Raw genomic sequence first — 51,437 nt, forward strand, 5'->3', positions numbered from 1 at the left:
AGACTGGTACTCCGTCTTAGAGAACTGTTTGACCTCACCCCTTTTTTGTTTGTATAACACGATGTGAAGAACTCTCCATGTGAAGAACTCGCGCTGTGTTAGGCATTTAGTGTTTATGAGTAACACTTGAACGCTTACTTTCGCGATTTGATTGTACTTTTGTTCGCTTGATTTTGTCATGATTGCCCAAGTACTTTAATAAATACCATGGTAGAAAAAAAAAGTTGGTACGGCGCAGTGGTTAGTGTCTCCGGATAGCAGTCAGCAGGTTGCACGTTCGATCCTCCACGGCACTTTGTTTTTTTTTTACTGGACGGGGTTTTTTTTATACCGTTTTTATAGAATTCTTTTTTATTTTTTGTGGCAGCTCGTCACGGTGATTCTGAAGTCATTTCGCGCTCAAGCGTTGCCGGCACTGCAGCACCCACCATACCCACCATGCGCCATGGCGGGCGTTTCCCACCATTCACCCACTACATTAATCCACTATAATGGTGGGTGGTGGTTTACACCATGCCCACCATTCGTTTTTTTCCGATAGGGAAGGGCTTCACCCTATAGTTCAGGATGATGGCGCAGAGTTTTTCAAAGCACTGGTGTTTAGGGACCGGGAGGGCAAAATAAACTTTAAGCGGGTAGACTTAACTAGAAGGAGGTTATCTGATTGGTGGCTAAAGTCAAGGCACGAGTGAAAATTAATCTCTTCACTGCAAAGTACGAATCCTCAAACTCACTTTTTAAGGGAAAAAAATAAATATAGTTTTTGGTTCATTAGGTATTACGGCTTGGTGGCGCTAGCCACCGCCCGATTTAAAGGGTACAGCCATATCCATCCATCCATCCATCCCTGGTCTTGTGCATGGTTTTGTGCTTGTGCAAGATAAAATCTTGTGCTTGTGCAAGATAAAATCTTGTGCTTGTGCAAGATAAAATTTGAGACGCGATTGAGAGAAATGGGGGAGAAGCGTTGGGCCAGGAAGGTATTCAGCTACTTGTACATGAGGAATGTCGATACAAAATGGAGGAAGCGAACCAGAAAATTGACTGGTAAATACTGTTGAGGAAAGGACGAGCCGCCGTGTCCTATGGCGAAGCCCACCCGATCGACCTCTTCTTTATTCCGAATGCCGGTCTAATCCCCTAATGATGATAGCGACTATCTTCGTCGTTCACACAATATTGAACATCCTGCGCGCCCCCATAAATGACGCATGACGAAGAAGAACACTATACACACACCCAGGTTCTTAGTACACAATACTAGTCAGTAGTTAATCGAGTGCCGGCTCTTCCAGCGGTGTTTCCGATGCTTGTTCCAAGTGCGTGCTTTTGAACGTGTTCCCCATGGTGGACTTTCGATGAACACTTTAAGTTCACATGAACAACGATGATGCAGTCTCTTGCACAATGTTTTACTGTAGCTCGCTTTGGACAGTTTTCTTGATTTTCTCGTCTTGCCTTTGTTTACCTCCGAAGCACCAGCCGTTTCCTTCTGTTTTGGTCAGCTCTGTCTTATACGTCGCTGTTATGCTATTTCGGCATTCTTTGCTGAAATAAGATGGGTCCTCCGTATTACCCTCAACCCCAACGTTGGTAGCTTCCTAAAAAAGGAGAACCTAAATGCAGTACAAGGGACTTGCATCTGTGTCCTCGCGGTATTCTTTCTGTTTCCACTCGCCTTAAGAAGTGGTCTTGTCTTGCTTCCGCCAGGCGCTTCTAAGTGTATTGGTGGTGACATTATTTGATCTGGAGTTGTCGTCTTCGGCGTGCATTCACTTTAAAGACCTGGCGGTTTACCTTTGTGATCTTCAAAGGCTTCCCAATTTCCTATCAAAGAAATGTCTTCTGCCATGATCAGCTGAGTTGTCGTAGATGGTCTATCATTACCTTCGTGGGTACAGTCCGTTGGCGTGAATTCTAAAGTCGTGGAAGGCGTCTCAGACTTCGAGGTTGTTTTTTGATGTTGGGTTCTTGGTTTGCCTTTTCTGTCGTGGGAACCCTGGTTGGTATGCTGCTGTTATATTCCCCCTTTTGTCCTGAGGCCGACTCATTTAGCTTCTGTGGTACAAGATTGCCATTCGGCACGTAATGGCTAGATGGTGGTGACGGAGATGAAGAGAGTATTTTCCTTTCTACTTCTGCTCTCATCCGTTGTTTTATCGCTTCCACGTGACTTCGCCGAGCCTTTTGTGCATCTTCAATCTTATACTCCACTCTCACCCTCGCTAGGATAATCTAGAGTTCATAAACTTCGGCTTCTTCCATTTCCGCTTCCAAATGATCGATATCAACTGTGCTTGCAATCTCCTCATCGATTCCTCTAAGAAGCTCGTACTGTTCAGCCAAAATTCGGTGAAACTTCTTCAACTCACATATTGATGGGTGGTTCATATGCCAAAGCTCTCGGATATCTGCAATCACCTGCGTGACGACCTTGCGTGTTTGATTCCGCCTTTCGTAGAGGGCCTCCATGATCCGGTCCAGTGTCGGAAACGTGAGAAGTCACTGGCCGGCCGTGTCACGAGGCGAAGTCGGAGTCAACTCGGCATCCATCGCAGACGGTTCGCACAACGAATATCTGTAAGTTGTCGGGCTGTCATTCTTCGTGATCTTGCGAATATCGAGCCGTCGTCGTGAAGGGCGAGTCAGGACGGAGGCGAAGTAGACATGTGGGCTCCCGTCTCGCGAGCCTCCAGACGATGCCTGCACTCACGTTGATGCACCTTCAAGATGTACGTAGTCGACCTCCATGGACTGTCTTGCCTTGCGATTATCGGGCCGTCGTCGTGAAGGGCGAGTCAGGACGGAGCCGAAGTAAACGTGAGGGCTCCCGTCTCGTGAACCTCCAGACGATGCCTGCACTCACGGGTCTGCGTACTAAGATGCACGTCGTTGACATATGGACGGTTTTAACTTGTGAACATCGGGCCGTCGTCGTGAAGGGCGAGTCGGGACGGAGCCGAGGTAGATGTGAGGGCTCCCGTCTCGCGAACCTCCAGACGATGCCTGCACTGACGTCAGTCCATGGGTTCTCCTAGTAGTCTTAGTGGCAACCGGAGTCGGGCTCCCAGGTCTCAGTGGTGGTTAGGCCTCGCACATCAGCTTTGCCCACGGTGGCTTCACAAAAGTCTTCGAGGCTACGACGGCGGTCGAAATTCGGGAAGGCCGCTCCGTCTCACCTCCGAAGGTCCTTCCTCCCGGGTTTCACGGCACCAAAATGTTGTAGAGAAAAGTACGAGCCACCGTGCCCATGGCGAAGCCCACCCGTTGACCTCTTCCTTATTCCGAACAGTGATATAATTCCCTAGTGATGATAGCGACTATCTTCGTCGTTCACACAATATTTAACAAATACTTTAACAACAGGGGGCCAAACCAAAGAGAACTATCGGTTAAGAAGAAGGTGAAGAAAGCTGAGACCAATATGTGGAAAATTGGCATGATTAAGAAGTCCGCACTAGAGATTTATCGAACTTTTAAGCAGGAAATTGCCAAGGAAAGGATCTTTGATAATACTCGGGGTAGTTCTCCACTGTTTGAGGCCAGGACGGGAGTACTGCGAACAAAGACATATCGGGGCGAATACGAAGGGGTAAACACGGTATGCAGTGCTTGTGGAGAGGTAGAAGAAACTGCCGAACACTTGATAATGTTCTGTAAAGGGCTTCGCCCTATAGTTCAGCATGATGGCGCAGAGTTTTTCAAAGGACTGTGGTTTAGGGAGAGGGAGGGCAAAATAGACTTTAAGCGGGTAGAATTAACTAGAAGGAGGTTATCTGATTGGTGGCTAAAGTCAAGGCACGAGTGAAAATTAAACCCTTCACTGCAAAGTACGAGTCCTCAACCTCAATATTTAAAGGGAAAAAAAATCTACTAAGTATTACGGCTTGGTGGCGCTAGCCACCACCCAATCTAAAGGGTACAGCCATATCAATCCATCTATCTATCCTAGGCGCGCTTGTTCGCCTTCGCTACGCTTCTAGTACACTGTAGCTACGCGCTCGAGGCCTTCAGAATACCATTCACCGATTTTCTTGCGCAGAACATCAAATAAACGTTTTGTTCACTCTCTCCAGACGCAAGACTATCGTCTTTCAACGACATTTACAGTGTAACATGTAGATTTGGGCCAATTTTTTATGCTCTGAGAAAGTTTTTGTGGTTGTAAAAACAAAAAGTAATGACAACGCCCCCTTTTCAGTGTTACCGCAAACGACCCCCCTTCCCCCCCCCCCCCTAAAATGAGTGGCTGTATCCGCTCCTGGTTGACGTCATCTTTCCTTGGTACATACTGCAAATGGGGAAACATGCGTGTTCACTTTCGCGGAGCACAACCGAAGGCGAAACAAACCTGGAAGTGGCCATGGAGGACCAGCATTTAGCGATTCACTTATTGTAAGACGCAGGTGTTCCTATGAGAGCCGGAGGCAGTATGCGTGGTTTATCATATACGCGTCTTTTCAGTCTGCACGGCGCGCACCGCGGTCAGAGACCCTGCTTGGCTTCGTAATCAAGGTTACCACTGTTCTCTATCGAGCATGTAGTGCTAAGCAATAATAGAAGAGACCGGTCGACTTTGGATAGCGCGAGTAATTCACTTACCCAACTCGTTCGACGGCCCGTATCCAGCACTCTCGCCTTTCTGCTTATCTGTACGACAGCCAGTAGAACTCAACGTTGCTATCCAATCCTTTGCGTCCTTTACTGGCGATTTATCCAGCAAACACTTCATGACGGTTCGGTAGTGCGTCCAATTAGCAGAGAAAAATGCATAGCTGTCCGTACGAGTGTTAAATGCGCAAAACACACGCAATTTCAACCGCTGTTTCGCACTCGTTGTTTCGCATTGGGTTCTGCAGTACACTGATGTGCTAAATGTTTCAAAAGGCGGGCGAGTTCATGATTCTTAAAGATTTGATGTCAGTGTATAGCGAGGATACCACCCGTACAGGTGGCGGGACGTCTAGAAGTTTATTATATTTTGTTGAGTTGGGTCAAGATCTTTTCGAATCAAACTTCCGTGCAAGAGAATCGGGCTTTTCACTACCCAATACTGCTTCCACAGGTGGCGCTACGCATTATGCGAAACGAAACTTACTGTATATGCTACGTTTAGATAGCATATACAGTAACTCTATGCAAAACTTTCATCTGACCTTTCTTGCGTCGCTTCGTGCTTGGCACGCTACGAGGGTCATCAAATATTCTGCGACCCAACATGACCAAATTAACAAGAGTTTGATGCCATTGAACAATACACATGCTATCTGGTACAAAAAACACACGCCCCAATAATCTGATTTCCTACATGGATGGGGTCAAATTGTCGAGCTTTTCTCTTCTTACAGTATGATGATGATAATGATGAAAATTTTATTTCGATCCAGAGATTATGCAGGAGATACCCCACGCCACCCGGCTAATCCCACGTAGTGACCACCAAGCCAGGCTCAACATATCTTCAATGGTACCGCATGCATGCTTTTGAAATGGTAACTTGTCTAATTTTGACCGTATGACATCCAGTGTTCTGTACGCAAGTTTCACTGTCATGGTTGAAAAATAAAAGGTTTGATCACACTGTGTGGCGCACAAGTTATAAGGCAGACCAATGCGCAAACAGAGTTCTCATAGTGCAAGTGCTTCCTTTATTGATCACTCTCCAAATGCAACGTGTCTTCAGATCACAGAAAAAAACTGTTTTCCCACATTTAGCTACGACGAATAACTGCAGGTCTTATAATAGGTGCTTTTGCAAGTATGAACTTCTAAATTCCATGCTTCAGCTCGTCAGTTCATCTTACAAAGATGTGCCATTCTTTGCTACAACTCATCATATCATATAAAGATATTTACATGGTACGGCATAAGGGACACCAGACAGATTGATGAGATACTAATCATGCCCTGTGAAAAGCATGGGATGAGCAGAGGCACAAAGACGCATGACAATAAGGTGCATACCTTGTCGAGGACATTCAACCATGATGACAGTGAATGGATATGTGCTTCAAGTACAGCCCGTTGCTTTCTACATTTGTCTGTGCACTCTCTCAATGACAAATTTTCCACAAACTGTCATTCCACTGAGGCAGCCTAGGCTCTGGGCCACGTCACTTCCTTTAAATGAAAATACCCATAGCACTACATGGCAGAAAGTCGCACCAGGGAGTAGCCATACCTACCAAGACATAACAGCAAGCATTTAGCTGGTAAGAGCATCACATCTGCCATGGTGATGTCCTATGAATTACATAACTCTTCACACAGGACGCTTGTGGGCTTAATCTTATCTGATGGCTTTTAATGAAGCTCTATAGCTTTTTAATTAATTTTCTACCATTTGTTATACAGGCATTCAAGTTTAAGGACCAGACTGTTTTAAGTTTTTATTTGCCTAACAGTCTAACTGTATAAAAAAATATATAGATAAAATGCCTCGTTCAACTTATTCGTACAGGGTCCTGATTATGCTGCTTATCCGACGAACAAGTTTCTTAGTGGACACCCTTTGGCAATGAGCCCTGTTGGGTAACCGATACTGACATGTGGCTAAGCCTCACCAATCAGCTTGCTCTATCTTCCACTACCACACTGCTTTACATTTTCTTCGATGGTCATCGCCTCACTAGCAGCACGTGTTGAGCAGTAGCCATGACGCACAGTCCTTCAGAACCACGCGACAATAAATACGACTCGCAATTTCCCCCCTCTAACCAGTCTGTCAACATTAGCTGTCTTAACACTCTGTGCCTTCCTAAGACACCTGGCACTGTAAACAGGTAAACAAAAAAAAGGAAAAAAAAGAAAATATATATATAAGGATTGAGATGTTTGCTCTTCTTTTTGCTTCAATGAGGTCTGTGCAATGCTGTCCATTTGTATTTGGCATTCTTGGAATGCTCACTTCAAATCAGTGCAAGGTGAAAACTGTGCAATGACTAAGTCCTGTTCCCCCGCTTCCCCCCTCCAAGTTCCATCAGACGTGCGTAGGTATCACCTTGACATTGCCTTCTACCACGTAAGGCTACAGGTGTTCTGTGATAGAGCAAGCAGCAATGTGCTGTATTATCCCAGTGAACAAAAAGACACAGGGAAATGGGCAAAACGAAGACAGCACAGTTGGAAAAGGGGGATAGCGGCTGGCAACAGTGTGGCAGGAGGGGCTTGCGTAGCAATTTTACGTGGACATGATGGTTTTGCGCTCTGTGAAGAAGCCCTTGAGTACAAAGACTTGTCCAATGAAAATGGCCAGCATGGCTACAGTTTCACCAATCGACCAGTAAAGCACTCGTGCATTAAGGTCTTCGGCACGCTTGCGGCCCTGTGCCTCACGCAGCCGGTGGTGCGTCTGGTAGTCCACAATGGTGTTCAGGTTATTATGCATATTGTCGGATGAAGACTCCATCTGCAAAGCAGCACAAACTAAGATCAGACAGACTTAACAAATGCGAAGGGGTGCCAAGGCTTCACAAGTTTTGCAAATTTGCTTTCAATGATCTATACACAGCTTCACTTGGTCCAACATTTTAAAAACAGTGGTTCTTTATCTCCATTAACATACATATAGAACTATGTGTGTTGATCTGAACATCAAAGAAAGAGGTTAGGCTGCTGCGAGTAGCCATGTGACGGAAGCACGTAGAAGTTGGGAAGGCTGCTTCAACACTGAAATTAGCCTAACCAGAACACTGGAACCACTGGGCCTAATGTCTGACTATGCAGAAAGTCACTTTAATGTTTCTAAGAGGTAAGAATGACTGCAGATAATGCAATTTTACGAAAGCAAGCTTTTTGAAGGAAGAACAAGCAACGTATGCACATTCTATGTTCAACTACCAAACTTCCCATTTTGCGACAAAGTGATTCGATTTCAGGCGAAACACCGAGACTGCCTTAGTTTTCTCGCAGCACGGTGACCAATAAGTCAGTGACCACTTTTTTCTGATACCCAATCCACAATGACTCATGTTCTTTTTTGTAAATTTTATTGTGGAGAAAATACACAACTATGCAAGTATAGCTGCCCTTTTACAGCAAAGATATGAAAGAAATTTTCACGACAATCCGCACATGGCAACACCGGGTGCAGTATCAGATTTCAAAGCAAGGTCAACAACTTAAAAGGAAATGTGATTCGAGAAAAAGTTCTGTTAATCAGTAGCCTAGGGCACTTTATTTTTTGTTGTTTACATATGCTTCTATGCTGATTTCAAATACATAATTAGTTTTATAGTAAGCTCCACCATTTTCATTTTCTACCATGACTATGTGAAAAGTATAATTCATTTTGGACAAACTTCTTATGCCACATAACGTTTAAGAATCTGATCCATTGATGGCTCACATTGCTCCACATTAACTTTAGAATGCAAACAACTATCAAGAAAGTGTGTATGAGAGATTTTAATGGACAACAAAAATTGTAATAAATTGTTGTAATGTGATAATTGTCAAAATCCTATGTTCATACTAATTGCTTGCTTTTGGTTTTTAATAACTATACAGGCAATGTCAGGTTTTAAAGAATTTACTCGCACTCCTTACAAGATAAGATATATGTGGGCAATATTTCATTCTGAGCTGGCTGTCAGAAGCACCAAAAAACATGAAGTCTAAATTCAAGAAGTTGCCCAAAAAATTGATGTTGGGATAACACATTTTAAAGGTACAAATCAAAGCTCACCTATATGGAAAAGATATGTTTTTTTCTTAATGATTTGCTATATCATGAGAGCTTGGCAATCATTATTATTTTGAGCATCGGGCTTTAGCCTGATGCTCAAATGGAATTTTGAGCATCGGGCTTTAGCAAACTCCTCATGTAAAATTAAATGGCAGGCATTCGGGTGACAATTTCCAGGGGACTCAAGACAATGAGTATTTTTAGTTTTTAGTAGCCACCTTGTGCTCTTTAAAGATGATTTTAACCTACTTCCGAGTTTCATTACAATCTTCATTTTCGTTGCGAAAGTAGAGGAACTAAACTTGTAAAAGCAAATAAATAAAACGAAATGTACGTAATTTTAGAAGAAACTTGCGTTTTTCGACTCTCATCTCCCCTCAACCAACGTTATGCATGGAATATTTATATTGAGAAAAATTACGAATGGCTAAAATGGTTATCCTACATTAATCTCACTATTATAGACATTCTTATGCAGTTCTTATAGCCAGAAGTTGCTCGTATCATACTTCACGTCACCTTTTAGAAACCATACGTTAAATATTTGCAACGACTTCATACAACTACAGCATTAAAGCAGTTTCTGAGGTCCAGAGGCTCATAATGGCAGAAAATTAGCCATGGTTCAGCTGCCAATGTAGCCTTGACTTTATCTAACAGTTTCAAATCTTACTGGTTATTGATGCAGTTTTCTGTATAGCAAGTGTTTTCCTATTTCTGGTCCTAGATTTACAAGCAATTGGCGACTTTGATTGTAAGGATAAGGGTCAAATAAATAGAGAAAAAGGGCAAGGTAACCTCAGCACTATGCTAATCTTGGTGAGAAAACACAGAATTGTTTATTTTTAAAGTCTGCCACATCACCACTTCTTTGTATGGATACCTTTCAAAAGCAAATCTATCGCCTCCCTTGGCAAATACGACTCACTTTGGGCGGCGACAAAGGATGTTGCAAGGAAATACTATAGTGGAAATGACATACCAATACTGAAGCCCGACCTCTGCCATCTATCTTTGCCATTGTACCTCCGCCAGAGGTGCAATAAAACATATACTTGTAGTAAAGAAGACAGTATTTCCCTCACACACCTTACAAGTTTAAGACGGTGAATTGTTCCAGACGGTTACAGCACTTAATGTATCTCCTTGTGTTACTGGTTTAATAAACAAGCCTCAAAGTCTTGAAAAGTTTCATTAGAGATCATGTCACCAAATAATGATCCACATGCATTAAAGCAATCATTTTGTAATTAACCTTGCATTTACGTCAGCACAACAAAAGCACTTGATCTCTATTCCAGCATCACAAGAGAAAGCTATGTTTTTTTAAAAAAGGAGAGCCCAATGGAGGCTTCACATTTGCTGCCGAGAGGTTGTGAGTGCCTTGACCCTAGCATTCTTTAGAAGCTCCTTTGGGGCGACAGAAGCCTACAGCTACCTCAATGACGATCGTGAGGAGTTCACAAGCACCTTGGTCATGGCCGTGTAGTGTTCGCCGAGTCCAGGCAGGGGCTTCTCCTCGCCAACCTGGAAGTTCATGTACACCATCTTGTGCGAGAAGGTGGAGAATTCATTGGAGAAGCAGGCTGTGTACGTGCCCGTTGTCTTGGGGTTGATCTTGACTGTGTCAAACTGCTTTTTCACACCCTGGTACAGCGTCTCGTCATTCGGTCCTTTCAACGTCATGTCCACATCGTAGTGGCCTCCCGTGACCACCTGCGCGAAGGAGCGAATACTGTAAGCAGAGCCGACCTTTACAGCGCTTAGAAGTTTTGGCTATGACCTTCAAAAGAAGAAGAAAAAAATGATAATCCATACACTTTTAGAAATGCCAGAGAAGGTCTACGTACAGTGAAACTCCTTTGTAAGACACACTGATATAAGAGACAAATGGGTGTAACAGACACCAGCATGCCTACTGTAAAATACTGGGGATATGAAAATGCAGACATGGGCCCCTGCTTCTACAAGACATCTCGTATAAAAAACGAGAATCGCTGCCCAGAGCATGCCTCTCATAAAGGGGTTCAACTGTAGCAACGCTTCTCATTTTAAACCATTTCAGATGAAATGATATGCTTTGCATCATGTGCGTCGGTCTTCATACATCTTAAACATGTCCATATACATCATGGACTCTCTGCAACATGAACTTAAAAAGAAAACAATCTGATCAGAATTCTTATTACCTATAATTACATGGAAGCACAAAGTGCATTATGAACTTTTAAAGGGGCCCTGCAACATTTTTTTTTTTAGTGATCAGAAGAAAACACTGCCGATATGAAGTCGAGGCTCTTGAGAACACGAGAGCCAAATATTATAGCGCAGCACGTAGCCTGGCATTCAAAATAAATTTTCAAGGTCATCTAAAGATTGCTTTCCCTTCTCTTGACAAATGACGCTACGAGCTCAAAAATTACTAGTCACAACCACTGCATCACCCATTGGTTGATTTGAGCATGCTGCACTCTGCCATACAGGGGCTGCGGCGAGAGGCCACAACTTCTTCAGACGTGTGCGCGCTATCGTACTGAAAAGCCCCATATTTGAATAAAAAAAAAATTGAGAAAAAGTGCTCAAGGTCACGGGGCACATGTGGCGTATTTTCCTTCCACGTGGAAAATACTGCAAAACTTTTGCAGTCTTTCCAGCCACACCAGTGTAAAACTATTTTACCCATTTTTGGTGCCACAAAGAAAAAAAACTGTGCTAGAACCCCTACAGAATATTTATTTTTCTCTATTGACACTCTCTACCTAAAACACTAATTAGCCATGATACAATAAACTTACATTAAGTTAATTTGACTTAATATACATTGAAAAAACATTTTCGTCAGTCAAAAAATGTTTTTATAAAAAATTATACTATACCAAGTTGAAAAAAAAAAAAGACTTTTTAGACAAGAAGCTCTTTAAAAATAAACTATTAAAGGGTTAATTCACAACAAAAAGAGAGAAAAAAGCCATGCGACATAAAATTCTTACTCCCAATAATCCCACACATGAAAGCCCCTAGTAGCCAAACATCACATGCAATTATTACATATAGGAGGCATATCGACCCAGACAGTACTTTATTAACTAAGTACTTTAATAACTAATGTTCACTCAGAAGGGTAATAATTCGGGCTTGTTCATTATTCACAATTATTGTAACAGCCCTGACACCACACATTGATACTAAGTACCACAAAAGAAAGTTATACAGCAGATGCAGGATCTCTTTGAGATCCTAAATACGAATTTTTTTAGGCTAGCATGAATGATTACAGGTGAAGAATTTTAGGGTCACTGATACCAAATGATGAATGTGCAATGCGAAGAAACTCCCAAACCAAATATCAAGAGTTTCTTTTGTCTACAGCATAGCATGATATGTCTGTGGAGTCAAGAGTGCCATTGTTTCTTTGGACTCTATGTTCACATTTCATGTTGAACAATAAGAAGCTAGCTGTCTTAAACATCTGGCATACAGAACAATGAAAGAGTTTTGTGCTAACAAGGCACTGTTTTGTGGCACAAAAAGAGAATATAAAACATACATGTCTTATGCTTGTTAGGTTTGAGTGATCAAGAGCAAGTTCAGAGTCTTGTCATGCCCTTGGCAAGATTGCGCACGTGTTCACAGAGAGTTACACATGTATAGACCTGTAATCAGAACTATGGAAGTCCGTGGCATTTTCTCTTCAAAGGTGGATGCACGCAAGCCTGCACCAATGATCCTGCCTTTGGAGAACATTGCCAAGTGCATGAGCAGAATTACTACTTTAGTTGTGGAGGCTATTTGCTGCCGCACATCAGTTTTCTGGGTAGGGCCTCTCTGAACTTCTTAATTTGCATCATACTAAAATGTGGAGTTGTTTCGAACCAAACTGGCAGCATGAACAGTGTGGTTTGTCATTTGTTGTTCGTGGCTGAAGCCATGACCGAGTAGCAATTAAGGTACCTCACTGAAAGGACATGAAAATGTTGCCGAAGGTGAGCATCTTTTTATACGGCTATGTTGCTATGTGCGTGGTTGCCACAACAGGTGCAGGAACATAGTTTGAAAGCATCCACCAGTGAAATTCTGCTGGTTCCCACATAAACTGCACAAAAATTTTAAAAACTTACAACCAAAGCTGAGTGGTGCCCCTGCAATGCCTCGAACTTAGCTCATACGAGTACTCCCTGTACTGTGCATTTTATTACCTCATATGTGCATGCAAACGCACAACGACAGAGGAAATGTGGCGTAAATGTGTCTCTTTTACTGTTTCTCACGTGGTGTCCAAGGGGTGAAATGGTGCACATTTCTGGTGCAAACAGCTGTTATTTTTTTGTTTTTTTTTTCCTACCGGAAGGTAAGCTCGGTTTCGAGTGATAAGTTGGATGAGGAGGTTCCTATTTTTCATGGGTGCCATGAGGAGAAAAGGAGACAGGAGGTTCATTGATTGCTTGCTAGAGTCCTTGACAAACAAGCCTTTCAACAAAAGTGAAATGGAAGTAAATGGGAGTTGACAAAGTGCACTTAAGCTCAAGTGAGCAAACCAAGGTTGCTCTTCTGGGACAAAGGCTGCTGATGCAACCACCACCACCACTCACTGAGGCATGCAGATGCACATGTAAACAAACCTTTCCATGCAAATGACAAGAGCTACTATATTCGAGGAATTCAAAACTGTGTAATGTTGGTACGATGTCCAGGTTGAGCAACCGTATTTGAACAGGTTCAGAATGTCAAACGGGCTCATGTGCCATGCTTAGGCTCGAGCGTTCTAAGCAGAATGCTTTTGTGAGATGTAGAGAGCACTTTTCCACAATTTTTTCCTAAACTTCATTCCAGCGATATGACATTAATTACTCATTAACTTATTCCCCCAACCAGGTGCTGACAATAACACTGCAATTTTCAAAGAAGCCACAGTATGCAGTACAAGTTGCCCCTCTACTGGATTAAAATTACTAACCTGGCAAATAAGGTATCCTAGTCCATTTTCACACATACAAGGAGGCTTAAAATACTGCCCCCAGATACGGCCGAATAAATTACTTGTGCAAAGATCCAAGCAGTGAGTGCACATCTAGAAACACACCTCTGGTCGTCCTAGCTCTTTTCCCCTTTATATAACGCCACACAAGAGATGACGCAGCAAACGCACACTCGTGCCATAACCCACTGGGCTGGACATGAAGTCGCGCGTAGATCACGAATTCGCGACACGACGTAGTCACAAAAAGAGTAGGCGTCACCGGCGGCACTCCAGATACGATGTGAACAGTGCCTTTCATAACGATTCACTTTCGTAGCATATGACAACGCGCTAAGGCTGGCCCCCGGCACGCAGTCGAAACAGACGACGCCGGCAGCATACTGCGCCAAATTTCGACGCCTTCAGAGAAGGTCGCGTATGATACGAGGTGGCCATGCATCACGTTGCGAACGGTTACCTGAAATTCCACTGTGGTCTGTTTGTTAGCCTCGATGTCCTCGTGAAAGCACTGTTTAGAGTTGTCCGGCAGCTCGAAAGTCAGCTCTACACCAGACGCAGTCTGCACGATGGCCACAAAAGCTATAAGCATTCGCATGGAGCACATATTGTGACGTAGTGACGAGGAAGCGCACGCATTAAATAAATAAGGGGCACTTTTCACACCGCAATAAGTCCGATTTTTCACCAAGTTCCAACGTGTACAGCGGGCAGACGCAAGCGGAAGTATGACGGCGGTACGACGGCGCTACCAGGTGACAAAAGTGTAGAACTTCCGCCCAAATCTACGCTACTGATGCTACAGCATCAGCAACGACAATGGCTACAGCAACGACAATGACTACAAAGCTAGCTATTACAACGCTACTAAAATTAGATCTACTGATAATCTATGGAAACATATCTCAACTTTTTAATTATTTGAATCTCAATCAGTAAACATTGTTTGTACTGTTTCGGTTTCTGTTTATAAACGTAAAAGAAAGGGACTCATGGAGCTGCTCTTCACAGCGTCCATACTGCAAAACTGTGTCATATGGTGGTTTTGGGACGTTAAACCCTACATATCAATCAAACTGTGTAGCTGCGCCATAAAGCCACTGAATGAGACTTTACATAGGTTTACTGCATCCATGCTTACTGCGAGTGGATCTCGAGATACGTCATCGACACTCGCACGCCCCTCGGCGTGCCTGACTATAGTAGGAATGTTTTTATTTTTAATTATTTTTTTAAATGGTGCAGTGACGCACGGTCCGCCCGGGTAGCTCAGTCGGTAGAGCGTTAGGCTTTTAACCTAACGGTCCAGGGTTCGGGCCCCTGCTCGGGCGCGCATTTTTTTCTTTCTTTTTGAGGTGTTGCATCGCGTTCTAGCCACGACCTGTTTCGTGAGAAACATAGACAAAGAAAGCAGGAAAAGGCAGTGACGTTTTAGAAGCCGCACTTCCGGTCCCGCAGTAGCAAGATCCCATTAAACTATTAATTGTATGCAAGGTGCACGTGTATTCTTGCATAGCTTAATTCTCGAACGTTGAGGAATAATAATAACCATTCAAACATTTATACGTAACATGCGAAGCGGATGTATGACAAACTGAAAGAAGGCATACGAAAGGTCCTGCCTAAATTTCACACACAGCTGCTGACCCGAAGTAGTACATCAGAAGTAGAACCGAAGTAGTACACTCTACCGGAAGGTGGCGGGTTCGATCTCGACCTGCGGCGGTCGCATTTCGATGGAGGCGAAATGGTAGAAGCCCGTGTACTGTGCGATGTAAGTGCGCTAAAAACACGGCGTCTATCATAATCATATCGCAATTTTTGGACGTAAAAGAAAAGAAAACCCCACATATCATGGGCGTAGCCGGGGGTTGGTGGAAAATGGGGAGCTCGAATTTTCTTCTCCGAAAATTTCCCATTTTGCTTGCGTGTATACACACGCACAACTGCGCGCACGAACATACATTAAGTATACACCTTTTCACAGGAGAGAAAAAAACAGCACCATGATGGGCTGCGCGCGAGAGTACAAAGGCTAAGGGCGCAGCCTTGTCAGTGCATCTTTAAAAGGTCACGCGCCAATTTGCACAGCGCAAAGAGGACTATGGCGGCACCCAGGGACAACGTTTCTAGCATAGCCTCCTCTATAACTTTGTGCCCGAGCGGTCGGTCCCTCAGCGCCGTCCCCCGAGCTATTATGGGATGCGAGCGCTCCTGGCGGAGCACCGAGGCGCAAAACGAGAGAATATGGATGGCAGCTATGGAGAAAAAACCGGCTTTGAGTAACTACCGAAAGGGCAAAAATGAAATAAGGAGGGAGGCATTTTACGATAATTCAAGGGGAAGCGCTTTACTGTTTGAAGCGAGATCGGGTTGCCTTAGAACGCGTAGTTATAAAGCAAGATTCAGTAAAGAAGAAGAACAATGCACATGCTGCGGGAAAGATAAGGAAACGGCGGAGCATGTTCTGATTGAATGTGGAGATATCCACCCAGGTGTACTCCTGTATCCGTCAACTGAGCTCGTAATGGTTCTAAATTCTCTAAAGAATTACGCGGAAGTTTTCCTCGCAAGAGCGAGAAAGATGAATCAGCCACTGAAGGCTGCCGTTGACAACGCCGCGCAAATACTACAGAAACGTGACAAACTCAAGTGCTCGACCCCGGGACATCATAAAAAACTTTTGGAGGTTGTGCTCGTGAAGTTTCTCCGCCCACTTTTTCTGAACTTCGCGACGAGTGTGACTGACAAACACGACTTGGCAAAAGATTTTCATGTCAAACCATTGTCTCGAAAAGTGCTCAAGCTTTGAGCGCGAAATCAAATAACAAAGCTCACATTGCATTCTGCATACAGTGCTTGTGTTAAAAATTTGGTGTGTGCGCACTTCTTAACGTATACGCATAATCCAATGCAATGTAGACGGTTTCTAGACCGTCATAAACGCAAGCGTGCATAGGCCGCGTCGTCTGCTGTTATTATAGGATCGGTGCGGCATCTGGCGGCGAGCGCCAAAACTATAAGGGACGGATGGCGCGTATGTATTTAGCGCTAATGCGCGGGCACAAAAAAATATAGGAGGCTATGTTTCTAGCAACGTTTTTAGAACAACTAGCTAAGTTGCAAAACTCCCCACGTTTCACTACTCGTCACACGGCGCCGGGACAGCTTCCGGTTTGGTGGCACTGGCGGCGCGACAAGCTTCCGCTAGCAGACGAAAACGCGTAGTCCTCGTGGCAAGACGCCGTGGCGGCCGTTCTGAAAGAGCTTTTCTAACAGTATATTATCGTGATTTGTTGCGCTGCCACAGAAACTTAATACTGCGTACTATTTAGCGGTGTAGGGCAAATACAGTATAATTGTGGTTTTCTGAACTGCCCACAATAAACAATGCTTGATATATATATAGCATAACATACGAGTCTGTCGGTTAGTTGCTAGTTGGTGTACGTTTGCAATAGATTTTTAGACGCGAAAAACCCAATTACAATGTCTGGCATCCTATTTTGTGGCTGTGTTTTTCGGGCTTGAAAATAAATTACAACAATGTGGCACAATATCGTGGCTTTTGTCTGGTTATGTAGACAGCTTTTTTTTTCATGTCCGTCAGATTCTTTAGCAACTTATACCGTCAAAAAGCAACACGTGCGGCCATTTTCTTGAGCATGTCTTCTCTCTGCTTCTTCTGGAGTTCCTCTAATGAAACCCGTTAACACAGCTGCAGTCAAAGCTTCGAGCAGAGAACGCACATTGGGGTATCGGTGAGCACTTCGTAGTCATTACTCACGAGTCTGCCTGCTGACGCACTGGGACAACATAAACACAGTTGCAGCTTTTCTGTGTCCTCCAGAAGTTCGCCCCATTGGGTGATGGTATCTGCATTTCCAGGCGACTTGGCTAAGAGATGGTGACGGCTGCTAATGGTCACTGTCATGTCTTCTGTCTTCAAGCTCAGAGCTCGGAGATAGTCTTTTTTTTGCCGATTATATTCTGTAAAATACCCCACTCCTATCGGGCAGCTTTCGCTTCTTTGTCGCGGGCCCCGCGACAAATGTAAGTGGGCAAATTCGGGAATATTCGTGGAACGCATCTTTCGACGAGGTCCCACTTTCCTCTTGCGATTTGTACCTTCTTACCATATGACGTGAGGGAAAGCCTTTAGAATGTCCTTCTAATGAAAGTGCATATCACACACACGTGAGGTGCTGGGAAGTTTCTTATCCGCACGACGAATAGCGTGGTGCCATACCTCTCGCTGCTCAGGTACACGTGGGCACAAAAGAAATGTCGTGGTGTCTCGCATTTCCTGTAGCTACTCTACAGGCGAGAACGCAACATCTGGGCATGATGAAAACACGCAACACATACAAAGCAGAACAGGGTGCGCTGAAGCACAAAACTGTTCACGCAGAAAGAAGCCTCCACAGATATCAACGCACTGCAACATGCACAGGCGATGGAGGTTACGGGAGTGACACGAGCGAGGTAGGTGTTCTGTGAGCGAGCATGCAGTGAGTGAATCCGGATGCGATAGCAGCGCCACATTTGTCGCTGGCAGCGGCGGTGCCGCGCAACATCGCTCAGTTTTGCAACTTACCTAGTCTAGAAACGTTGCCCAGAAAGGCGTTTTTGAAAAGGTCTATAGCTGAAACCACGACCTACTGTACTCCTGACCTGCCCAGATAGCAGGGTTACTATGGAAGCGCGTGTCCCCGCTCTCGTTCAACCGCTCACCATTGGTGGCGCTACCTATAACATATTCGTCTGCTACTTTATGGTTGTTTTGACGGCGCTGGAATAAGAATGTCTGCATTCTGTGGTGAACTGCCGGCATATATGTTACTATTTCTTCACTTAGATTGCTGGTCAAGCAAGCTGCTCAGTGCACTTAAGTATTTATAGCATACTAGTTAAAAAACGAGGGAACCCGTAGATTTAGTGTAGGACAGCCTTTAAGTTGTCGCGTCCATTTGATTGCAAAAAAAAAAGTATCAATGCCTTTTTGCGTTATTATTTTCAAATATTTTTAAATTGTGCATAATAAATACGCACTATGAGTGCTTTGTTGGTCGAAATTTGACCACAAACAGTGAAGGTGTCGCCAGCCAGCGCCTAGGAGGCGCTGCGCCAGCGAACAGGTAAAGCCCCTTGCTTTTGAGAAAGTACCGCCATCCACGTTTTTAGCCGCCATCCACTGTACTCGCCGCAGCACGCTCGACCTCCTCTCTCCCTCCTCGCCCCCCATGTCAGCCATGAAGTTTAATGATGTGCTTTGGACCTGCCGAGGACCCCCACCAAAGCTGTCACAGGAAGATGTCAGAAAGTAGGTTGATTTAAACTGGACAATGAACTGACGAGAACAATGACAACGAACAAAGTCACAGCTTTGCCACAAAGGCGAAGCAATGAACGCGATAGCAACAAATTGGAAGGTCACACGCAGGATGGCAAGCAGATCGAAACGTGCCCTGCATTTCTCATGCACAAATGATGCACGAAACATGCTCACAGGAACAGATGAATGCAAATAAGCGTCTCAATCGTTACTTCACTGTATATGATAAGCGCGCCCTTTTCGCAAAGGGAGACTGTGCAACGATTGCAGTGACCTTTGTGCGCCCTGTAACTACAACAGAATCGTTCCGTCCAAAGCCCAAGGTTAGGCAAGACATATAATCTTCCCCATGGCGAGATAAGGCCGCACGAGCGTCCACCCCCTCTTCTCCGCGGGGCAAAGTACACGTGGGAGATGAGAGCGCGAGACGCCGCGTCGTGACAATGTGGCGACGCACCCTCATTGGGCCATCTTGCTGGTAATGCTGAAAACACGATAGTTCCCCCTGCGATGACCATCACCAGCGGTAAGTGGTAAATATGAATAGCTTGCCGTTTGAACATTGCAGGACATACTCCTCCGTGGTTCAGTGGTTAATGCTTCGCATTCCCACGTTCGCTTCTGCACGCCGAGGCTTTTTCTGGCCTTTTTTTTTTGCGTTTCCATAAATATATATACGTATACATATACGGTGAGTGACGGCGACGCCGACGGCAAAATCCAGCCAAGAATGTCCATGTAATTGCTATCGCAATAAAACGAGGACAATGAACAAAGTCACAATAAAAATGACGTTGCAGGTAACATTGCATCGTCAACGTAAGTGGCTCATAACAAGTGGATGAAGAATGTGCTGCACTTAACAATTCCGAGACCTACAATGCTGCTAGTGATGGTGCATCAAGAGTGGCTCCATTATAATATTAAAAGAATTTCTGCGATATTACTCGGCAAAACCATGACATGGTTATGAAACACGCTGTCGTAATGGGTTCCGCATACTTCAACGCGCTAAGGTTGCTTACTGTGCACCTAAAATTAGGCATACGGTCCCCTACCTATGAAAAATCGGTCCACTGCCTTCATCATGAACAGAACAATTCGAATAGCACTTCAAGTTTTTCAACAAACACTCGTATTGAAAGTGAGTCGCAACTCTGCTCTGCCACCATATAGTGACATAAACAATCATACCAACCATTGCATTGTTGAAGCTTACTATAGCAAGTGACTGGAAAGGTGAATGTGCCTAGAACACAGCACGGGCACTTGCATGAATTTCTATGCTGTGCATGTACCAGCTGTAGGATGCGTTCGACTGCCTAACATTGTCAAAATCACAATGAATTTATCCGTACAGTCTTCGCACTGAGGCACAAGGTACGGGCGGACGAAACATTTACATCCCGAGTTGTACCTAGACGAAAATATACACACAGAGCACAGAAGTCCCCAAACTGCTCAGACGTCCCAAGATTACTCGCGCATGAGCAGGCCGAGCACTGTGGACAACATTCGGCAGCCGGTTCATCCCACGTTTTAAGTATAGTGATATAGTTTGAAGGTCTCGTGTGTTTTCTTGCTTCTTTGGTAAGCTTATTTAGGCTGTAGAAGCAATAGATTATTTTAGTTGTCATGTCATGTGCACAATTGCAACATATAGCGCTTTAAAACCAAATGTGCCGCCATACCCAGTTTGAAGGTTGCATACGCATAATTTATTTTCGCTAACTTTAAATTTCTTTTTCGGCAAAACATTTGAAGCGTGGTCACGTGACCACACAATTTTCTTAAAACAAGAATACTTCACTAAAATCACTCTCACAAAGTACACATTCAGCTCAATTTTTTTTCTTAAGAATCGCTGGTGGTCGAATTTCGGGCTGGGACGTTTCACTTGGAATGACCCCTACAACAACAGCACAGAAAGAAAAATTACACCACCTCCCACTAAAGGGAACCATGACTCCATGAGTATGCGAAATAGTGCATGGGTCGACCTAAAGTTCCGTTCATCTCTAAAGCCTCTAAAGATTCAAGGTTTTATGGTCTTTATTTATAGCGGGCACCCTGCCTGATGTCAACGCGTCCTTGAAACTAGAGCACACCATGAATTCACTATTGTTTCTGCTTCTGCTAGTTTTCCCGAACTCTTGGAGCCCGCCACGCAGGTTCATCACCATGCCACGCGGGAGTACGTGGGTTCATCCCGCGTCTGCAGTTTCCCCGACTTCTCCAACGCCATCACATCATTGCTGGAAGAATGCAAGGGGAGAGGCCACAGCCTCTTACACAGCCACCTACCCAAGTCCGAACGCCCTACCGCGTGCCAGAACGTTCCGACTAGCATACAACACATTCTTTCATCGCGCGTCAGCAGAATCTCGTTCCCCGACGCCAACAAATGATATCTGAGAATAATGGGGAACATGCCGCCACAGTGTCTTCACCAGCCCCGCTTAAAAAATGGATGGATGGATGAATGGTTGCAATGAGCGCCCCCTTTAAACGGGGCAGTGAAATGTGTGTTGCCAAACTTGACAAATAAAAACAGAAAAAAACAACTTGCTATGTACATTTTCCCTGTTCCTTACTCAATCTCGCTTTATAACTATGTGTTCTAAAGCAACCCAACCTTGACTCAAACATCCATGCACTTCCTCTTGAATTACCATAAAACGCCTTTCTCATTATTTCATTCTTGCCCTCCTAGTAGTCACTCGGAGCTGGATTTCTTTTTCATTACTGCCACCCACTACATCTTTTCCCCCTCTCTGACCTAATGCTAAAGATGCTCTAGGCCCATGCACTCAGATATGGGTGCACATTAAAGAATCCCAGACGGTCGGAATTTCCGGAGCCCTCCACTACGGCGTCACTCATAATCATATGGTGGTTTTGGTACGCTAAAGCTAAAGGTTTTGGTACGCTAAACCACCATAATCATATGGTGGTTTTGGTACGCTAAAGTTATCAGATCTAATGCTAAACACTTTTGTTGCCATAATGCCTACACTGTCAGCCATACACTTACTGGCTAGTCTCCTATTTCTTTTCTCCACTGTGAGTCAATACTACTCTTTCTATAAAAACACCAAAACACCTTCTCAACCCACCCACTCTCGTTCATTTTACTTGGCCTCTCTTCAAACCTCATTCTGCTCAGACCTTCCTCCACTTCAAAACTTGCCCATCTCACATTGCCCTTTACAGCCTCATTCATGGGAGCCCAGAGCAAGGTGTTCCAAAGTCCTTTGATTTAAATTTACATCTATTTGTTATTGAACCTCTGACCTCATGCACAACACTCAGTTCTCGAATGTTAGCCCCGGAACAAATACATCTTTCCACAGACCTCAAGGCACCTCGTATCTATTGTACCCCCAAAACACTCCGAGCTTATATTGCAGCCTTCCTCTTTCCCTTTGCTCCCGAGGCTTTTCCCTTTAACACCATATATTTATTTAGTGACAACACAAACAAAATCTACTTTTTTTTACATGTACGTTTGTTGTTAAATCTCAAACACATGCAAGAGACCAAAAAGCTAATGTGTTGGTGCACTTTCCTTCTCACACAGGAAAGGCCATTGTCCCCACTAGTACTGTACTGCCCATGCAGGATACGACTTGCTCCTGCACCTGAGCTGTGCTCTCAGGGCTGCAGAAACAGTCGTCTCCTCACCCCAAGCTCACTCTTTCCATCTTGAGTGACAGTCCACAAACTTCAGCCAAATCAAATTGCAAATCTCTATGACTTTTAGGCAGTTAGTGCTGAGCTGTTTTGTCGACTACGTATTGAGAAACTGCACACACAATGCTACATTTTTGCTGTACTGAAAGCACGAAAACATAGATCTTGTGACAAACTGTTTTTGCATAAAATCAATTGAAAGAGCACAGTTCAGGTGAATGGCGCTGTGATGTCAAATTGGGGAGAAAAAGTCCTGCCCTCCCCGAACTAGTGCATAAAGTGCAGCCAAATCTAAGAACCCTGACGTCGCAGGAGAATCATTTTCTCCCATGCACCGATACCCACGAAATAGAGAAAGTACACTCTCATTTCTATAACAGTAGATTGGAATGTGCAAAATCAGCGATAAAACTGCTTTTACATAGTTCTTTTTCGTTATTGCTCGTGACAACTTTTACAGGAGTGGTTTCCAATTCTAATAATTTATAAGGGGCAGACTGCAGTGAAAATGAAGCGTCTTACGGACAAGCCAGTCGGAGATTCAGCACATATCGGCTTGCAAAGCGCCCCAAAGACACTTTATGTACCCTATTATCATTAATGTTTTATTGATGCAACACCGCAATGGACTGATGTGTACAAACAAGTCAATGTTGTCAAACCGACAAGATTGCAACAAGTTTTAATCCAATGTGCAGAACGTACAAAAATTCCGGACATTGATATTTGTGCACTTTCTCCCCTTTGGAGAAAACACAGTTTAGAGCTGTAGCTGTTCAGAATGTAATTACAATCATCATCTATTTTGGCTCTAACTGCAGCTTACTAAGTCACCTGCTATGCTAATTCTCATTTTGCAGCCTGAAGTCAGTGCCCAGCGATTGAGAAGCTGAAACTTTATTTCCTGCTGCCCCATGACTGCTGCCTGTGTTACACTGTCACAACACTTCACAAGAAAATAAATTGACTCATTTGTGTGGGATGCTTTCAGGAACAGCAACAGTGACTTTTATTTCCAGTCAGCTGAAGCAGAATACTGTCATCTAAAGAAAAAAATGTCAAACATGTCATGTATGTGCTCCTATGATCCACAGAACCAATCACAATGCAAGGCAAACAATACAAGGTGCTATTACATATTACACAGAATGGTAACCATTTCCCTTAGTGTTACCACTCTATTGACGCATTATGGCGAGCTGGTGACGAGGGCATGACTTCAGAAACTGAAACTTCCGACTTGAGTGCTTGCAGTTCAGCAAACTGAAAGATAAGACAGATCTTCATATTCTCAGCTTGTGCATTTGTGAGTCTAATCTGCAAGTGCAGATGCAACAAATGCCATATCTACAAGGCAATCTAGCATTTCAAAAATTTTCATAATAAAGCTATTCAGAATTATCATTGCACGGTGCTCATAATAGCTTTTACAGTTATTTCTTTTTACGTTATTACAATGCTATGCAGAAAGTGCTTCGAGTACACGACTTTTCGATGCAATCACTGCACGAATAGCAAAATTTTAGGTGCGAAACAAATTCGAACATTGAAGTGTCAGTGCAAATCGAATAGAATATTTTTTTTTATATTTCTCAAATATTTTCCGAATACTTTGAAGTGAAATTGGAGAACAACAAGTTGGAGAGGATTCCGAAGCAGATTCTCATGAGATAGCAACATGAAAGTGATTCTTTCGGCTATGTCAATGAAGCGCTCGCGGGGTGGTGATTCATAGTTTTCCTATTTAGAGTGTGGCAGTGCAATGACCGTATTGTAGTTATGCGCATGATTTGGTACAACCAAAGTGTTGCCGACAACACTTTACATTTGAATGGCAGAGACGCTATTTCCTCAGCCTCTCCTCCTTTTTCAATTTTTCATCATCATCATCAGCCTGACTACACCCACTGCAGGACAAAGGCCTCTCGCATGTTCCGCCAGTTAACCCGGTCCTGTGCTTGCTTCTGCCAATTTATACTCGCAAACTTCTTAATCTCATCAGCCCACCTAACCTTCTGTCTCCCCCTAACCCGCTTCCGTTCTCTGGGAATCCAGTTAGTTACCCTTAATGACCAGCGGTTGTCCTGTCTACGCGCTACATGCCGGGCTCATGTCCATTTCCTCTTCTTTATTTCAACTATGATATCCTTAACCCCCGTTTGTCCCCTAATCCACTCTGCTCTCTTCTTGTCTCTTAAGGTTACACCTACCATTTTTCTTTCCATTTTTTTTTTTTTTCAATTTTTGTGGATGTCCAAATGGTGTGATGGACAAGGGTGTGCTCCCTTTGAGTCCGGAGTTCCGAAACTGCCGCGTAGACGTCAATTTATAAGAACATCTGGAATCTTGGAAGCTAAAAAGTTTTCCTGTCCGATTTTTTAGACTTCCTGCCCAGATGTTAGGTCCAAAACAGCCTTAATTGAGCCCCCTCTTTTGCTACATTTATCATCTCCATGTTGGAACCAGCATTTTCTTAATACAATAGAGGAGTAGCAGGCTCGAACCCCGCTTTCCAGGCCGACCTCTCCTCCTCCTTCTCATTAAACACCTTTTTCTTCTTAATACATTTGCGAGGGGCTCCTGTAAATCTGATGACTGTATTTGTCTGCGGCAGGTTCAAATACTTTCGAATAGTAAAATTCCAGTGCAAATCAAAGCGAACAGCAAGCACTACTCGGAAAATATTTGAGATTTAGAGTATTCACATTTATATCTCCGACCAAAAAGTTACAATATTCATTTTAGCCTACCTTTGCCTTATCTTTAGAGCTTTTACCAACTCCCAACCTGCAAAAAATCAGCTGAGAATAAATAATCACATAGAATGCATGTGCATACATCAACACCAGAGAAACAGAGCAAGTACACTAGCAGTGAGTGATTCAAGGAAAGCTCTGCCTTGATGAAGACAAGTTCTCCTGTCGGCTCCATGCACACACTTTTCTGATTTGTCTCCTGTTGACAAATTGAAGACTCCATGCTCTAGTAAGCTGTATGTATTTTTTTATAGAGATATAATAATGATTAGAACTGACAGATAAAAAAGCCAAGGAAAGTACAGGGGATAATACTTGTAGTAATCTTAAGTAAACGTGATGAAAGTACAGTGGACGAAAATATAACATGCCACTGGCAGGGTCCGAACCTGCAATCTTCGAATAACACATTCTCTGCTCTACCACTGGGGTATACACATGCGTTTAAACGTAGGTGTGTTATTCAGCACCGCTAGCAGCCATGATGGCAAGTGCAGAAAAATCATCCACACTCACCATCATGGCTACTAGCGGCGCTGACCAACACTTAAAGAGACCGACAACTGGTCCGAACATGCGATTGAATCGTAGTACAGTCGAATCTCGATAATTCAAACTCGAAGGGGCCCGAAAATTTGTTCGAACTAAAAGAAATTTGAATTAATGAAAGCTAAATAAACGGGGGGCTCTCCGTGCAGTGGCGCATGTTCATTGAGCTAACACACGAGGGGGATGTTCCAGAAGACTTACATTCATTCACAGATCACAGGACATTCGTTATTAATTGAAATAATCGGTGATGCCCGTCTGCACACGTTTGCCTTGCAGCTAGTCAATCAATTTTGCACACAGCTTGCAAAGCATTTCTACCTTGACTTCAGCATTCTCCTGGCAATAGAAGTTGCGCGCAGAAATATGCCGTTGTCAGATAGGAAGGAGACGCGGCGCGAAGCGCTTTGTCCCAGAGTCTCACGTAACCTATCAACCCATCATCATCCGTACGTCTGTCCCGGCACTTCCTCCACCCACCCACCCCCCCCCTGACGCCGACACTTTCTAAGTCGACAACAACGACTGCGTACCAAAGAGCCGCAGCATGGCCAGCACGTGACGAGAAAGAAGGAATGTCTCCACGGCAGCTTTTTTTTTTTCTTGCTCTCTTTGCCCGCGTCGTTGAAAGGAGAAGGGTTACGTGGCAGGGACGGGAAAGGGGGAAGCATGACAACGACGCGTGAGAGATACCCCCTCAAAGTGTGGCAGCTTAGGCTAGTTGGTATGGCATGACGATAGTTATAGCGCAAAAACAATACGACGACACAGAGACAAGAAGGACACGTATCCTTCGTGTCCTTCTTGTCTCTGTGAGGTCGTGTTGTTCTCACGCTATAACTATTGTTTCCCCCCTCAAGGCGCAGAGCCACGCTCCCGCAAAGGGCAAGAGCTGCAGAAGATGTGCCTTTTTCCTTTCCTTCTACCTCACATTCATTCAACCCAACGACAGCTCTCTTTTTCTTTTTTTTTTTTTCCTCTCTCTCGTCGCGCACGGCGTTGGAAGGAGAAGGGTATTTACGTGGCAGGGACGGAAAAAGGAGAAGCGTGACAGGGGAGCGTCGCAGATCGGCATTTAAGAGAGAGCAAACGTTCCACTGCAGCATTTTCTTTCCTTTTCATTTCCTTCACGCGCAGCGTTGAGGTGTCGCACGTTCCGCCGCGGGATTGGGCAGGGTGCTGAGAGCATTTTCGGAGCGCGGTATGTTCGAATCAACCGTCGCAAGTGGTTGCGCGTTCGAATTATCAAGCATTTTCACCCATTCGAATACACATAGCTTTGACCGGACCTCATCGTGAGTCCGAATTAACCGAAAGTTCAAATTAAGGGTGTTCGAATTAAGGAGATTCGACTGTAGAAACGAAAAGAGCATGAAATATAGTGACATATTACAGCACTCTTTTCGAATTGCAATTGGAATTTATATTTTTAAATCATGCTTAAAATTGCCAAAAACTGTTTTGTTGAGCAGCCAAGCAGAAAAGCCTTGAAGCTGGATCATGGAATATTCTGTCGATCACTTTGCTGAACATGGTCGCATAGTCTGATCCTGTCATGAGTGCAGCCAGTCCACAAAATTAAGAGTTTGTATATTATTATCCCGCCCTGCTCAATTCTGTGCTGCTTACGACATAAAAGAAGTACCACAATAAAAAGCGGCGCGGCTACCAGTGGACCAAGCCGAGCCTTAGAGCATGCATGCGGAGTGGACGCATGAGCAGTAAACCACTACGCTCGACCTTGAACTGCCTGTGTGTTCACTGTTTGCAGCATGTGAGCATACGACTTACTATTTGCTGCAAATAGAAAAACTCTAATTACAAAAGTTTTGTGGCAATCTCCACTTTACCATTCCAAGATCAGATTCCCTGATGGGTAAGATTTCCTTCATGCTAAAAATATAGGCTCCATAAAAATGGTTGTAGGTTTCTTTAAATACATGTATATATCCCATAAAGTGGAAGGCGCTAGAACCATGCAATAACAATATTGAACTAAGCTCACTCTTTGGGCCACCTTTGGGACGAACAATGGTAAAAAGTGAGAGTTTAATGAGTCACTAGCCACTGTGAATTGAGCCTTCTGACAGCGCGCGTTATTGTAGAATACATGCTGCCGTCTCATAAAAACCAGGCGGCTTATTTCCTCCAATTCAGCAATTACATCTCTGACACACCCATCTTCTGACGTCGGCTGTGAAGCCATGTGGAAAAACGCACCTGGGCACACCCTGGTTGAGTCCCTTGAGAAGCATGCAGGCCTTGCAGAACTGCTGGCTGGAGATGTAGCCACAAAGACTGCATGTTCCTGCAAATGTGCACGCATGTGCAACATTACCTTCAAGTAGTGGTGATCAGTTAAAAAGAAAATGACCTTATCCTTCTCATAGGCAAATTTTTTTTTCATGACACAGGAGTGTGGCAGAGCACATCTTTCCACAATACATGGTTGTGAAAGCTTCATGACGAAAGTACAGATTGCTTTCCCAGTGTTACTTGAAAATAGTAATAGTACTAAGTACTCTTCTGACTGCCAAGGGGGCAAATGAAAGAAAGGGAGACCGTGATTTATGTTTATGTAACCAAAGACTACAAAACACTTGGAAAAATGCCCTTCTAAGGCTCAGAAAACAAAAAAATTACTTTAAAAGCTTAAAAAAGCGTTCTTGAACTACTGCTACACTATTGCCTAAAGCAAGTAAGCACTACCACCTGCTGCCTATGTGCTACATTTTCAATGTATTAAAGTACACTAAATAAAAAACAGCAGGTTGAACCCATTTAAATTAAACAGTTCTACAACATGAATTCGATTTATTCAATTTTTCTTCCTTGTTTATGCCTAGAAATACATGTCGCCTTTGTTTGTTATATCAAAACATTCATGTTCTTTTGTCACTAACAGTTAAAAATAAGCCTGGCTGCCTGCTTACAAAAGCGCCAAACACGACAAACTGTGCAAAAAACCAAGGTTGCCTGGCCTTGGCTGGTCAAGTGCCAAATGTGCCTTGAAGTCCCTTTCGTCACAGTGCACTAATGTCACGATAAAAAGCATCCCAAGAATAAGATGAGGCTACAAGCTGTCCCAGGACACATATTTCGTCCCTTGTTTACACTCATATGCACGCGCTGTATATATTAGCTAGCACTAGTATAATCACAGACGTCTAGAGACATAACTGGCAATCATGAAGAGCTGTCTATGATGTTGCTGCGGAACTGAGAAACAATAAACATCAAAACAGTAGTAGGCATGTATGTGGCCCAAGATATATATGTGCGAGAACTTCTGATGATTAAAGCTTCAGATGGTTCAAACAAAACCCCGAGTTCCCCTAGAGTATGAATTGAAAAGTCTAATGTAGAAGCTTTCTTTTCTGAGAGATCCACACAGATTTTCTAGTGGCTTTGTACTGCAAAAATGAGAGGTCGTCAATCAGCCTTCTCATAACCCTTCCACCACTTTGTGGGATTAGGCAGCACTCAATTGCGATACTCTTTTACCATAAATGAGTGCAGCTGTGTGTTTACGTTTGTTTCCATTACTCACGTTCTCCTATTTCGACACTTCATCCCTAAACAATACTGCAAACACTGCACTAAATCAGTGATAACGCAGCAAATCGGGCCTGTTGGTATGTCGAAATGAGGGATGGTGAATAGCACCAGAGTGTGAGAAAATAAAACAGAAAGAGCAGCCACACTGCTAAGAAAAAATATTACCCCGCATTATAATTTACCCTAGCACATCACTGCTTTCTAAAGGCAGCACTAGAAGCAGAAAATGGTGTTAAGGCTCAAAAGATTGCTTACCTTTCTGCGGAAGTCGAACTCCCTCCTTGACAGCCATGCACTCACCGGAGTGAATGATGTCTGCACAAGAAGGAACCCACTGTTAGCACTAAATCACATTTTACTGTTGTACAAAGTAGAAACATCACTATCGCATAAGAAGCTGAATGCGACACAAAAATAGCTCACTAGGTTCATTTCTGCTTGGCTCTTACACACTGAAGCAATGTTTAGTCTTCTGTGGTTCCACGTGCAACAGATACTAAGGAAATAAGCTTGCTTAATTCAATTTTCCCCAACGTGTCCACAGAACCATGCAATCATAAACTAGGCAACATCTGGTCATTACTAATTGCCACATAACTTACAAACTATTAGTAATAACACATTGTCTACTGTTCATTCCTTCCCCTCAACAGCTTTTACAGAAGGATGTGAGATTTAGAAAGAAAACAACTGAATGACATTGAAGCCATGTAAACTTGCACTAACATAAGCTCAGCTCGGATACGTCCCCGTTGTCCTAACAAACTAGTAACACCATATAAAAGCTGATGCGCCCAACATTTTTAAAAAGAGCTGATTGTCTACAAATGATCGACTGACAGCAGTAAAAAAAAAACACAGAAAAAGAGTGCACATTTAAAATTATTCAAGTAATTTATTCATGCATACTGCAGCCACTGAATGAGTGCATGCACAATCTCCCTTTTCTATTAACCTGTGCTGGCCTCTGCAGTCTTGGTAGCATTGCCATAAGGGCTGCGACAACTAACACTGCCAAAACGTAAGGCTCCTAGATGAAGGGCCGTTTCGCGACTTCTTCGCTAGAGGAAGTTCGTCACATGCTCCATGGCATCATGCAAGAGGCGGACTAAGTACAAACGTCACTCAAAAAGTAATCGATAGTTTCTTTCTCAGGTTCTTCTGGGATTTTATGGTAGAAAATGGCAGTTTAAACAAAATATAAACATCAAAACTATAAACCTGAAACAAGTCAATTATGTTTCTAACCAATTTGGTAGTAAAAAAAAAACCACATTTATTGCATGTACAAAATCAAAGCTGTAAGCTCTCAAGGTGAGGCCGAGATGAGCTAATGTCTGTTCAGCCAAGCTATCTCAGCCGCTCACATGCGTTGTGTGCATCGTGAACATTTTTCTTTATGGTTGCAAAACTGTGACTACAGGACGACATTGGCCTGAGAACTTCAAAGAGTTTTCATGGCACTTGTATTTTCACAGCCCAGGATTGCCATTTTTAAAGCCCTGGCTTTGCCAAAGCCCCCCAAAACAAGGTGCAAAAAAGCATGAATGGAAACATGGATACAGCCCGCAGGACTAGGAAAAACGTCTTGTCACCACTAGTTGTGCTGTGTATGTTGTTTTTATTTTACACCGTCCACCATCCAGGGAGAGATGGGTACTACCGATTACACAGTATTCATAAACTTAATCGGCTACAGTGAGGTACACAAAGCGGGAAAGTGAATGCATCTATATACAGTCGAGCCCGACTATATCGAACCTGTTTATATCAAATTATCCCGTATATCGAACAATTCCTAAACACGGTAAGTTTACATTGAGAATATATAGCAAAAGTTACTGTTTTATCGAACGAAAATAGCAACGACAACTGATATATCAAACTCCATGTGCCTGAAAAGTGCCCCAGCAAGTTGGCTTTCCCTCGCGGTGGCGGGGAAAACTGCCGGCGCCACCCTAGAAAAAGTTGGTTAGACCCGGTTGTGCACAGGCGAACACCCCCCTCCAAAAAATGATCCTGGCCCGCTTGCAGCGCTTACAGCCAATCAGAGGCCGTCATGCTTTCTCTGAGGCGCGGAGGCAGTAGAAGTGAGCGCCATTTTTTCTTTCTTTATGCTTGTGTGCCTGCTGCTGCCAATTCAGCGTGGTCTGCGGTGTTGCCTGTTGGTGCTCTGTGAACTGTATTGGCGCACTGTCATCATGGCTTGTGCAAAGAGGCAAAATTTGCCGTTCGCCGCAAAACTCGAAATCATCAATCGGGTTGAGCGCGGTGAAAAAAAGTCTGTTGTCGCCGCCGCGTACAAAATTCCAAGGAGCACCTTGAGTACTATACTGAACAACAAGGCAGACATCAGGGCCAAGTCGGACAAAAGGCCAGGTGCCCGTAGCGCCCGACGTGTGCTCGCTGCTGTGTACGAAGATGTTGAAGCGGCAATTTACAAGTGGTTTGTGGACGTTCGGTCGCAAAACATCCCGGTGTCCGGCCTTATGATCGAGCAGAAAGCCAAGGACCTAGCTTTTCTGCTTGGCAAGAATGAATTCCAAGGCAGTTCAGGCTGGCTTCAGCGGTTCAAAGAACAGCACGACATCGTTGGCAAAGCTCTTACAGGTGAAAGCAGAGCGGCGGACCTGGAGAGCGTAGAACAATGGCTTGAGGAAAACTGGCGAGATATCGCAGCAAGATATAGAGCCCAAGATATCTTCAATGCGGATGAAACCGCTCTATTTTGGCAAATGTTGCTAAACAAGACACTTGTGTGTCGTAGCGACAAGACAAGCGGCGGCAAGGCAAACAAAGCTCGTGTGTCCGTGCTGTTGGCAGCTAATTTAGACGGATCAAAAAAGCTTCGACCTCTGGTTATCGGGAAAAGCACGGCATCGCGGTGTTTTCGAAATGCGCTGTCGCTTCCAGTTACCTAGCGAGCAAACTCAAAAGCGTAGATGACTGGGGAGCTTTTCAGCAGATGGCTATTGTCGTGGAATGATGATTTGGTAGGCGAAAATCGCAAGGTGTGCCGGACAATTGTTCATCGCACCACTGCAGTACGACCTTCAGCAACATCGAGCTGCGTTTTTTGCCCCCGAACACTACGCCTGTACTGCAACCACTGGATCAAGGCGTTATACGCGCAATGAAAGCCGGCTATTGGAAGCGCCTGGCGGAGAGGCTGCTGCAGAACCTTCGTGTCGGCAGGGAGCTTAAGATCGACTTGCTCGGAGCTATTTCTATGTTGAGTACATCGTGGGCAGATGTCAAGAAGGAGACTATCCAGAACTGCTTAAGGCATGCCAGCTTCCGCATGCCTGGTCATGACACCCCAAATTCTGACAGCACTGAAGACACCGCAGGTGTTTCCGCTGAAGTTTGGAACGAGCTGGCAGAGTTCCTGGGTGCTATCGACGGATCGACATTCGACGAGTTTGTCAGTGCGAACGATGATGTCCCCATCATGGGCCAATTACAAGATGAGGATTACATTGCAGACGTCGTGCCGACCACGAGTCAAAGCGACAGCAATAAGGAAATCGACGACGGCCCATTGCCTACATCCTTCGAAGTGATTAGTGCACTTGCGTTGGTTCGGCGCTATTGCTTGAATGTGGAAGGTTGCGGCCTCAGCTGCTCCGACTCGTTGGACAACGGGGAGGCGTGCGTGCTGTCGCAGGCAGCGAAGTCGTTGACACAGAAAAAAATCCGGGTCTATTTTGTTCCACAGTAGCGCACGCAAGTAAGCCATCATATTAATAAAGTACTTTTCTTCTAGTTTGTTATGTGCCTTTGTGTCAAAATCTATACCGGGCCTATATCGAATTATGTCATATATCGAACTAATAAACGTTTTTTGGCGAGTTTGATATACTCAGGTGTGACTGTATCTTTAACGAAATAGAAAATGGCAAGAATTACAGAGCAGTGCTCACCTAGAATGGATGTTGGCCTAATAGCTTCGAGGTCCTTGAGGTACGCCCGAGCATGGCCTCTGCAGAAACAACAGCAGTTAGCAAATTAATAAAAAGCTAGGCACACGCCACTGCATTATTTTACATGCACAGCAGCGAGTGCGGTTCCCTAGAATAACAATAATATTTAGAATATAATGTCCCAAAGCCACGATATGATTATGGGAGACACCACAGTGTAGGGCTCTGGAAATTTTGACCACCTGGGGCTCTTTAACATGAACCGAAATCTAAGCACATCGCCCTAAAACATTTTCACCTCTATCGAAAATGCAGTCACCAAAGCTGGGATTCGATCCCGCGTCCTTTGCGTTCTCTAGAAACAGAGAGCTCACTATCAATTTCTATGTCGAAACAAAGGATACCGAGATGGAACTAAGCAAGTGCTGACGCATGATATGTTCACATAAGGTGCAAATACCATACTATTCATTCTTTAATTTGGCAATGCATGCCAATTAGTAATTTTGGCACCATGCAGGGCCAAAATTATTACTACTGTAATAGTATTGGATGAGCCAGTTCAATAAACTTGAAATTCAAGTAAAATAAAACGTACGGGCATGCAAACATTCAAAATTTCGAACATTTTTTAAATAATGATTGCTACTGAGTTCGATTAGCACCAAGATTTTACTATTCGAACTTTCCAAAAACAAATCTAGTCCACGTCCCACTAAAAGTGACCCCTTCAAGTTTTTTTAAGTGCTGCACCTCATCACACTCTAGTACTGCGGCAAGGCTGCCTTTTTAGCTTTGCTACGGTTGCAAACGTGTCGACTCGCGAAAACGCTTGTTCCAACATGGAGATGATAGACGTGGCAAAGGTGGAGTTTAATTATTGCTGTTTTGGACCCAACATTTGGGCAGGAAGTATGAAAAAAATTTAGCACCCAACATTTCAGATGTTCTTATACACTAACATCTATGAGGCAGATGAGGAAACTTGAAGGGAGCACATTCCAAACCAGTTGGGCTTACACAGAAGCTGAAAAAGGAGGGGAGGTTGAGGAAACGGCATACTTGCCTTACACTTGTAAAGTGTAAGGAAATACTTTGGCTGCATCAAGTCACGCGCATAACTACAATACAAACCCTGCACTGCCTCACTCTTGAGTGTTTCATAGCGAAACTTGAATACAACTATTAAACACCACCTTTCCAGCACTTCATCAATCTAGCATAAAGAAACACTTTCACGGTGTTATCTTATAAGAATATAATAAGAAATCCCCTCCAACATTTTTTTTCAGCAATTCCAATTTGAAGTATTTTAGAAATATTTAAAAAAGTATTCGATGAGATTCACACTCGCACTTCAATAATCTAAGTCATTTCACAAAAAAAAAAAAAAATTTGCCGTTTGTACAGCTCTAATAAAAGGTCATTAATCTGACTCCTTATTAGAAAAATTGGATAATTCGGACATGTTCTTTGGTCCGGTCAAGAATATGTGTTGTTCAATGGCATTAAACTGTCCTGGATCTGGCCACAATCGGCTGAAACAGTTAATTTGGACGGCCTTCTGAGTGCCCCAGGCATGAAGCGCCACAAATGTGTGACGCGAAACTTTGTTTCATTCACGAATGGCAGACCTCTGCAACACTTTTCTTGCCACTGAAAGCTCCAATAGTTACCGTTATGTTACAAAAATTACGAAAAGAAAGACTCGTACCAGCCCACTCACCTGTAAGCATTTGGGGAATAGATACACTCCGTAGAGAAGTAGTTTAACTTCTTGAAGTGGGCATACCTGCAATGGGGGAGGAGCTTTCATGGCAGTGGCAAAAAATGAGAAGGAAACATTGAATTATGTTAAACACTTCACTTGAGCAGAAAATTGGTGAGAACTGTTCACATCCAACAGCAGCCCCGTTACTAAAAAAAGGAACTGTAAAAAGTGCAAGCACCGCATTTCGAGAGTAGAATGCGATAAAGGTTTTGGGCCTTATCGCATCGCCTTGTCATTCATTTGCCTTGCTTTACTACTAGGCAGACATTTCAATCATGCAGCGACGAAAGTAACTAACATCTGTGAATGTGACATTTACCACCACGAGTTCTCGCACTTCATGATCCAAAAATTGAAAGGAGCTTTCTTGGACTTCGAAGAATAACATCAATTCCCATCAAAAGTAGTTGGAGCTAAGAGGTAATTTATGGAAAATGACAACCTGCAGTGGCATAATCGGTGTAAGAGCTTTGCTTATGCCATGTTAGGACAGTGTGGTTCACTTCAGTTTTATGCACTGTGTACAGGTGCTGTGAAGAGAATACCATTAGGTGGCATGAAATCATGGACAGCAAAGCAAAGATTTGATATTATTTTTTGCATAATAATTTTCTGAGCTAACATATTGTTTCGACATTCTTGCAAGACTTTTAATGTGAAAATCAATTCTTCGATAACCATACTTTGCTGAAAAAGCTGCATTTCGATCTAACAAACTTGCAACATAATGAAGTTATTGAATTCATCGACTTTGTCATATCAAAGTTTTACAACACATGGCACAAAAGTGTCACAGATGTGACCACCTTACGAAACAACTTCAGTCAGTGCAAGCAACTTGGCTTCCCCAACAGGCTGCATAGGTGCCAGGGGTCTTGTGTCAATGTTTGCATTTAAATGTTTTTCACGCATAGTGCATAATGTGCATGTTCTGTTAGCATAACTTACATGACAATCTCCTTTTCATATGTGTACTTGAAGGGCTTAGATCGGGGAATGGCACCTTCCGATCCCTGCAAGACAAGAGGTGCTCATCAACAATTAATCACTTTTGTCCACAAGTAGTTTGGCTCATAATTATGACAAAACTAAAGGCTTGCCTACACATCTGATGACAGGCTGAAACTGACTTGTTGCTTTCTTTGAAAAGCATTACATTATGAATTGTTAACGTCAAAACACTGAAAAAGCAATCTAATGTTTGCTGCAATTGGTGCAAAACAGTCCATTCATTTTGCAAATAAAGCCTTACACTCTCCTTTTAGACACACTAAAAATTAATGAACTGCGAAACGGACTGGTCAATTATACCTACAGTGTACAGAAAGAACACTTAATGCAACCAGTGGCCTGGCAAGTTAGAACAGGCATGAAACCAAAAGTCGCTTGCCAATTTCACTTATCAGTTCCCAAGGGAAATCCAGCTGACCTTCAACCTGTTTTATTATAATGAATAATTACACAGGCCGAATGATATTACTAGAATAGCTTACTTATGGTTGTATGACTGTTTAGTATGAACAAATAAATGTTTTATTCCAGTATGAAAGTACAAGCACCGAACCTAAGATGCCCTAAAACAGAACATAAAGCTCCAGGAATGTGTAATAGAACATTGAATTTTGCATCATGTCGATGAACAGTCGTCAGCAAGCTTCACACAAACGCTCTGAAGCATAACCTGTTGTGTTTAGCATATCAAATTTGAAAAAGACAACTACAGTTTTTTTGTTTCCTCAGCTTGTTCGTGTTCACAATATGTCCTCGTGCTGGCACTGCAACCCAAAGGGCAGCTGAAAAGACCATTGCATTGGTGATTTGGCATTGTTCTGTACTGCCCCTTTAAAATAAACATGGCCTTAAGGTGGCACGATAGAACCCACTCAGCGAAATGTACTTGAAACCTCGGAAATGTTGCCGCTAGTCAAATGTGAAAACTCACGGTAGTTATGGCTGTGCACCGCTGGAGCCTGGCAATGTCCCCCCGCAGCACTGCAGCAGAGAGTTCACACATGATGAAAAGAACTTTGCGACCATACAGAAACAGCAACCATACGCACGAAAGATTTCGACCAAAGTGCATGGAAAAGAGAGAATGCAGCAGCTATGATTTCAGAAGATTCACTCACATTGCAAAGGTTTACTGTTTAACAAGCGTGAGGACGAGGAGTTACTGAACAATTTGATTTCAAAATAGCATATTAACGTTTTAAGGTATTGAAGGGAGTGTCATGAGGTCATACGGCCAGGCTGCCTTCCATTCATGAAGTTATTAGTGAACACGAAGCTGATCTTATTATAGCATGGGTTTGTAAAAACATTGAGACAAAGGTATTCCGGCTAAGCATTACAATTTTACATTCATTTGAACTTTGCTAACAAAGCACTTTGTCGTGTGCATCAATTTTAATCTGCACAAGCAGTCCTCATTTATTCCATTATCTTTCATTTGCAGTTCTATAACATAAGCAATCATGCTCTAGAAGATATGCCACATTCAGAAAAATGTATAATATACCAGAAAGATATCGAATTAATAATTATTTGGGTTTTATGTGCAACAACCACAATATAATTATGCAGTACACTCCGATAGAAATTCAAGGGCACAGCTGTCATTGCAATATGCCTACCTTTGAAATACGGCTACCCTGGACAAGAACTGAATTTGCATTCCGAAGCTCAGCAGCGCAGCAAGGTGTCCAGTTAATGTTGGCACTACTTTGAACGAGACATTGTAACTATCAGGGTTCTAGCCAGGGAAGGGTGCCCGAGGCCACCCTCCTCCAACTCCCTACCTTGAAAATCCTGATAAAGCAAAGTGTTTTATCGAAAATAGGCAGTGAAAAGAGGCGCCTTTCTAAAAGAACCAAGGTCTTCAGCAAGTGCCCTCAACCTTCCAAAAAGGTTCTTGGCTACAGGTTCAGTAACCACATGCAGATGTGAACTGAAATTTCTATGGTTTGAAGTACGTGATACGTCAAAAACCTCATCAAATTGGATATCATCATACAAAAAAAAATAGAGAGAGAAAGAGAAGAGAAGGCTGAATAAAATAATGTGAGATTGTGAAGAGTATTACAAAAACAAAAAGGTGCAGACTAGATAAATCTATTCCTTTATTTCCTGAACAACTCAGAAAGTACAGTTCTTAGATTAAGGAAAAGCAGTATGGTAGGTTCAATTCTTGTCATATTGTGGCAGCTTGAAACTAGCAGCAACAGGTGGCTCGTTCAATCTCGCTGTGTCTTCATCTGAAACATCCTTTATTTCAGTACTGTACTCATACCTCGATTCCTTTTTGACCACTGAGATGGCCATTTATAAATGGTGACGGACACAGGGTATTTATTGTTCACAAGTGGGCTGCAATAAACCAATTCTATGTTTGACAGCTTCCTCCACATGAGTGATACCGCATATACAGGACACAAAACTACTACCCTCCACATCTACTGTGCACGAAAGTGAAGTCCCTCACTATCTTTGCAATCTCGGAGAGCAACCATGCATTTACTATGGCTGCCGCAGATACTGTATTTACTTGCGTAATGAACCCACTTTTTTTCCTGAAAAGTTGACACTAAATTGGGGGGAGGGTTCATTATGCGGAAGAAAAAAAGTCACAGGAGTTATAACAGTGAAAACTTTGCGTGACAGCTTTGCTTGTTTTGGCCCAACTAATGCGCGACAAATCTTTTTTTTTTTTTGTAGCTTGAAGCTCGTTTTGTTTCCTTCTGTAACGAAAGCGCACGAATCGACGCCGAAGTGTCATTCAGTCGTTCGGTTCCCATGCTACAGCGCATGCTGTTTGTATGTAACCCCACGTGTAGCTAGCGTACCGGCTGAGCACACTCTGCGCAGCAGGTGTCCCAAAAAAGTTCGCACCGACAAACCAGAGAACAAAAACGCAGCATCGGATGGCGGCGCACAAACGTTGCGGTAGAGGTTGCGGGTGCACGACGCGCTGTCAACGCGTTGAGTGCGGTTGCGCTTTGCATGGCCTCCGACATGGTGGGTGTGCGGCGTGTTTCTATGCCGCGTGCCCGCCATTGCGGAGGCCACGCGCTTTGTTTTTGTGCCGCCGTGCTTGTATGGCACTATCAGCAAAGAGGTTTCTCCAGCATTCGAAAGATGGTGCTTCACTGCAAAGGGCGCGACTTTCAAATTTTGACTGACGCTGTCCACGCTCGTGCTGCTCGCAAATGTTTAGCATGGTTGCTAAACTACGTTATGACTTTTAATGCCTTGCCATTTTATGATATAGTAATGGCTTGATTTAACATTGCTTCGATCGTTAACAGCACTGAATATCATGGAGAAATATAATGAACAGATACATTAAAGAAAGCTTTTTTTTTTTTTCGAAGACCAAGGTGATGAGGTTCGTTATGCGAGTGGGTTCAATATGCGAGTGAATACAGTACTGTATTATGGGAACCAAAAAATAAATAAATAAAGGCCTGCAGGGCTTCATGCGATATGCATTGTATTAATGAGAGAAAGTATTCACAGCTTTGCCACTACTTACCATTCATAAGGACTGTTTCTGCAATGTCATCTGCATTGTGCCCTGCCAGGAACAGATATCACTAGTCACTCTCGCTGCACTTACAAGTTGTACACTTTTGTTCAAGTTCACACAAAAGTGAGCAAGAAGGATGAAGGATGAAAAGACCATTGAATAGAGCTAGTCAGTGATGCTGCATCTAAGATGTGATATCATAAAGACACGAAGACGAACACAAGAATAATCAAGGTTGGGGTTTGTGCCTTATCCCCTTGCTCATCTTTCGTTTCATCAGCCAAGCACATCTAACATGCAGTACCAGATCAGTCAGTTCCGTAGGCAAGTTTGGACAGAAATGAACTGTATCGCTGTGGCTTTATGATGAGCAGTTATCTTCGTGGCACCACTTCGATTTTTTTGCATTTCTTTGCCCAATTAGGTCCCGCAGCTGTCTCTAACGCTCAACAAATATCAATTTCATGGGGTAGTAATAGTTAGCCCTACATTCCATGATGACACTTACTAGATAAGTTACTCTGTTGCAGCAAACAACAAAAGGCTGAGAAGAGCCAAATAGGATTACATTACAAACCGTAAGTTGCCTTACCAAGGCACAATCTAAAGCTTACAAATACACGCTACAGTTTAAGATTGACAATGCTGCTACCAACCACACCAAGGGGACGAGAACAGTCATTGTCTGATTTTCAGACTCGGTGAACAGAAAGCTGACCTAGTTGTTATGGATTGATTGATATGTGGGGTTTAACGTCTCGAAACCTCCATATGATTATGCGAGACGCCGTAGTGGAGGGCTCCGGAAATTTCGACCACCTGGGGTTCTTTAACGTACACCAGAATCTGAGCCCACGGGCCGACAGCATTTTCGCTTCCATCGAAAATGCAACCGCCGCAGCCAGCATTCGGTCCCGCGACCTGCGGATCGGCAGCCGAGTACCTCAGCCACTAGACCACCGCAGCGGGGCTAGTTGTTAAGGATTGAATCATGAAAAAACTATAAAGTGTGCAAGCAAGTAAGGCAAAATTTTGGACTGTCTAGTAGTAAAAAAAAAAAAACAAAACTAATTTATGCCTTTTCTTACCTCTCCCAAGTAGTGCAAGCGCTGTAGCCGTTTCCTAAATAGCTCTGAAGACGTACTTATACTCATATTGGCCAAACATTTCAGTGTTTGTAGAGTAAACTCTTGTTAATACATATGCTCTGAGTGGAGCTCTTGATCAATTGTACATGTACTAATTAAGGGCAAGTTCACGTCTCTTGACGAGTGCAGCTAATACAAACAGAGGGTGCAAGAGAAACGCTTGATTTATAAGACAACTGACAAATCAACATAAGTGAACGGGTGATAGGGGCATCAGCTATCAAAACTAAAGGATTTCTGCTATATTGCTCATAAAATGAGCTTACAGGGTAACCAGACAATTAAAAGAACACTAAACATCACTCAGCAAAGTTATGCTTCATGTGTGTCACGTAACTGATTATATATTATAGTGGGAATACGATGAAGTAAGCTACATAAGTGTTGCTCACTTAGTTGTTTCCCTGCTGGCATTAAAAAGACTCGAAGTCACCCTGCAGTTGTGCATGTTGGATATTACAAGCCCCATCTGCTTTCCTAGTTGTCACCCAGATTGAGTCCCCAATGAAATGCATCAATATGACAGTATATTTGAAACCTCACCTGTGACCATCTTGTTGACACCAAGCTTTGCGGCACCACGATCCAGTGCCTGTCGACGAAACACTCCACAGAAAGTGCCTACATGAGATTGTAAGAAATGTCTACATAATACTCGAAACACAAGGCTACTGCACTTTTCTCTGCCCTCTTTAGCTTTTTGAGGGTTTATGGCGTAAATATATAGTAGCGAAAATCAATCCCAAATAGTCAATGCCATACATTTACCATACTGCCTGTATGTTAAAAAAAAAACATTCCAATTTTCTGGCTGTTCTTGCCCAAAAATAGCTGTCACCCTCTGGCGAGGCAGAAAATATTCTTGTGTTGTTGAAGGTGGGTTTTTATTATAATGTTTGTTTACGCGTGGTATAAGACAGCGCCCTAAGCGTCGTTTGTACACCTGCATGTGCTTGGTGGTATGTGTGGCTCTGTCTTGGGAGACGTTTCCATTTGATACACTCGTAGAACTGATGTCTACCTCGTTTCTAATACAGAAAAAGGTGACCTTTTGATCGTACTTCATTTATTACCAACAGCAGCACAATTTGAGCTGTTCAGAGGAAGATGCACGTACATAAAAACAATGTCACCATATACAGTGTAACCGTATCTGTGCCTGCACATTTATTGTCTTGAGAATTGTGGACATTGATAGCCACCCGGTAGCGATACCACGTATGGCCATCGTGAGCGATTTCTCACTCATTTGAGCTCAGTGGTGTGGTGCAGAACCACGTTTTCGTGTGTAACATAGGCATGCATGCCAGTTTCTAAACCATGGGCGAATGAAGTAGTGTTTACTTTCGATTCGGGCTACTCCCCAAATGCCAAATTAGAATTAGATGCATTGGATGTCAACTGCCAAAGCAAAGATTTTACAAACTACAGTAGACTCCCAGTAAACAGCAATCTGTTAAATGGAACTGCTGCTTAAACGAAGCAACTGCCTCCAGCACAATTGGTTTCATACTTGAATTCTCCACCCTTGTTCATTTCAGGGTAAACGGGACTCCTGTGTAACCAAAACATTTTTCCTGGTCCCTTCAGGTCCCGTTTAGCGATAGTTTACTGTAGTCAGAAATTGGAATCCATCTGAGGAGTAGGCACCTTTCCAAAAAGGGGTGCAGCATAATGATTATAAGTGATACAAAGGGCATAATAATCTGTGAAGCACATTTTTTTTAAGGCTGCGAGATATGTTCGTATTGATGAGCATACACTATCATTATTAATACAAGGTTCTTAATGTTACTTTTGAATAATAATATCTGTGGTTTCACATCCCAAACCACTATATAATTATGAGAGACAATGAAAGTTATTTTTTATTACACATGAATAAACAATGCATCTATACGTAAGTACAATATATTTTTCTCTCTTCACGATCACTCTGAAAAATGTTGGGTAATTTTTGTTCGACACTGAACCTTTTAAAAGTGCAATGAAACAAGATCAACCCTGGAGTCTCGCACTTGGTAAAAATCTTCCAAACTCAAAAAGGTAAAACAATGCCTTGCGCATGTGCACCTTTACAAAAGCTTCACCATGGCACTTTTCTTCGTTTTTTTTTTAATATGATGCACGGTTTTGCCATAAAACTGACAAACAGTACAGTTGGCTGCTCTGAACATGGTGTCATACTAACTTGTCACTACATGACAGGCATCTTCTTCTTTTTGAGCACTATGTCTCATATTTCATTGCAAACACTTTCTACAACTCTGCTGCTAGAATAAAAATGTGAATTTCTATTCAGAATGCCACTTACTTCACAAATTACCTGGTAAATATTTTAAAATAAAAACCTGTTACACTCTGCTCACCCCCACATGCTTCATCTCGTATGACAAACTATGAAGAAATGAGACACCAGTAGTTTGATAAAGACTCACAGTTGTTTCTGCGCCCAATCTGTGCCACAATCTCGTCCATACTCCAGCCATAGAGGTCCTGCAAAGCATTGGAAGGATACAGAGCATGAGCAAACAGCGATCAATGCGAATAGGGCATCTCGTGCCTCATAAGCAGTTGCAGTTTGCTACACAAGTTACGTAGACTTGTTTCAGAAAATTAGAAAGGACCCATTTGATGCAATGCCGTGGCGTTAAATTAGCAAATAACTGGTCATGTTTCCCCTCAACTACACTCTATTCTAGGCAATCGGGGTGCAGATCAATATTTTAGGGGGACAGCTGTCTACTCCGCGAACCCTAGCGCTTTATTAGAGATTGAAGTGGAATATGAAATATTTGTGGACTCTATCGAGATCCGACTGACCTTGTAGGACAACACCTCCAATGGAATGCCATACTCCTCTCGGTTAGACTCGACAGTCTGTAAATACAAGACGTGCAGTTTTTGAGGGTCAAAAAAATGTCCAAGTCGTCTCTCGGTGAACAGCACCGCCAATGCGAAAATAAACAAAAAGTTCCGATTCGTTTACTGCCATGCATCAATACCCTTGAAATCAGATATAGAGAAAGGCACCTGAAAAAAAATTTTTTTTCGGAAGTCTTATGAAGCAGCACAAGCAGGCGGCAACGCTTCGCGATGCTTCTTGTTCTCTGTTACTCACTACTGTTAACTATCACTCCAACTAAAAATTAAAAAATGGTTTCACAGCTCAGAGCTTTGATTGATTGATTGATATACGGGGTTTAACGTCCCAAAACCACCATATGGTTATCAGAGACGCCGTAGTGGAAGGCTCCGGAAATTTCGACCACCTGGGGTTCTTCAACGTGCACGCAAATCTGAGCACACGGGCTTACAACATTTTCGCCTCCATTGGAAATGCAGCCACTGTAGCCAGGATTCGATCCCGCGACCTGCGGGTCAGCAGCGGAGTACCTTAGCCACTAGACCACCGCGGCGGGGGCAGCTCAGAGCTCAAAGAGGTACAAAATTATGTACTAGTAGCTTAGCTGTGCACCAATTCATTGAAAGCCACGGCGATAATAATTCGTAGGAAGACCAGTACAATGCTCACATATATTTCACACCAAGAGACAGAGTGACCAGAATATCTAACCTTTTCGCTAAACTTTTCTGCTGCAAACTCTTTTTTCGGGTGGCCGTACAGAGGGCAGACCCATGACGGAAGCTGTCGTCAATCATGCCACTGTCACTACATGTACGTAAATTTTGCATGCTATATCCAATTATGCTTGTTATATAGCTTTTCAAGAGAAATTATGTAATACTGCACTTTATTATGGCTTGTGTGAAATATGTCCTCTATCACAGATGGCATACTTGCTCCAAACAAGTAATTACATTGCATACTAAAAGCCCAGCTATGGTGCAGTAACAAATCGATGAGCGCAGCCCTTGAAGATGCGCCGGTCACATGTATATATTTGTATGCGCCTCTTTTCTAATAATTGATGCCCACTCAATTGTGGGCTTGTCAGCGATCGGCCTTTTCTGATACGGCAGTCTGATGTTTTATTGAGGTCACTCATAATTGCACATTGCCACATTTCATTTCTCCTAGATATAAACGAATGATTTCACGTTTCCGTGCAAAAACTTAAGTCGTCAGGTGCAATGTCAACTAAGTAAGTGTATCACGACCAACCAATAAAAGCCGTTTAAGTTTCACAGGAGGATAAAAGGGCTCAGGATAAAAATAATCAAAAGTTTTAGGTCAAGCACACACACTCCAAGCTTTTTTTGCCACACTTTCTTCAAGAAAAAAAAGAGCTACTACATTTTTTCTGCGCTTTTCGTGGTCAATTTTTATGTGCTATAGGGAAGGTAAACATGCTATATTTAAGGGAAAAGTAATTAGAAAAGTAATGAATATTTTTTAATCATTCACTCAGAGTAATTCATTATACTGCTAAATTACTTGTCTACTTCAGTAACCTAACTACTTGCAGGTCCGTTCTTCATATAGAGAAAATGACAATGTAAAGGCCCCCCTCTACCAACTCATTACCAATTGTTGGGCCTATTCAGCTTCTTTCAATAAAATAATGACTGAGAAAATGCAAAAAATCTGCTTCAAGTTTGGAGCAACAGAAAGCCAGTGCCCACACACTGCTTTTTCTAACCTGTCACAGTAGTGAGGGTGATTAAGTTATACAAGAAGGTACAGAAAAAAAATTGACTGCACACCTTTAGTGAATCATCTCTGTATCCTGTGATGCCTTCATCAATTGACAGTAGCACCAGCCGGAGCCCATACTTGTGCCGTTCATTGAGCAGCTTCATCACATATGCCAGCACAGTTGAGTCTGCAGGAGCATCGATGCAGTTAATGCTTCTTACACATTCAAGAAAACTAAATGAAAGAATAAAAGAGGTACGGGCCAGAAACATTTGAGCCTCCTGTTTTTCTTCAGTCCTTTCTGCAACGTGCTGTAATTACTAAACAGTGTCCAACTTCTGAGCTTTCCAACTTCCTGCCTTGCCATAATGTATATACTTGGATAATGTTTTTGCAGAACAGCGTTGACGATCAGCAACAATACCACTTCCAGTATGTTTAGTCTCGGCGACGTGTCTTATTAGTCCATCACATATATCATTCATCACTTACTGAAAGACACACAGTTCGGTGATTAAATACAACATCACAACAGAAATAAAAAAACAAGACAATCTTTTTGAACTTCCTTATTTAAATGTAACTGATTTGTCATTTACAGGGCTTCAGTCTTATGGTGAGAGAAAACTAACACATTTTTCTGCTGCTTGCTTGCTGACCACGAGTAAAATTTATGGGCTTACTGTGAGAAAAAAAAAAAAAACAGCATTCAGTTCCCTCACTTTAAGCAAAGTGAAATGTTGTATGCACTTGCCCTCCCACTGTGCTTTTTGCGGCTGCATTCAGACCTTTTGAGACACTCGTGTCTACAAGTTAATAGGTGGGATGTGCTGGCTCAAGAATTGCTGGAGAAGGAATTTGCATTGTGTACCCACACGACGAATGGTTCCGCGGAAATTTCATCTATGGACGATTATTCCGCCACCCTTAGGGCTGCGAAGCACATCCAGGAGTTAGACGAAGCGAGTAGACAGACGGGCCGGAGAAAAAAAGCATGGTAGCACTGTCTGCAGAGAGAGCTGCTTGCTCTGAATTTTCAAGGTCTTTGTTGCACATAGCGTGGGCTGTTAGTAACAAACTAACGCTTGTACTTGCTTTAGGTATGTGTCCATAGGCTTTGCCAGAAATGTATTAATGACAATTCAGCAGTATTACAAAGAGCCGTAATCTTTTTCTAAGAGCTGTAGCTTCTATTGGCAGAACACGAGCTTGATGATCTGCGGTGGCTTGAGTGCTACCAAATCTAAAAGGCCGTGCAAAAAAACGAGCGAGAAAGAGAAGTTGTGCTTGCCGCCAGACCTATAATGGCATTCTCGGTTAAATCTACTGTGAATCCGAATGCGAAAAAGAGCTTGAATTTTTCCATCTCATGGTCTGTGGATGCGGCACGGATGGCACAAATCCATGACGCAAGGTCATGAGATGCACCGTCAGACGCGGAAAAGACAGATTTGGTCTATCATGTGGATACACGTTAAGGGTCATGTCTGCATCAGTGTTACCCCACTCTCACTGCGTAAAAACAAATAGCAATATTTACATGCTCTACATTCATTCCACTCTTCCACCCATATTAGCCCGTCCTGCACATGTGTCCTGCATTATTTTTTACACATGCTAATAATAATAATAATTGTTGGGCTTCAACATCCCAAAACCACCATACGATTATGAGAGATGCCGTAGTAAAGGGCTCTGGAAATTTAGACCACCCGCGGTTTTTAAACGTGCCCCTAAATCTAAGCATCAAGCATTTTTGCCTCTATCGAAAATGCACCCGCCACCGCTGAGATTCGATCCCACGACCTGCGGGTCAGCAACCGAGTGCCTTAGCCATTAGACCACCGTGGCGGGTTTTTTACACATGTAGCATGCTTGATAGATTTAGGCATGCCAATTCTGTATGCGTATGCTGAGTGTTTCTGCAGAATAAACTCGGAATACTTTCTGTCCCTTCTTCCTTACCACTGTGCTTCTTTTTTTACCTGGTCCACAATCCATAATATAGTTTACATTACTAACCACTTTACAGTATTTAGTTTACCAACCACACTTTTTTTTAGAACAGCAGTACCTAAATGCTTTGAAAGCTGGTCAACCTTGAAAAGTGTGAATTTGATGCTTTTCAAAGCTAGCTCAAGCTCACAGGAGGCACCACATATGAGATTAGTCTACTGACCAAACGATACCACACTCCCGCCCTCTTCAACGGTAATGTCAAACAATGTCTGAATATGGCACTGTTGCTTGAACATCAATGCTTACTTATGCACCTTAATACACACGTTGCAAGTTTATGCAAATTAGGTATTGCGTATGGGCTAAATCAGCAGATGTTTTATTGGCAAAGTTGGCTTTTGGTTTTGTTGCACAATGCTTACTAGACTAATCATTTTTCAAGCCAACTTGATATCCACTTGTGTCAAATAAATGTCTGGTATGAGCCCACTCTTATGTGGGTAAATGTTTTCAACATGAAGTAAATTAGTTTCTAAAGCTGGAAACACGCTGCTTGTATGCTTGCTAAATGTATGTATGGCAAGGCACTATTAACGAAATGATGACTAATTAATTGGTCAATAATGCCAAACAAACTTCCATAGAAGCAGCAAGGGAAGGGCTGGAAACACCAGTGGCATGATAAAAACAAATAGTAATTTTGTATTTTGGCGAGGGCTGCTTCCTTACTGTTAATATTTAAAAGAACAGGTCAAATTTTAGGGACAATGCTGCACTGTCAACAGCCTAAATGATTACCAGATTTTAATATTCCTAGAAGCAACAAAGAAAAAAAAAAAGGTCAACCACCTGCATTGTGGAACTAAACAGTAATTTAGTACTTGAGTGAGGACTAGTTAATTCATGTTAAATACTGACTGAAACTCAAACAACGTGAAATAAAACATGTTCGAGAAGACGAGCGTCACACTATATACTTAATCTGTCAAGCATATTTTCGTGTCATCACAGAAGTTGCATTGCCTTCGCCTACATAGCAACCCATAGCTTTCGCGAAGGAAACAAAACAGTTGCCGCTTGAAGCAAATCAAATGATGATGATCCACTAAAATCTAGACACTTCAGCGTATACTTGTAATCTTACAAAAACATCAGTTATGCCGACTATATACAACTTAAACTAAACAACAGACAAGGAAGGAAAACATGCATCAGTGGTTTTGACAAAAAAAGAAATGTCATATCTCCGGCAGCTAATGTCCGGTCATTGAAAAGACACGGGGCTATGTTTACGTTGGTGTCTGCACACAATGGCTAGAAGTTTAGCTGCAGGCACAAAAACAAAATTCAGCCCAGCAATGTTCTTGTCTGTTCTCCATGTGTCCCTCGTTTCTTCAGTTCTACTGCTCAAGCAAGTGTTATCCATGAATGGCATAGGTTGGTCGAATACTGTTTAGGTGTTAGGTTACCTTTGCCTCCTGATGCAGCTATGGCCACATAATCGCCCGGTTGAAACAGGTGTGCCCGCACGATCGTCTCATGCACCTCCGTCTCGAAGGCGACATAGAAGCATTCTTTACACAATGCGTCCCCCTGTGGAGAATAGCAGAATAGCCACTCGACACCGCCCAAAGCAGAACTTGTCAAGCCCAATTGCGCAGTAAGGCGGCAAATATCACAACAGCGCCAATGGACAGCTACAATACGAATGCAGATCAATGCTGCGTTTTCTTTATGCCTAGCTGGATCAATTCAATCTTAACAAGCTTTTGCAACTTATAGTGAGGCTGAGTAACATTACGTAATTTCGCTGACTTCCAAAAAACAGCCGGTCCAAAGCAAGACGTTATGACCACATAAAGTAGCAATTTTCTAAGCTAAAAATAAAACTTCGCACAGGCACTGCCCCATTCTGGAGTTCTTGATTATACAATATGTTCAATAGCACAAAGAAGAAAGGTTACTGATTTCCAAGCGCATGACAAGTGCATGTCACTGTCAGCCTTCGCTCATTAGTTGACTACCGTTTTGAGCGCACTGCAGTGCGACATGTCTCGCCCTACGCCAGGAGAAACGATGAACAGTAGAAAGCTGCATGCATTGTAGCCACTGAATTCTGCAGGTGGAACTGTAGCCAGCACGCGATACTTAATGTAGCAGATATAACTGGAGGATGTGAGCCTGCACGCTTTTTGTACGTACAGTACTACATGCGACGTGTGGCGATTCTCTAGAAAATTAAATCATCGGCAAGGCTCTGTTTGGTCAGACAGAAGTCACTCGTTTGAATAGAGAACGTTTCAAGATGTTTGTTTCTCAGCAAGCTTACTGTCTTAGGACGCTTGAGAACAGCTCGCGCCGAATCGCATTTGCTACACAGTCGCATCACCGCGTGTTCGAAGGGTCAGCCTTGTTCAGCCACAGAACACCTGTTCAGCGTGAGCAGCGTCAGGCTCGCGTTTCAGCGCACATGGTCCATGAGCGTAGACTCTAGGGTAAAAGCTGGGTTAGTAGAGCTATGACCACCATTCCTCCACGATGACCACCGAAGCGGCGCTGACATTAGAGAGACTGACATCTTGGAACATTGTCATTGTTGCCATAACAAATTCCTAAAGAAATGCTAAACACAACAACTTAAGACACTCAAAATATTGCAATAAAAATCGCAAACAAGAATAATATTCTTATATAAACAAATTTAAATTGCGTGATATATGTAATCATTACTTTTAAGTAAGATACAATGGCAATTTATGCAATTTATGGCGCACAAAAAGAAGCGTTTGCAGGTTCTTTTACTAGATGACGCCACAATCCTTGTACCGTGCCAAGAGAACTTGGCGTGGTCGGCGTGGTAGGTGTTCTGTGGCGTGGTAGTGCGGCCGATCGCGCCTCGTCGTTGCCATGAGCTCGACTGTATGTGGCCGTCTCCTGTTGAGATGCAACAGAGACAAACAAAGATTCATCAAACCGAAAAACATGCCAGGGGTTATTGCAACATGCAGTGGCGAATGCAAGTGAACGTCCTTCAAAAGTTGGTAGCGTTCTATCATGGCGGCATACGAGCGGCGGGTATAGGTTCTGATGTAGGGGCCCTTTGGGGCGCATTTCCTCTAGCACTCTATGATAACTCTACGCTGTAAAGAACTTTTTTTTTTTTCAAACTGAACCAAATTTTAAATCAAAACTAGCTCAAATAAGACTTTATTGGCACATACAAATTCTAAACATTCCTAAACACATAACTAATGAATTAATAACGAAAATAGGTAACTTATTATTACTGTTTTAGAGGAAAATGAAAAGTATGTATGTGCCAAGACAACCTTTATTAAACTAGTTTCGGTTTCGGATTTGGCTCAGGTAAAAAGAGGTTCTTACGTGTTTCATAACTATGCTTCAACAAGTTTCGATTGTTTTAATTAGAAATCTTTGTGAGAAACTTTACTGTTTCATCTTCCAGCCTTTCGAGCCTTTCACAGCTATTAGCTTTGGCTTTGTTCTTTGTGGTCTTACGGCTCTGTTTAAACCACGTGGTTTAAACAGAAATTAGTTGGGAAGCACTACAAAACGCCTCGAGTAAAAGCTCGTGGCGCTGTGGTCGAGGTTTGAGGAGCGACTTAGACATTTAGATGAGAAGAACTGGGCAGCCAGAGTGCACAGATACCTGTACCTGAAAAGTGTGGACACCCAATGGCGGAAGAGGACGCGAAAGCTGGCGACTAAATATAACTTGACCGCGGCAAATAAGCAAAGGGGGCCAGTTAAAAAGCAAGTGAGGGAAACAGAGACGCTCATGTGGAAAGAGAGGATGGAAAAGAAGGGATCGCTGGGAATCTACAAGGCAAGCAAACAAGAGATCCGGAAAGAGAACATTTATGACAACAATAAAGGTAGTGCGTTGCTCTTTGAGGCGCGGGCTGGCTGCTTGAGAACTCTTACTTACAGGAGCAAAT

The 51,437-nt window shown here is 43.1% G+C and overlaps 2 protein-coding genes and 1 non-coding gene across 4 annotated transcripts; 1 reads left to right on the forward strand and 2 right to left on the reverse strand.

The window, feature by feature from the left end:
- Nucleotides 1-6,825: 6,825 nt before the first annotated feature.
- Nucleotides 6,826-14,397, reverse strand: p24-1 (transmembrane emp24 domain-containing protein). Its single transcript, XM_037422679.2, has 3 exons — nucleotides 14,122-14,397; nucleotides 10,157-10,402; nucleotides 6,826-7,408 (listed from the first exon to the last, which is right to left on the reverse strand). The coding sequence occupies exons 1-3, from the start codon at nucleotides 14,266-14,268 to the stop codon at nucleotides 7,181-7,183; spliced, it is 621 nt and encodes a 206-aa protein (XP_037278576.2). The 5' UTR covers nucleotides 14,269-14,397; the 3' UTR covers nucleotides 6,826-7,180.
- Nucleotides 14,398-14,919: 522 nt separating this feature from the next.
- Nucleotides 14,920-14,992, forward strand: TRNAK-UUU (transfer RNA lysine (anticodon UUU)). The gene has a single exon. It is a non-coding gene; the product is annotated as a tRNA-Lys (tRNA).
- Nucleotides 14,993-23,674: 8,682 nt separating this feature from the next.
- Ctu1 (Cytosolic thiouridylase subunit 1) lies at nucleotides 23,675-50,009 on the reverse strand. 2 transcript variants are annotated; one of them, XM_037422680.2, is made up of 15 exons: nucleotides 49,808-50,009; nucleotides 48,948-49,071; nucleotides 45,588-45,706; nucleotides 43,743-43,799; nucleotides 43,358-43,415; nucleotides 41,463-41,540; nucleotides 39,778-39,819; nucleotides 37,189-37,238; nucleotides 36,195-36,259; nucleotides 35,202-35,267; nucleotides 33,476-33,534; nucleotides 29,808-29,867; nucleotides 28,215-28,302; nucleotides 25,440-25,476; nucleotides 23,675-23,952 (listed from the first exon to the last, which is right to left on the reverse strand). In XM_037422680.2, the coding sequence occupies exons 1-15, from the start codon at nucleotides 49,862-49,864 to the stop codon at nucleotides 23,860-23,862; spliced, it is 1,053 nt and encodes a 350-aa protein (XP_037278577.2). In that variant the 5' UTR covers nucleotides 49,865-50,009; the 3' UTR covers nucleotides 23,675-23,859. The 2 variants fall into 2 exon arrangements, with proteins under 2 accessions (XP_037278577.2, XP_075748571.1); XM_075892456.1 differs by lacking the exon at nucleotides 48,948-49,071 and having other exon boundaries at nucleotides 49,808-49,960.
- Between the last annotated feature and the right edge of the window lie 1,428 nt (nucleotides 50,010-51,437).

This window comes from Rhipicephalus microplus, chromosome 4 (genome assembly GCF_043290135.1).
Source record: "Rhipicephalus microplus isolate Deutch F79 chromosome 4, USDA_Rmic, whole genome shotgun sequence".
Classification (NCBI taxonomy): Eukaryota; Metazoa; Arthropoda; class Arachnida; order Ixodida; family Ixodidae; genus Rhipicephalus; species Rhipicephalus microplus.

Excerpts from the sequence above, each read along its gene's own strand:
- p24-1 (XM_037422679.2), bottom strand. The coding sequence starts at position 14,268 with ATGTGCTCCATGCGAATGCTTATAGCTTTTGTGGCCATCGTGCAGACT. Across the intron at positions 10,403-14,121 it reads AGACCACAGTGGAATTTCAG|GTGGTCACGGGAGGCCACTA; the intron begins GTAACCGTTCGC and ends TCCTTCGCGCAG. Across the intron at positions 7,409-10,156 it reads ACTACACGGCCATGACCAAG|ATGGAGTCTTCATCCGACAA; the intron begins GTGCTTGTGAAC and ends GCTGCTTTGCAG.
- Ctu1 (XM_037422680.2), bottom strand. The coding sequence starts at position 49,864 with ATGCGACTGTGTAGCAAATGCGATTCGGCGCGAGCTGTTCTCAAGCGT. Across the intron at positions 37,239-39,777 it reads AGAAACAGTCCTTATGAATG|TGCTGCGGGGGGACATTGCC; the intron begins GTAAGTAGTGGC and ends TCTCTGCTGCAG. Across the intron at positions 23,953-25,439 it reads GCTCTAAAGATAAGGCAAAG|TTTGCTGAACTGCAAGCACT; the intron begins GTAGGCTAAAAT and ends CTTATCTTTCAG.